The sequence below is a fragment of the Arvicola amphibius genome, chromosome 4, assembly GCF_903992535.2.
Source record: "Arvicola amphibius chromosome 4, mArvAmp1.2, whole genome shotgun sequence".
Classification (NCBI taxonomy): Eukaryota; Metazoa; Chordata; class Mammalia; order Rodentia; family Cricetidae; genus Arvicola; species Arvicola amphibius.
The window spans coordinates 25,244,306-25,311,845 of record NC_052050.1 but is presented as its reverse complement, the minus strand read 5'-3'; the positions used below and the strand labels follow the sequence as shown (position 1 = coordinate 25,311,845).

General features: G+C 50.7%; 6 protein-coding genes across 6 annotated transcripts in view; all 6 read left to right on the top strand.

Annotated features, from left to right (window-relative positions):
* Hoxb7 (homeobox B7) overlaps positions 1-3,075 on the top strand; it is a 3,442-nt gene extending 367 nt beyond the window's left edge. Inside the window, exons 1-2 of the mRNA XM_038326758.1 lie at positions 1-94; positions 2,354-3,075. The exon at positions 1-94 is cut by the window's left edge and continues 367 nt beyond it. Of these exons, the coding sequence (XP_038182686.1) occupies positions 1-94; positions 2,354-2,607 (348 nt within the window). The 3' untranslated portion in view covers positions 2,608-3,075. The remainder of the gene's footprint in view (positions 95-2,353) is intronic.
* A 2,309-nt stretch (positions 3,076-5,384) lies between these two features.
* Positions 5,385-14,521, top strand: Hoxb6 (homeobox B6). The gene is made up of 2 exons (XM_038328350.1): positions 5,385-12,589; positions 13,634-14,521. The coding sequence occupies exons 1-2, from the start codon at positions 12,175-12,177 to the stop codon at positions 13,891-13,893; spliced, it is 675 nt and encodes a 224-aa protein (XP_038184278.1). The 5' UTR covers positions 5,385-12,174; the 3' UTR covers positions 13,894-14,521.
* A 2,069-nt stretch (positions 14,522-16,590) lies between these two features.
* On the top strand, positions 16,591-18,653 carry Hoxb5 (homeobox B5). The gene is made up of 2 exons (XM_038326889.1): positions 16,591-17,152; positions 17,816-18,653. Exons 1-2 carry the CDS (start codon positions 16,591-16,593, stop codon positions 18,061-18,063), a joined length of 810 nt encoding a protein of 269 aa, XP_038182817.1. The 3' UTR covers positions 18,064-18,653.
* Positions 18,654-31,440: 12,787 nt separating this feature from the next.
* On the top strand, positions 31,441-34,440 carry Hoxb4 (homeobox B4). The gene is made up of 2 exons (XM_038327636.1): positions 31,441-32,095; positions 32,905-34,440. The coding sequence occupies exons 1-2, from the start codon at positions 31,642-31,644 to the stop codon at positions 33,201-33,203; spliced, it is 753 nt and encodes a 250-aa protein (XP_038183564.1). The 5' UTR covers positions 31,441-31,641; the 3' UTR covers positions 33,204-34,440.
* Positions 34,441-57,364: 22,924 nt separating this feature from the next.
* Positions 57,365-61,037, top strand: Hoxb3 (homeobox B3). The gene is made up of 2 exons (XM_038327635.1): positions 57,365-57,872; positions 58,707-61,037. The coding sequence occupies exons 1-2, from the start codon at positions 57,425-57,427 to the stop codon at positions 59,543-59,545; spliced, it is 1,287 nt and encodes a 428-aa protein (XP_038183563.1). The 5' UTR covers positions 57,365-57,424; the 3' UTR covers positions 59,546-61,037.
* Positions 61,038-64,915: 3,878 nt separating this feature from the next.
* On the top strand, positions 64,916-67,137 carry Hoxb2 (homeobox B2). The gene is made up of 2 exons (XM_038327030.1): positions 64,916-65,297; positions 66,065-67,137. Exons 1-2 carry the CDS (start codon positions 64,916-64,918, stop codon positions 66,748-66,750), a joined length of 1,068 nt encoding a protein of 355 aa, XP_038182958.1. The 3' UTR covers positions 66,751-67,137.
* Positions 67,138-67,540: the final 403 nt, after the last annotated feature.

Genomic DNA, 67,540 nt, shown 5'->3' with positions numbered 1-67,540 from the left:
GACCCCGCCAAGGCGGCTGGCGCCAAGGAGCAGAGGGACTCGGACTTGGCGGCCGAGAGTAACTTCCGGATCTACCCCTGGATGCGAAGCTCAGGTAACGCCGCGCACCCAGCGGTCCCGAGCCGCAACGTCCGGGCCACAGTCCCCGGAAGGTCCCCTTTCTCCCGCAGGGCACCCCTCTCTGTGTCCAGGATACTCCTGGCTTCAGATCGGCCATTGCCACGGCGTTTAAGTCTGGACTGGGACCCCGCGCGCCGCCCCCACCCCAGTTTTGCTCTCAGGCCCTGGCGGATCTCTTTTTGCCGACGCCAAAGCGCTCAAAGCCCCCAGCCCGCCCCCAACCCTTCCTCCGGGCCTTTTAGCTTTAAATATTTATCAGCCGCGCCGGCACGGGCTGGAGAGGAGGCCGTTTGTCTTGCCTAGGAAGGCTGGGGCTTGCAGAGAATAGCCATTAGGGTCTCTCTCCTCTCCCCCCCCCCACTTCCCTGACTGAGAGCGCAGTTCTGGGTGTGTCCCCCCCAGCCCTAGCTCGAGAAGATATGGAGGAGGGGGCCTTGGCGCTAAGCAGTTCTCCCCTCCCCCTTCCTTTCCAGCCAACCCTGCTCCCCCATTATTCCCATCAGGACAATTAGAGGTGGGCTCTAGAGGCCTGGCGGGAGGAGGGGGTACAGAAGAGCTTAGGACCCAGCCAGAGACATAGAGCCAGAGAGAGGTGAAGTGAGTTTGTCTGAGGCCTAGAGCGATGAGTCTATGACTCCTGCCCCTGGTGGACTTAGGAGGGTGGAGGAAGAGAGAGGCAAAGGCTCTTGAGAGCACAGCTTTTCCAGGTGCTTTTCCTACGGCTCTGTGGATCCCCGGGCAAACAGCCCAGAATGGAGGTATCACTCCAGAAGAATGACTTTCCTTTTGCGGGGAGGGCTAGGATCTATGGAACCAAACCAAGACTGGGGAGTGCAAGCCACCCAGCAGCTGCTTCAGGAACCCTAAAACACCAGGTTCTTCCAATGCCCCCTCACACATCTTTTTTTTTTTTTTTTAATTTAATTTAATTTAAAAAAAAACATTTCCTCAAAGCAGTTGAGCTTGGGAGCCAACTCCAAGGCGCAGAAGACCCTAGACTGTGGTCAGAGACTCTCACTCATCAGGTTGGAGGCCATGAGTAAACACTCATTCTGTTCAGGGTTTCTATTACCTACCCTGTAAGTGAACTGGCTTTGCAGTTGGTTTACCAGCCCCCCCCCCACTCTCATAAACATTTCCGTTTGGCTTACATCTGACTTGGAATCAAGACCCTTAGCCCCTCCTCTCTCCTGCCTCCTTCCCGAGAGGGCTGACACCAGCTGCTCCCCAAAGTCTCCTAGGGTTCTGGGCCTAAGCTGGAAGTTCTCAGGTACCTTTCAGCCCCACCATAAGGACCTCCACTTTCCTCTCCCATCCAGGCCATGGATCTTCCTTTCTTCCTTGCAGTCCTGGCGGCCAGAAGATTGCTTCAGACAATTAGATTATCTGGGCAGGAAGGCAGGCAGGTAGCCCGGCCTTGCTTGATACTTTACTGGGGAAAATGTCATTAGAATACAGCTGCTGTTAAACTAATAATCTCAAGGTTCAGGGAAGTAAATTCTTGCCTCTCCCCCTTTCCATGACAGGTTTGGGTGGGGACTGGGCCTAAGAGGTCCTTTGTTTCTTTTCTTTCCTTCTCAGACCAGGCCTGAAGGCACTACTCTGGGACACTAAAACAGTTTCCAGAGCCCCTTACCTCAAAGCCGTCTCAAAGGGAAAGGGGAGACTTGGAGCCCCCTGGCCCCAGAAAGTGACTGAGGATTCATTTGCCCCCATGCTATGCTAGCCCCTTAGGAACAGAACTTTCAGGAGCCAGCAGCTGAGATCTACCTGGCTTTCAGAAACTCCAGGCTGAGAAAACCACCCTCTGTGGATAATCCACCTATCTGGTGTGGTGGGCCTGGCCTGTAAACCCAGGGCTTGGCGCCTGGGAGGATGAATCAGTATTGCTACCAGATTGAAGCCACCCAAAGGCTATGTAGCAAGATCCCCCTTGAAAAGCAAAACATCTCTGTGGACATACATACATACATACATACATATGTACACACATACACACACAGAGAAGAAAAATTAATATTATCCTCGACAAGCTTAGACAGTTTTCCGCACTTGGCAGAGAATAGGGTTCTATGAAGTGTAGACCAGAATATGAAAAATGATAATTTGGTTCCAGTAAATATGGTCTTTTACTGTCCTCAGGCCTCACTATGGAAGGAGGTGGGAATTCTCTTGGTGTTTTTCACACACTGATTTTTTTTTTCTATCTCTTTCTCCTAAATACTGTGAGTAGGAACTGACCGAAAGCGGGGCCGCCAGACCTACACGCGCTACCAGACCTTGGAGCTGGAGAAGGAATTCCACTATAATCGCTACCTGACCCGGCGCCGTCGCATTGAGATTGCGCACGCGCTCTGCCTCACCGAAAGACAGATCAAGATCTGGTTTCAGAACCGACGTATGAAATGGAAAAAGGAGAACAAAACCTCAGGCCCTGGCGTCACTGGCCAGGATAAGGCCGAAGCAGAGGAGGAGGAAGAAGAGTGAGGGCCCGGGAAAGCAAAGAGAAGAATCCAGCTCTGGAAACTGAAGCATGAAATGCAAATAAGGGGAAAAATCTATTTAAATGAAGCAGTTTAAAAAATAATGAGAAGGGTGAAATTTGGGCTTCTCAACACTGTAAAAAAAATACTACCTATGGGAAAGTGTGTTGTCTGTTTTGTACATACTACCTTTGTGTGGGAAGGACATACTACCTGCTCCGTGGCTTTCTGGAATGTGCCTCCCCTTTTCTATGTTGCTAGTAAGGTCTTTGTAAAATCTTGCTGTTTTGTAAGCCCTCTTTGACACTGTCTTTGTGGACTGTGGTTCCTTGCCTACCCTGTACTTCCTGGTAGCAGCACTCAAAGGGCCTTAGGGAGCCTCGAGGACCCACTAGCTTCTGCCTCCGGTGCACTTCGCTGCTGATCCTGGCTCCTACCCCTTCCCATGAGCTTCTTTCTGTATATCTGAAGGATGGAGAATAAAAACAGGATTAAAAATCAACAGATTCTGTACTTTCTGTCTCCCTCTGGCTGGGAGGAGATGAGGGTTGGTGGTGGGTGGCTTGGGTGGGTGTCTCTGAGTCCCTCTACTGACCTTTTCTTTCTGTGCTGGGTTTGATTTTATTTCCCTGATGCCCCCCTCCCCATAGACACTGCCAACTAATGCGCCCCAATCTCTCTCTCTTCCTTTATATTTTCACCAAAATACACAATTCCCATATTTACAAGCTGACAGCACACAAGTGTATACACTGTTACAGTCACAAATAAAATAAACACAGACATCCATGTATTCACATAGACACATGCAGGCTTTCACACAATCCCGGCACCATGCCCAGAAAACATGCATTCACATTCTCACACCCTCAGAAGTAAACACGCATTCACAGACACTCACAGACACATTCATACACACCACTGTGCATTGGATTCTAAACAGATTCACACATTGGATTCTAAACAGAGATTCACATTTGCCCCCAAGTAAACCCATCTACCCATCTATGAGAGCATAAGCTCAGCTACACACTCCCAAAACCTAACAAAAAACCGCCCAATTTAAAAGTTCCACAAATGCTTTTCCTTATCCGTGCCTTTAAAGGAGACTATGAAATCCGAGCCTGGTGTCCAGGCTCAAATATTGTGATGAAGTCCAAAATGGTAGGCCTCAAAAAAGACAAATAGAAGAAAAGCGGAGAACGAACACCCTGGTCCATCCCACCTCTGAAGCGGTTTGGGCAGAGGCCTCTTGCCCAGCCCAGTGCCAACCTCCTTGTCAGAGTGCTTACAGCTTTCTGCTCGGGCGGCAAGCATTTTCGGTCAGCGTGGGTGTTTATTTTATTTTATTTCAATTTATTCTTTATGTATTAAAATCTATTTCATTCTAGATTGACAAGGGAGATCCATATGAAACTTTAACACTGTACAAAAACCAGTCCCGTGAGCGAGAGCCAAGAGAGTTTACCGGGCTGGGGTGCCGGGGTGACCTAAGCGGGTGACCGCAGTGAGCTTGGCAGGGCGTCGGCCAGGGCTTCCTCTGCGATGTTCAGCCTGCTCTTGAGTGCCGCCAACCTGGAATCTTCTGAGGGGCACACACGGGAGGGAAAGGAGAAGGAAAACATAAAATTTAAAAAGAAAATTATTTCGTTTTCTGCATTAGGTCATTAGAAACTCAACCTAAAATGTAGAGGTTTGTTTTTTTTTTTAAACCTGGAAAAGCAGAGTGAGTTATTCTTAATTTTTGCAAATCCTTGATTGCTGGACAAAACCCTAAACGGTAGTGTCTTTACACCTAAACCTGCGGTGTTGATTTTGAATATTTATTCGTTTACAAATTCTCAATTTTTTTAAAGAACACTATCTTAAGCCGAAAGGGTTTGAAAAAGGTGGTTGGTTTCCGGGAAAATATGCTTCATTTTGCGTTTGTAAGAAAAGGCCTCAAAAACCTGCGGCTTCCCAAGTAGCGACCGCAGCAACCCCTGGAGAGCGCGGGGATTTCTCCTAGGGAACCTGGGCCCGGCAGGCGTTTGGGCGGGAGAGGCCAAGGTCTGCTTCTTCCTTCCCCAGTTTCTGGGGTGCTGAGGTGGAGAATCTGCTTGTTGGACTAATCAGGTCTGGCTCCCTTCCAGGACACCTTCCCCCCAGAGGCAAAAACTAGACCCTGAGGGCCGACCCCCCCAACACACACCTGCAATGCTGCGAGTCTCACAGGTGGGGGAATCCCACAGACTCTAGGGTTAGGAATGGGGGCGGGTGTTCTGAGCAGGAGAGGGGGTGTAGGAGCTTTCTTTTCGCCACGATGCAGACAGCAGCATCCAATACCGCTGCTGCTCTTGCCTCACCTTCCCATCTCCTCAGAACAGTCCCATGTGGAAGATTTGGGGGGAATTTTTACTATAAAAGACAGACAGAGCTTTTGAGGAAAATGTGGAGGTTCCAGAGAAAACCCCAGTTCTAGCTGGACCTCTGTAGCTTCTCTACCTTGCATTTTTGCACCCCAAATCTCACCCCGTCTCAGATTGGGGTTTTCCTAAAAAGAGAAGGGGAAGGAAAGAAGATGGCGCCCGAGAAAAGGGTTGCTGGTGGAGCAGCCATGAAGAAATGCAATAAATTCCTTGTTGTTTTATGAAAATTTACAACTTTGTGATAGAAGTTTACGAGTGGTTGAATCCAGCGATTGGCCGGCGCCGGTCATGTGGCCGGGCGATCGTGAACATGAACTTTTTATCATTTCCCTGGTGGTTATAGTGCAGCATTCTTTTGGACACCACACCTAGGTCGGAGCACTGCCGTCCTTCAGGGCTCCAGCCTCTTGATATTTTTATACCTCAATATCTGTTCGATATAGCAAAAGAGAGAGAGGAAGGGGGGAGAGGAGAGAAGAGTGAGAGAGGGAAAGAGGGGTGGGAATTACACAAAAGAGAGAACCAAAAATAATTTTGATTCCTAAGTTAATGCGCTCGCTGATCTGGGATTTTCAGTCATCATGAAGGGTAAATGGACAATCGGCCCAGGACTGACGCCTGATACCATTTTTCAAAGCCAGAACTTACTCCATTTTCTATGCAAATATCAGAAAAGCGAAACAACCTCCCTCTCAAGTCTGAGAGAGGGAAACGACGGCTCTCAGGTTGGGACAATATTATCGGGAAGCTGAAGAAGAAACCGAACGCGCCTTTTTCCCTCCCTCTCCACCCATTTGAATCCGGAGAAGGAAAAAAAACCCCAAGTTCTGCAAAGGTAAGGGAGATTCTACAATTCTTATTCTTTTGCATCGTTTTTTTTTGCAGGGGGTGGGGCTTAGGCTTTTCTTCCCCCTCCTCCCCCATCCCAAGATCGGGTTGAACCCCACCTCTGGGCGCTGCTGGGAGAAGCTTCCCAGGAAATTCTGTGGTAAAGAGAGGGGTGGCTGCTTCCTGGAGGGGGAACCGCTGCAGGGAAGATGGGGGGGAGGAGAAACGGAAAGTGGCCTCGGAGGCCAGTTTTATGCTGCCTTTTTAGCTGGGAGAGAGAATGTGGTGGTGTCTGGGCTGCAGCCGAGCTGGCCAGTCGCTCTGGCCCTGGTGGATTTGTGCTCACCTCCCTCCATCTCTCCCTGGTCCTGGCCTCCCCTGATTGCCCCCGTGCGGTTTTCTTGCCCAGTGTGGGTAACGGCGATTTCCCGGCTGCATTGGCACGAGGGGCGGTGGCGCTGAGGGACGTCCTGGTCTCAGTAGGGCCTGGAATCTCCGCTGAGGCCAGCCGAGGGCAGCGAGGAGGCTAGAGTGACAGAAAAAGGACAATTCACAGAGAAATGTTCGCTATCTTACTTCGGAGACATTTCTGAAATTAAAGGGTTGTGGGTGAAGGAATCCAAAGCGAGGGAGACTCCCCAGGAAGCTAGCCGAGGAATGCCCAGGTCTCTTGCCACTCCCGCCGCCCGAGGGAGCCTCGTCTTCAGGGAGAGAGTTTTGTGGTTTGAACGCGGTAGGTTAAAGTCTGTTGGTCTGTGTGTGATCGATTCTGTTACTTGTGTTTTATCGGGTATAGGATGTGTGGATTTTGGTGGAGAAAATTGCATATCTGACATGGAAGGATTTCAAACTTTCCTGGATTCAAATGTGGTGGTTGTGAAATGATTTTAGCATGCTGTTTTAGGCTTATACACAAAATAAATTTGACGTGGGTGTGCGGGGCGGGGCGGGGGAGGCGAGGAATACAAAGCAAGAAGGAAACCTAACTAGAGAATCCAATGGTGTGGGCTAAAAAAGCCTTCCGAGGAGGCTGAGTTCAGAGCTAAGTCCTGTCTCTCACCGCCCAATTTTGTTGCATAGCTTTCTGGAGGTGGGGGAGGGGGAAGAGCTGCTGAGTATGAGACCGATTCTTAAAGAAGCTGGGGTAGGGTTCAGGCCAGCAGGTGAGGGCTAAGAAATGGGGTAAAGGGTCTCTAGGGAAGCTATCCGCAGAGAAATAAGTCACTTTGGGCACGAAGGACAGGGGACATTGTGAATTACTTTGGTTTGCAGGAACAGAGATTGACTGACTGCCTTTCTGTTTTCTTAAAAGCCTGTGCAGGTCGTTCAGGCTCAGGCTTCTGGTTGTCTAGAATTTTAGGATTTGGGGCAAGTGTGGGGCTACAATGGTCTCCTGAGCTATTAGGAAAAGGAAACTCAGACACTTGTGGCATAGGACTGGGGCTCCCTGGGGGACCAGAAGAACAGGCCTGGACTGGGCTCATTGAAACACATTGACTTCTTAGCAAAAGGAATTAATCGCTAGCGTCTAGGACTCTTGGACCTTACTCATGACGGGAAAATTCCCCCCAAACCCACTCAAAGTAAAGGTCTCCCCCCCTCTTCTAGTCTTGGTGGATTATAAATCGTCCCTTAGACAATTTCCTCTGACCCAAATTATGCAGTTTGCTGCCATCTACCGTCCGTTCGGGGACAGGCGGCTTCGGCACAGCCAGCCTCTCGATACTCCCCGAGCCCTGCGTGTTTGCTTGGAGCTCGGGCCGCGCGGTTCCGTGGGATTCTGGCCCATGCCGATGCTCTCTGCTGCATCTTAGTCCCCGGATGCAGATTTTAGAAAACGGAATGAGTCTCTTGTCACATCATCCGCGACCTTCTCCCATCTCCTGCAGACCCTCCACTCATCCCAGCCACAAACCTGGAGGCTGGCAGAGGAAGAGGCAGATGTTGAGAAAGGAGTAATACTATATAACCCACGGACAGGAGGTACTGAGTCAAAGGGTTGAGGGTTCAGCCGCACGACCCTCATCACCACCTAAGACAGGAGACACGATTGGGCCTCTGGAGAGGTGTGAGGCCAAATCTGTTCAAGGTTTATTTAGTTTTCGTCACAGCCAAGCGGGGGAGGGGGGTGGTCAAGGGAGGCGCCGACCGGACAGTTCCACTCGGTTGTTAAAGACAAACCCAGTCTGTATTCTTCCAGTTGGTTTGTGGTTATTGCCAATTCCTAAGCTGTTGAGTCCGTGGTGAAGGAGATGAACTGAGTTTTCTGGAAACTGGTGGTGTCTGCAAGTGAGTGTTGGTCCCTTCCCCCATTCTCGATCGTTTCACGCGAAATCGGCGCAAAAAAAAAAAAATGTCTTTGGTGGAAAATCGGGAGTGAGGAGAAACCATTAAAAAACCAAAACCAAAATCTCTGTAATTTCCGTTCCTGTGGGACCCCTCACACCAGGTTAACGGAACCGCTTTCCCAGAAGGGGGTGTGGAGGGCTTGGTGAGCGCCTCCGCCTCAGCGTTGGAGTGTTGACTCCTGTCTCACCGGTTACTTATTAGCTCGGGCTTTCAAGCTGCAAGAGGAAGCTCTGGCTGCCCCTTTCAAGGTGCGGTGGCCCCCGTTCCTGGGCGGGGGCTGCAGGAAATTGCCTGCTGTGCCAGTTAAGCCAAGGTGTTACTAAGGTCTGGCTGTGTAGTGCTGGGGGCACACCCCCCCGCCGCGGCCCGGCGCCCTAGAAGACTCCAGAGTCTGAGCCTCTCTCTGGAGCAGGTCTTTAAGCTTTCCCCCCCTCTGCTTGGAAAGAGTGACTTCTGGCGGCTGCACCACCGGGCTTAGTGAGTCGCTCCACGGGAGGCCCCGAGGGATCTAGCAGGAAGATCTGGGCCCTCCTAAATTTTTTTTCTTTTGGGCAATCAGAAGGAAACATAGGGAGGGGAAGTCAAGCTACTATACAGAGGCTTGAAACACTTCGGGGCTCTTAAGGTAAGGGTGAACGGGGGAGTGGAGTGAAGGCTCACCCACTCCTCCTAGAAGATCAGAAAGGATACCGCTCATTTGCATAATGGAAATGAGGTCTTTGTACCTCGATTTGGATCAGTCGATTTTAGGGCAGAGTGTTCAAGTAAAGAGCCTCTTTCCAGTCTGTGGGAGCCACCACATTGCACCACTGGGGAACATTTCAGACAACCAGAATCCAGGGGGAGAATTGGGTTTAAAAGATTTTCATCAGCCCCACCCCAGGTAAAGTTGAGGATGAGATAGGAGAAGGTACTTTCTATTTAAGGAGCTGGGGGGGGGGTGCTTTGTATCTTAGGGGAAATAGGAAGCCTAGCTATTGTCTCACCTCCTCCTCATGCAGCAGGCAAATGCTATTCCTAAGAACATCGCCTTCTGGAGATTTCACTCCTGAGCTGAACATGACTTCGGCAACATTTCTCTGGGAGCTGGAATGTGTGTGCTTACCCACGAGACTGCAGACTCAAAGCACAGAAAATCACAATTATAAATCCTGCCTGTGGGTTAGCAGGACAATCCCTGCGCTGTGCACTGAAGACTTGGGATACATTTACTTCCCTCCCTCGGTGATGGAGAACTGGCTGCTGCCTGCTGTGTATTTACATATTTCCTGGTGGAGACAGACAAACTGAGGTGGATGGAACCACCAACAGATCAGTAGAGATCTGGCTCCAGAAACCAGGCGGTCTCTGGCCCAGCTCTGCCTGCCTGCTCTTTTTCCCAAACAAACGGATCAGATGAATAAACGCTCATAAATACCTCTGGGCTTAGATAAGAGCGATGAGGCGCTATTTCCTTTCATGCCCGACTCCAGGCGCCCTGGCCCTGCCCATAGTGGCTCCATCTCCAGACAGGCAACCTGCAGAGGTGAGGTTAATTTGAGGGCTGCTACTTTAAAGAATAAAGCAATTATTTTCCTGCTTCTATCACAGGGGAGGCCTCCTCTCTCACCTCCTCTTACCTTTTTTTTTTTTAAAAAAAAAAAAAAAACATGGGCCGTCTTTAACATACCATCTTTCCTATGCTGAGGGCATTGTGACCAGAGAGAAGGGCTGAGGCCCAAGGCCCAGCCTCAGTGGCAAGATTGGGGGAGGGGTAAATATTCTTCTGCATCTTGTTCCCTTGCTGAAACAGCCCGGTACTCCTTTCTCAGTATAGGCCCAGACATTTCTAGGTTGGAGCATTTCTGCTTTCTTCATCATTAGAAGGTTTGAGATCTTTTTAAAAAATCCACTGCCCCCCCCTCCATGGTTTAAAGCTAAAGAGAGAGACAGCCAGGGATGGTCATTGTGCCACAAAGGGGCAGCCTAGCAGTTGCTTTGAGTTCAAAGAGCTTCAGAGGCCACTTTGCAGCCAAATAAATCCTCACTTTTGATCACCCACCCTCAGCCCTTTCCTATTATCAGTGGGCAGAAGTGGACCACAAAAAGGAGCCCAAAAGAACAAGGCAGAGGTGGGTCAGCCTGGCCTGACCCCAGACATCATTCTTACATCCATTCCTCCCTATGTTCGGGTTGGAAGGGAGGTTGTACTCTCTTAACTGTCTGACCTGTGTGTGCATATTAGACTGTCAGAAATACAGTGTGTGCCCTAGCTTGGGGTCTGTGCTCGTTTTCTCTGGGTGAGAGAAGAGAGCAAGAGTGTAGATGCCCAAGTTTTCAGGGCAGCAAAGCAGGTGATACAAACAGGAGACATGGGAAGGGACAGGAGAGTGGCTAAGAGACCTGATCGAAAGCTAGAGTGGGCATGCCAGGCGAAGACTGGAAGGTGGTTACTGAGTCCCTAGGTGGACTTAGCAGCCTTCCTTCCGTAAACGAAATTTAAACCAAGTTTTGGAATGGGATTTCAAAGGTAATTGACAATTCATAGAGAAAGCAGGACGGAAGAGAAGGTTCTTTTCAATGGGCTCTCACCTTCTCCAAGGAGGAGCTGAAGACTCCCTCCCTCCCTCCTCAAAATAGGGTTTCTCTGAGTAGTAGCTCTGGCAGTTTGCAGACCAGGCTGGCCTCGAACTTGGAGAGCTGCCTGTCTCTGCCTTGCAAGTGGTGGGATTAAAAGCGTGCACCATGACCACCCATCTACTGACATTTCTAAGAGGGCAACTTCTTTCCCGTATCTAGGTTTACTGGGACATTCTTGATTTTAAGGCTCTGTAGCCAGGAACCATTCTTACATCATTTGGGGTGAGGGAGAAGGATGGCTTGAGTGGAACCAGAGTGAGGGTAGCAGGCAGAACAAAGATGCAGCAGAGTCACCTAGGCCAGGGCCTGCGGCTTTCCCCGAGCTCTAGATCACCAAATTTAGAGATTGTTAGTTTCTTTCTCCGGAGCCCCAATCCCATTCGAGACTGCAATCAGGCTGGCTGAGCTATCTTGCTGTCTATTACTTAAGGACCGGCTTGTCAGAAGCTACTAGCCTAGTGGAGCAACCAGAGGGAGAAGCTTGGGCTCACATACCCCATGGCATTTCCTTCTTCTGGGTCTTCTAGGCAGAGGGATCTGGTTTGCCCCCTCTAACCTTGAGAGTTGTGGAGAAGCGAGGGATGTGATAAACCTAAGCTTGCAAGAGGGAGAGACAGACCTGGTAAACAGGACAAACGATTTTCCAAACCTGCTAAGGAGGGCGTTTCTTCTTCCCCTGTTTCTAAAATGAAGCAAATTAGCGGACAACCCCGTTTTCCCTTTACCAGTACAAAACCCTAGAAACAGACCTTCCCCCTTCATTCTCTCTCAACGAGATTCGTGGGCATTTACCCGGACCTCCCTTGAGGGAACGGGCCTGTGCAACGCAGGGGTTAACTTTTCTGAAAACACAATTAACTTTTCCCTATTCCTGCGTGGAGTGGGGGGGAGGGGTGTATTTATTTCATCACTGGGGAATGGGGTGATCTCCATCCAAATGTTCCCTCCTCCCTCAAAAGCACAGACGCTTCTTTCGCAGATCCTACGTAGGTGGAAGAGGGAGAGAGAGAGAGAGAAAGAGAGAGAGACACACACACACACAGAAAGAGAGAGAGAGAGAGAGGGAGAGAGAGAGAGAGAGAGAGAGAGAGAGAGAGGAGGGGGAAAAGGTTGATAGGTTTGTGCGCGGGTCCCTCGTGCGGGCTGCGCTCCTCCTGGGTGCTATTTGACAATTCCTGCCTCTGCCATTGGTCAGTGTTGGATCAGATGGTTGTATTTCCTTCTGGCCCTCACTGGCACCTCGCCATCCCCCCTCAGCTAAAACCCAATCTCGGCTATACTACTAATAGGCGCGGCGCTCGGACTATAAAACACAACAAATCATAAACCCGCCGGAGCAGCAGCAGCCGCGCGCGCCTCCCCTCCCGATGAGTTCCTATTTCGTGAACTCCACCTTCCCCGTCACTCTGGCCAGCGGGCAGGAGTCCTTCCTGGGCCAGCTGCCGCTCTACTCGTCCGGCTATGCGGACCCGCTGCGGCACTACCCCGCACCGTACGGGCCGGGACCGGGTCAGGACAAGGGCTTTGCGGCGTCCTCCTATTACCCACCAGCCGGCGGCGGTTACGGCCGGGCGGCGCCCTGCGACTACGGGCCGGCGCCTGCCTTCTACCGGGAGAAGGATGCGGCCTGCGCCCTCTCCGGCGCCGACGAGCCGCCCCCGTTCCATCCAGAGCCGCGGAAGTCTGACTGCGCACAGGACAAGAGTGTGTTCGGAGAGACCGAGGAGCAGAAGTGCTCCACGCCCGTCTACCCGTGGATGCAACGCATGAATTCATGCAACAGTGAGTGAGACTTCCCGCTGTCCCGCCCGGGGGGGGGGGGGGCTGCAGGAAGGCAGAACTAGCGAGTGTCTCCCCTACTCCCACTCCGTTCCCCCACTGGGAACTAGGTGGGTATCTCAGGAGATGGGGTAACATTGGGTCCCTGCCTCCAAATCGGTTCCCTTGCCCGCAGAAGTTGCAAAGTTTGCAAAGTTCCAGCTGTACAGTTAGGCAGGGGGAGTAAGTGGGCTCTCCGAGTTAGGCCAGAGCCAGACTTGCTGATCAGGAAGAGGACAGGGGACTCAGTCTCTGGTTTTGCTTTCTTCTGTGTGTTATCCACCTCTCTTATCCGGATCGGCCCGGGTCCCCCCCTACCCAAAGATCACTCCATTAAAAACAAGAGTGCGTCATGAAGGAGAAGGGGTGGCATGAAGCCGGCAAGGGCAATTTAATGAATCCTGGACTGCATTTCCCTGGGGCTGGAGGGGGGACTGGGGAGCGGGGGGGGGGGATACCCGGAAAGCGGTGGTAGTCTGAGGAAGGAGGCATAAGAGGGGACAGGCGGAGGGAGTGAGAGGGACAGACCGGCGCCTGGGTCTCAGGTTGGATTATTTGTCGGCTTCAAGTCCCAATTGATGTCCATTAGCGGGACACGAAAGTGAGGAGCTGTTAATGCGGACTATGGATCGATCCACGTCATTATGGATTAAGGGCCAGAATCTATCATTGAGTAGGGTAGGGAAAGCTGGATGGATAGAAAGGAAAGGAAAGATACAGCAAGTCGGAGACACACCTGGACGGCCCCTCCCCCCCCCTAAGCTCAGGTGGGAGTCCAACTACCCCTCCCCTCCCCCACCAAAAGTCTAGACAGAAAGAAAGCACAGGCCTAGGAATCCAGGAGGGAATCTGGAGGGGGCGCTGGAGGAGTGGGAAAGGGGGGCTAGGAAATGGGAGTGGGAGAAAGGAAGGAGGACCAGTAAGCATCATGTTTGAAGACTGAGTGGGGGGAGGGGGCTGTGAGCTTGGTGTGACCCCAGGCCTCAGTTTCTCCTCTCTGCGTAACAGGTTCCTCTTTTGGGCCCAGCGGTCGGCGAGGCCGCCAGACATACACTCGCTACCAGACCCTGGAACTGGAGAAGGAATTTCACTACAATCGCTACCTGACCCGGCGGCGGCGCATCGAGATCGCGCACGCCCTGTGCCTGACCGAGAGGCAGATCAAGATCTGGTTTCAGAACCGGCGCATGAAGTGGAAAAAGGAGAGCAAACTGCTCAGTGCGTCTCAGCTCAGTGCGGAGGAGGAGGAAGAAAAACCAGCCGAGTGAAGGTGCTGCAAAGGGAGGGGGGACACGAAGGGAGAGGCCTGTGGGGGAACCGTGGGCACCCGAAAGCCCCAGAAGGCTCTGCGGTCGGGGGAGTCTGGGGACTTGCTCTCCAGCGCAAGACGGGCGGGGCCCAAGCGCTCTCCTGGACGTCCCCGCCCGCAGAACTCTTCCTGAGCGCTTGGAGGCTGCCCACCCAGCACCCCAGCGCCTCCTCCCTCCCCGAAGAACCCACCTTGGCCTCATCAGACTCCCTGGTGAGAACTGAGAATCGGACTCACTTGACGTCTCTGGAAGCAGAGCAGAATGCTCTTGTCCTTGTCGAGTCTCATTTCGTCCATGTCCCCCGTGCACGGTTCAATGGTAGATTCTCTGTCCCCTCAGCAGGGACCTGAAAGACTCCCTATCCCAGACTTGTCTCTCCTACCCCCTCCCCAAAACCACTGGAAGGAGCACATACTACCTAGAATTAAGAAGAGGAGCCTCAGAAGAAAACAAAGTTCTATTTTATTAATTTTCTATGTGTTGTGTTTGTAGTCTTGTCTTAGCTCGGGACGTGAAATACTTCGGTAATAATATTAATATTATTAATAATGATTATGATGATGATAATAATAATAAAGACGTGAAAACTCGCAGCTCAGTCACATCCAATTCTTCCCTGCCATTTTCCCCCTCCATAGCCCCAGCAAACCCTGTCGTCCCTAAGCCTGAAAGCAAAGGTGAGAACCATGGTCGCCTTAGGGCCTTTTCTAGCCACCAGACTCAATTCGGGAGTTACAGTTGAGATAAAAGCAGGAATCAAAAGCAGGGGCCAGCATAGGTTCTCCCAGGCCCCAGCGTTGGTTGTGCCTCCCTCGTGCTAAATTCACAATTGCCTCTCCTATTCAGACTTGAGGGAGGGATGATGGAGAGAAGCCTTTCCCCCTCTCTTTCCTTAAGCTTGTCTAGGTAGTGAGACTCTGGCGGGTTGCCACGGGAGGCCTCCTAGCCCAGAGCCCTGGAGAGAAGGAGTTGGGCGGGTCTGGGCGCCTCTGCAGCGTTTTTCTGTCTTCTGCTAGCCAAGGCCCCTGGCCTTTGGCCCGCCCACATGGCTGTCTCTGCCGGCCTTGGCCCTCGGCTCTCTGGCCTATTGCTCCGGAGACTGAAAAATGAGGCCACTGGGCATCTCTCCACAGTTTGTCTACAGGCATCAGGGTGTCCCTTCCCATATTAAGTAGGAGTTCGATGGCAAGGAAGAGAACGAGAACCCGGGAGCAGGAGGCCGCAAGGTCCCGACTTTATCTGGCTCTTTGGAAACCTGAGGACAGGGGAGCAGGTGATGGGGCATTTGCTCTCATCTTCTCTACCCAAAACGGTTTATTCTTTCTTTGCTCCCACTCTCACCCAAGCTGCAAGCTGCAGGCACCGTTTTCTTTTCTTCCTCCTCCCTCTCTCCCGTTTTTATTTTTAAAGAAAATAGCCGCCTGGCAGAAGGGGCCCAGCTGCGGAGATCTCTGGCCGCCCAGCGGGCTCAGCAAGGGGCCGCCGGTCTTCTGAACCCCTTCCTAGGAAGGCTGGAAGGCAGATGAGCAAATTCTCCAACTGTTAGCCACCAGCAGAACGAGGCTTCGGATCTGGCCTCCGAATGCGATAGCTGGCATCTGGCGAGATTGTTAAGGGGTTCTGTTTTAGCCCCAAACTCTCACATACCCAAATCCCCACCGCATAAGCGGTGGCTGCTCTAGGCTGCCTATCCCTGGCTGTGTTCCTCTTCCAGCGTCCCTGTCCAGCACGGTTCCTAGGCCTAGGCTAAGGATGCGAGATCAGAAGGAGAATTTCAAACTTCCCAGGGGCCCAGGAGAACGAAGAGCTTCTCTGCCTCTTCCAGCCTCCTGCCCAGCCCTGCGGCTCTCTGGCGTTTTGGACCCGCCACCGAAACCTCGCTAGGAAGGAGGCCTGGTTGAGCTAACGGAGATAACTCATAATAGTTGTTTTTTCACACACAACTTCTAACCCTTCCTCCCCCATTTCCTTACCCAACTTGGGGACTGACAAAGCTTAAAGAGGGAAGGTCAGGCAACTAAATCCTTGGTCATACTATCCAGAGTTAAAATAATAATAGTAATAATAAACGATGATAATAATGTCAGAGACAAAGACATAAATAGAGAAAATAATCTCACTCTAACAAAGCGGGCAAAATACTCAAACTTATCTTCCTAAAGGTTCAACCCTGCGTGTGAGCCGCGGGGCTGCGTTTTCTTTCTTGCTTGGCGGTTGCACAGAGCCAGTTGGGAGGCTGCAGACGCCGCCATGGAGGCCTGCGGCCCGCGCTCCCGTCAATCGCCGGGAGGTGGCGCGCTCTGCTTAGAGGCCAACGCCAACCTTCTCCCTGTTTCTCCCCCTTCCCTCTTTCTCTCCCCCCCCCCTCGGAGGCTCGCATTGAATCGGCCCTAACGATTCTCGGATCGTCATTATTTGTAACCATAGAGCATGAATTACCTCTTGAGGTCATCAGCGAGAATTTACGACTGGTCAACAAAAGCACGTGATTCCCTAACGCCCCCCCATCCCCCTTCCAACCCCCCCCATATTTGGCCGCATACATAGCAAAACGAAGTACAGTGCATCGCTATAATTCATTAATACATCATAAATCGTGAAGCACAGGGTTATAACGACCACGATCCACAAATCAAGCCCTCCAAAATCACCCAAATGAGCTCGTACTTTGTAAACTCCTTCTCGGGGCGTTATCCAAATGGCCCGGACTATCAGTTGCTAAATTATGGCAGTGGCAGCTCTCTGAGCGGCTCTTACAGGGATCCCGCTGCCATGCACACCGGCTCTTACGGCTACAATTACAATGGGATGGATCTCAGCGTCAACCGCTCCTCGGCCTCCTCCAGCCACTTTGGGGCGGTGGGCGAGAGCTCGCGCGCCTTCCCCGCGTCAGCCCAGGAGCCCCGCTTCAGGCAGGCGACGTCCAGCTGCTCCCTGTCCTCGCCCGAGTCCCTGCCCTGCACCAACGGCGACAGCCACGGCGCCAAGCCCGCTGCTTCGTCCCCTTCCGACCAGGCGACCCCAGCCAGCTCCAGCGCCAATTTCACCGAAATAGACGAGGCCAGCGCGTCCTCCGAGCCTGAGGAAGCGGCAAGCCAGCTAAGCAGCCCGAGCCTGGCTCGGGCACAGCCGGAGCCCATGGCCACCACTACAGCCGCGCCCGAGGGGCAGACTCCACAGATATTCCCCTGGATGAGGAAGCTTCACATCAGCCACGGTAATTCTCCATCTCTTTTTTGTCCTCTCCGTATCCCTGCCCTGTGCTGGGAGTGAGGGGGGGTGTGAGGAAAGCTTGACTTTGCCTCAAATATAGATTCACCCCCCCAAGAGGGAGAACTGTTCAAAGGGGTCCCCACAGCTCCATGAACAGAGCCAAACAGAGTCTTTTGCTGGGGGTGGGCATTTTTAAAAAACAATTTGTTGCCGAGCTTAGCTTAGGTTTTATTTATCCAGCTAGTTACCGGCTTTGGGTTGAAAGATAGAATTTGTGTATTGTAGGGAGGGGTCTTGTTTATTCCCGAAATTTTGAGATGCAGCTAGCAAAGAAGAAATGGGCTGTAAATGGAGCTTTCTGGGGCAAAAGTGCAGCGGCTCTCCTCCCTTCCGGGGCTAAAGGCCGCCTGAACCCAGCCTAGGGTGAGGCACTGGGAAGGAGCAAGAGACAAAGCCGGGAGCATTCACTAGCACCAGAAGTGGGGGCTGCTGGAGAAGGGGATGAAGAAATAGAGGCTGGGTGCGGGCACCTGGAGTGAGGAGGATTGGAGCTGCAGTGAGCAGGGTGCTGGGGACGCCTGGGTCCTGCTCCCCGCCCCCTCCCATTCAGTGCCCCCTCCTTTAACCGGAATAACGTTGCCTCCGGGCTCTTCTCTAACTGCTCTAGATATGACTGGGCCAGACGGGAAAAGGGCCCGGACCGCCTATACTCGCTACCAGACCCTGGAGCTGGAGAAGGAATTCCACTTCAATCGCTACCTGACCAGGCGGCGACGCATTGAGATCGCCCACGCGCTCTGCCTGTCCGAGCGTCAGATCAAAATCTGGTTCCAGAACCGTCGCATGAAGTGGAAGAAAGACAACAAACTGAAAAGTATGAGCCTGGCTACTGCCGGCAGCGCCTTCCAACCATGAGCCCATCCGGAGGAGCCCTGGGCTGCCCAAGAGCCCGCACCACCCCCAGCCCGACCCTTCCAATCCTCCCTGCACTGCCGCTGCCCGCTGGGAACCTGTTCCCACGAGCCTGTCTTGCCCCAGCCTTGTGTTACAATTTTTCGTTTGGTCTTAGGTCTTCCCATGGCTCCCTCTCTCCTGGACTGGTTATCTTGTTATTATTGTTAATAATTATAATTATTATTATTTCCCCTCCATACTCCCCACCTCCCTCGGCTCGCCCCCAATTGCCAGTGTTTCTGAATGTCCTTGTGTCTGTGGGTGCACCCCTTTCCCCAGGAAAAAGAAAAGAAAAAGAAATTCGCATGTTTAATGTGACTTCCCTTCCCTGTCTGTGTTCTAACTTATTTATAAAAGGATAATGGCTGTATTTTGAGTTTCAGCTGGAAACTTCCATAAGGGGCAGCAGTTGAGGTAGTGCTGGGCCCAGCTGAGCTGGCCTGAGAAATGGAGTCTATGATTGAGTCTCTCTTCACCCACCTCATCCTTCTTCAGCTCCCACTCCCTAGGCCCAGGACTCCGGAGCAGTGGCTTGTTCCTGGGGTGGGAAGGGGCCAAAGTGTGGACTTGAGAAGAGGAAAGGAAAGGAGTAAGCGTTAAGCGCCTGCTGCCTGGTAGGCCCCACAAGGCCTGGCCTGGGAGTGTATGGAATCAGAAATAAGCCTCGGTGTAAAATGTCTTGTGATTTTTTCCCTGTGAATCTGTGGGTCTGGCTAGAAGGCCCAAAGCTTGTAAATATGGGGCTAGTCTGGGTCAGGCCAACCACTTCCTTACCCATTTCGCTTCCAAGACCATTTGTAGTGAGCGAGTGGATACTGTGTGTGGAATCTGTCTTTGCCAGGCCTGTCTCAGTGATTAGCTTTTGGTATGTCTGTAGCTTTCCTTGAAGTCAAATAAATGTTTCCCCCACTCCATTGCCTTCCCCTTGTCTTTTCTCCGAGGGTCTGCTTCTTTCACCACTGGGAACAAGCTATCCTGAGACCATTTCCATAAATCTAGGGCATAGGGAAGGGAAAATAGGATGTCCGCCAGAAACTCCTTGAAGCCACCTAGGTTGGGCCAGGAGACAGGCCTTCCTGCCTGGGGTGGTGAGAGGCCCAGGAACTTCATATGGGCCTTAGCTGGACTCCATCCTGACTTCCCTCAGGTGACTTGCAAAGTCTCTGAAAAAAATGCTTCAGGAAGAGTTATTTGGGCCTAAGTCCTGAGCAAGAAGACTCCTGGTATTTTGAGACTGGTAAAGGCCTACCCAGATGCCCAGTCTCCTGTTCCAAACCCCAGTTAAGCTCTGCTACCCACTAAAGAAAAACAAAACAAAACAAAAAAACCAAACCACAACTCAATTTCAAAGGTTTCCTGCCTCACTTGGCCTTCTCTTCACTTTTCAAGGGGTCCTCCTCTCCAGGGGTCCCGACTGACCTTCCCCTCTTGATTAGGGTTCCTCCTGAAAGGCCCCTGGTTCCCCCTCCAGCCTGGTTCAGGACCAGGGCCCGGTCTTCATCCATCCAGTTCAGCCTCCACCCTGAGCAGAACAGTCAAGTCTGGACACTTACCGGTCAATCCCTTCCAGCTGGGCCCAACTTCTTACAGGACCTGGGGGGAGGGGGAGTCGGTGAGGAGATGGTGAGGGTCTTGGAGGGTGTATTGGGCCCTCCTTCCCTCTCACCCCATGACTTTGTCCCCCTTTGCCGAAAGCAAACTATCCCAAAAGTCGCTATGACATTTAGATGTCAAATGGATAGGGGTTTTATCTCGAAGTTAGATCGTAAAAATCGCCGAGAAGTCAGACAGATACCCCTCACTGGCTCGAGAAAGTCACGTGAGGTCCATAAAGTTAGTTTTATGGTTTTGGGGAGTTGACACCGCGCGGTATATTTCACATTCTCCAGAAGGTTAAGTGACACTTTAACTGCTCACTGTGGTGGGGAAGGGGGCAGAGGTAGGTGAGCGCTCTTCCAGCTTGGAGCAGCCGGAAAAGCCCAGGAAGGCAGTGGCCAGAGCTCAGGCCCAGCACTCCACAGTAAGTCGCTTCCAGCTTTCGATTTCTCCCCTTGCAGTTTTGGGGCTTGGAATGGGAGGAGAAAAATTTGTTTCCAGTAGGGCTGTAGACAGGGGAAATGTAACAGTTTTGTTCTTGTTTTTAACATATACCCAGTTCTGAGAAACGGGGAGGGGGGGCTAAAGTGGGGGCTCAGTTCTGTAAATCCTCAGTGGTGGGAGGGGTCTGCTGCTTATTTACAGGAGCACCCCCAGACTCTGTGGAGAAAGGGGTTCATGTGGGATCCATGCTCCTTCAATATCTTTGGAAATTAGGATCCAAGAAGGAGGGGGTGCGAACAGCTGGAATAAAGTTTGGGTGTGGCGGAGGGGTGTTTCTCTGCTGACTATCTTCAGGTAGATATCCCCTTACCCCGCAGGAGAGAAACATCATGAGATTGGTTCTCTGGGACATGTTGGGGGCATCCAGGCCAGGCACTTTTCCCTGGGAATAGTTGAGAGGAGAGACAGAGCTTGGGCCACCTTATCCTAGAATGCTCTCTGGGTTTGGGATTTCTGTTCCCCATAAAAAGCAACCCCCTTGTACTCCTTATGGTCTCCCCAGGATTCTCTAGAATGGGAGAACTCGGTGTTCTCATATCCAACTTCAGCTTGTTGGTCCCAGTTTGATTTTCTTCTGCTGGTTTCTAAGGAACTTGAGTCAAAATTAGGGATGGGGGGGGATTCCATAGTCTTCAGTTCCAAACCTAATTTCTGACCAGAGATGTGAAAGAACAGAGCTGCCTTCCAGGTCTGGAGGACATAGGTATATCTAACTAGCCAGTCACAAATACAACCTGCCCAGAAACATAGGTCCCCAAAGAGAACAAGGTGCTATCTTTTCTCTTTCCTCTTCGTTCCCCTCTCGACTCTGAATGGTCTCTTTGTTTTGTAGCACCGCAACCAGAAGTGTTTCCAAATTTGCCCCCCTCCATGGGAGCCTTGTTTTCTAAGGAAAAGTCACCCTTCTAAAAGCTAGAATCCTCTTACCGATCAAATGGATATGTCTTTCCACCCTCTTAAGACCTCTGGAGCCAATAACTCTGGAGGTCCTGCTTCGGGCAAGCTCACTCACTTTCTCTGGATTCACTAACTCTGGTGGATAATTCCTCAGATAGGACTTGGCATTTTGAGGGGCTTCTAATCCCTGACAAAGAAGGGCCATGGGGCTTTCCTGCTTCCTATAAAAGGGATACCAAAGCTCCCCGTCTTCTTGCTCTGCCCCTTACTCTTCTCTGTTTTTTTCAAGCTCACCCTTCCTTGCCTACATCCAACTGATAGGAGACCCTCAATGAGCTCTAAGAACAGAGGAAAGAGACCAAGGGCTTGGGATCCTCACCCAGGCATCTTCCTAAGAAGGATGGACATTTACACCCCTCGTAAAGGACACTCTTTACCACTCCCAAAGGATCAAAGGAAGCCAGCAGCACTTAAAATATGAATATGCTTCGGAGGTTTGGCTTCTGCCGGCTTCAAAGCAGCTGAAAGAAGGGTAAAGGAGACAGGCCACGGTGGCGGACTCTAACCTGGGGGTTCTGAGAGAATCCTTTTTCCTGGGTTTTCTGACCTCACTCTATCTGGCTTTCTGTATTCCTTCTTAGGGTCCCGAGACTCTAGGTCCTCAGGTTTGTCCCTGACAAGCGTCCTCCCTCCACTTTGCATGTCAGTTTTGCAAACTCAGATAGAACATTTGAGGCTGACAGCCTTGATACATCTATGGAGTATATTTGGATCAATCTTTCAGAATGGCAAAGAGGAGTTCCTAGGCACGAGTACCTAGTTTTCCTTCAGAAGTAGCCCCCTTGGATGGTTTCCTATGACTCTAAGCAGATCTCAGAGGGGGAAAAAAAACCCTAGTGGGCTTCCTCTTCCCCCAGCTTGACTTTCTGGGGTAACTGTTCTCTGAACTGCTGCCAGGGCAAGTTGGTAAAGAGGCCCTGAAGAACATGAAAGGGTTGCTGGTACAAAGAACTGTCCTCTGCCTCCCTTCCTTCCTCTTCTTCCTCCTCCTTTTTTCTTCTTTTCCTTCCCTTTCCTCATTCCTCTTCCTCCCCCCCCTCCCCACTTCTCCATTTCCTCTCTGGACACATTGCTTTACTGCCCCCAGACCTCTTCTCTCTCCTTTCCCAGTGTTTCCTCTCCCCACACGGCTAGGCCTCAATCTCTGAGAGACAAACCAAGCCAGCACCCTCTCGCCAAATCGTCTACCTAGGGGCAGAGCCCAGCCTGGCCACCACTTGAAGGACAATTTGATTTTGTTTTGTTTTATTTGATTGTTTGTTTTGTTTTGTTTCTCTGTGGCCACAGGGATGGGAGGAAGTATAAAGAAGTGTAAACAGGAAAGCGGCCTAGCCTGGAGTTCCAAGTGCCCATATTTCATCAGCTTCCTCTCCATAACGGCAGCAGGGACACTTAACCCTTCCTTCCCTGGCTGTGAGAGGGCAGAACCGGGAGAGCCAACAACCAGTTTCTTTTCCCCCTTCCTGGTTCTTTTATCCCTGGGATCTGGATGCTGGGAGAGAAGCCAAGGATTCAAAGCAGAGGAAAAGGCAGAGAGGGTTCGGCATGTATCCTCAAATTCAGTCCCTTCCTGGGACGACTCTCCTTGAATATAAGCATCATCGCGGCGTGGATTCTAGTGGATTCTAGCAGGCCAACCTGAGAAGACAGGGCTAATAAGACTCTCCCCTCCCCCATTTTTAGGAGTTGGCACTACCGGTCACTTTATTCCTTTTTGGAGGTTTTTAGAGTAATTGGATTTTGAGGCTGGGATCTGCCCACAGCAGGGCTTATCGATTGCCGCAGCGCAGTTACACATCCATATTAATTAACCCAGACACCACATGGAAACTGAGCTGTTTGGGAAGGGGGAGGGGAGCCATGGGGGCCCTTTAAGGAGACTGGACATTTCTCCCTAAGTGTCCCTGAGGCCCAGCTAGGATAGTTGCTTCCCACAAGAATCCTGTGACCCTCCCGAGCTCAGAGTCCCTGGCCTTCTCTGCAAGGGTAAGCCTGACTTGGTTGTTGCAATTGGTCTCCCCCCCAAATCTCCTAAGGGTAGACTAGACACCTCCTAACGTGTCTTCCTTACTCAGGTCTGTCTTCCCAGCTCTCTGATGCTGTCTCTGGTAGAGGTTTAGAGGTTCCCAAAGTCATCTTTTTAGAGGAGTTACTAATCCTTCTCACTTTCCTTCCACCTTCCCAAAGGTAGAAGCTTTTCAGGGTTGTTCTGTTTGGTCGTTTTGGTGTCCCATTGGTTGTTGGTGGTAGTGATGGTGTTGTGGCCTTCCTCTTCCTCCTATCCTTCCCTCCAAAAAGTGATTAAAATCAGTTAAAGGATTTAATTAAGAGAGTTAAATGAAAAGGAAGGAGGCAAATGAGTTGGGGGGAAAAACCCACACCAAAGCTATTCTCAACGATTAAATCGCCATTTTAACAATATAATGGAGTTTGCATCCTGAAAGGGGAAATCAACGCTCATATCTCATCAATAATTCATAGAGTCCGGGATCACGCAGAGGTCAGCAGACAGGGTGGGGGGGGTGCGCAGCGCCGGCCTACATGGGGGCTCCAGGCCTCTGCCGCATACATTACTGGCTGCCGGCCACACCACCACCTCAGCGGCTTTTGCAGGACAGGCCGGTATGCCTACAGGTTTAGACGACTTTTCCTCCTTTCTTTAGGTAAATTTATGGAGAATTCATTGAGTTAGGAGCTCTAAGAGGAGGAAGAGGAGGAGGAGGTCGTGGTGGTGGTGGTGGTGGTGGTGGTGGTGGTGGTGGTGGTGGTGGAGGCGGTGGGTTTAAAGTCCCGGATAAGATCAAATTCCGGGTAATCTGGGAACCTGTCGACCACATAGCATCCTGGAACCCTCTTCTTTCCCTTCCTTTATACCTTAAGTTCCTCCCTCCTGTCTCTCCTCTCTTTATTTCCTTTGAGAGAGGAAGATGTATCCTCTGAAGCACCTTGCAGCATCTCGTCCTTGGCCAAGGATCCTAGGCATCCAGGCCTTGCTCTTGTCTTTTAAAGGACTGAGGCTGTGCACGTGGCTGCAGGCTGTGCTGCGGGCCTTGCGGCTCAGCGGCTGGGCCCATGACTTCAGATCCCGGTGGGATAGGATGAATCATCCAGCGAGGAATAATTCGTAGGCCTGAGGCTGGCTTGCCTAACCTCCTCCTACCCCTAAGTGGGAAAGGGGGCAGTCTGCATGGCCCCAAGCACTTAGCAGTTCAGTGGAGGGAGAATGACGGCATGCGCGAGGGGGTCGCCTCTTGGGGAATTTAGAGTCAGTTTATGCACCTATTTTTCTCTTTCTTTCTATATTCCGTCTTCCTTTCTCTTTCTCCCTTTTCTCGCTTCTTCCTGCTTTACGACTCCCAAATACCCCACGGAAGGAGAAATGAAACCTTTCCCTGCAACAGATGGGAACCTGAGAGGTGGTATTTGGGCAGATGGGAAACCGAAAGCGCGCTGGTCCACTGCGGGGCCGCTGCGCCGGCTGGGAGGCAGAGGCTGTAACTTCCCGGATCTGCCAGTAGAGTCCGCCTTAGACCAAGTTCACAGCCAGGCTGGGGTCTCTGAGACGCCAGCAGGCGACCGCTCAAGGTGGCCCCGGGCCCCGCCGGGTCTGCTTTGTTGAAACCCAGATCTCTTTCCACCCCCCCAAGGGCCCAGTAGACTCTTCCAATTCCAAGGAAGTCCTGCTTCAAGCTGTTTTCATTCTCCACCTTAGAAACCACTCTTTTCCAGGTCAGCCCATTCTGTGGTTCCCATAGCCCTTCACTCAGAAATCTCAGTCTCACTTCTTCCAGACAAGAACGAAGGAGGGTGGGTGGGCAGTCAAAAGCCCGTGCTGGCATCTCAGCCAAAGAGACCTATGAAAATGAAGGAAGTGTGGTCAGTGCAACCCCCCACCCTCCAGGAGTTATTTAATAACCTAGAACTCCTATTCCCCAGATCTAAGGTTCTTTCTTGGGGTGGGGTGGGGTGGGAGCACAAGGTGGCCAAAGGGGAGGGGCAAAGAAGATGTTTTGCTCTTGGGTCTCTGCAGCAGTCCGCACAGCAGAAGGAGACCCTGAGAAGTGAGGCCAGTGTTATTGACGGAGGGGTCGCAAAGTTGGAGGGTCAAAAGTTTACGTGCATGCGTGATCCCGGCGGCCCAGGCGTCTAGCGGCGGGGGCGGGGTGGGAGAGGGGGAGGGGGTTGTATGTGTGAAGAGAGAAGAGAGAGCATGGGATGCTGGAGGTAAGGAAGACAAGGGAGCTGGGAGATATAAGGGATGGAGGAAGCAGAAGTGGGATAGGGGAAAGGCAGATATCTGGGGGAGGGGAAACTGAGGAAGGAGGAAACTATTCTGCTAAAGCAGTGCTGCTGCTGCTGCTGGAGAGCCACACAAAAGACAGCGCTCCGGGGCGTGGCGAATCCTCCACGCAATTTTCTCTCCCAAAGATAACCTTTGAGTCACCATATAAAATTTAATTAAAACCTACCCAGCCGCACACATTTAAAAAATCCAATTACCCACACGTCCTTGCAGGACGTTTGGCAGGGCCAAAAGAAGGCTTCCAAGGTGAAGTCTTGATTCTTGCTAGCTGCAGCTCCACCCTGCTTGCCCTAAAGGGACCAAACTGCACGCTCCTCCTCCTCTGGGGGGGGGGATGTAGCTCTGTCTTCCCAGACCCCTAGTTCCTAGATTAGTTCCAGGTACTGGACTTTAAGACTTTGGGCCAGTACTCGAGATTTTTTTTTTTTAATTTTCTAATCCTCTTTACATGTTGCGTTTAAGAAGCAGGGCAGTGAACAGCAGTTCTCTCCTTCTCCCCAAGCCTCCATTTGGAGGTTCATCCAGATCCACGCTCTCCCTCTTTGGAAGAGGGAAGGCAAGTGTGATGGAAAAATACTTAATGGGTCTCTTGGAGATCTTTGTAGCGGGAGTTGAAACAGGCGACCTGAAATGAACCCCCAGCCTATGCATTAAGCTTAGCTCATAAGTGAGAGGCTTCCTAGAGACCGTGATTATAACACTAAGCCTATTTTGGGTCTTGAAATGACTGTTGCCTTATGAGATGTCATCACAGTCTCTTCTAAGCATTCGCTATAGGAGGTGCACTGTGGGTGTTTGTCCTACAGTGGGCATAAGCTGGGAGCTTTTGTAAAATTTTTGAAATAAAGCCAAAGAGAAAAAAAAAGGGTAACAGTAAATTTTAAGGCAATTTAACCCCAGTTTGCCCCTCCCAAACTAAAGGCTGCATGAAATCATTTCTATTTATTCCTCAAGTGAAATTCACTGGGGGTGTCCAAGAGGGAAGCTCTCGGGACCTGGGGAGCCAAGGTCAGGGCTTCAGGAGGAGAATCTATTTCTTTTGGTTTCCTCTTAGTCTCATCTGCCTTTGTCTCAGAAGAAAATGTTGACAAATTTAGAAATCTGGAATAGACTGGAGTGGTCCGAGGTCCCAGGCTAAAAGGGAAAAGTGACTTCTGCTATCCCAGACCAAACTGGCTGCCTAGCCCTAACCCATCCTTTCTAGAGGATACCACTCTGCTGGCGCTCACATTAGGCTTGGCCTAACTTAACTGGGTGGAAGGGGAGTTGTCTACCAGTCTACTGGGGGGGGGGCGGAGAAGAGGAAGGACACATTGTAAACTTTCGACCAGATTTTAAAACCCAGGTCTTTCTGATGGTGATGGAGGAAGGCCCAAGAGCTGCTGAATCAAAGAGAACTATATTCCAAAAAAAAAAAAAAAGAGGGGAGTGTTTTGTTTTCAGAGACCATTAAAACCTCTGAAAACCAGGTCCTCAAGTTCCCTGCTTTTGACCAGTGCAGCCTAGCCCCTCTCTGAGTTCCCTCTTTCCCAATGGGATCTGCTGTGGATCAAACTCTACTCCAGAGAGGTAGAAAAGTCATTTCTGGAATTCTGGGGCCTCTAAAGTTTTTGGGGTCACAGGTAAAGTGGATGAAGAGGGTAACAGGGTCTCAGTCGACCCAGGCCCTGAGGGTGCAGGCATTTAGGGAAAAGAGCCCAAGGAAGGAAACCCTTGGGTCAGGCCGGTTTTCTAGGGTTCAGATGCCCAATGGCACACTTTCTGCCCTTCAAGTGCCAGTGTCAGCATAATTAGTGCTCAGGCCTCAGAAGGATTCCCTCCACGGGACCAGAGGCTTTTGCTCTTAGCCCTGGGAACTGGAGTTGACAAAAATATAGGAAAGATTGAAAAATCCAGGCGGGGGCGGGGCTGCCTGAATCGTATTCCAATGGAGACTTTTTTGGGTGGGGTTGGGGGGGGAGAGAAAAGTCGAGCTGGAGAGGGCAAGCTGAATCAAATTCGTGATCTGTCATTTTTCTCCCAAGTAATGACCTGCGCAAAATTCAATATGACCGAGCGAACTGCGTGAGCATATTATAGTAACTGCCTGCTCGTGGGGGAGGCCCGGAGAGGGGTGAACCGCAGGTCACGGCGTCTAAAAATTATTAAAATGTTCGAGAGCCTCGTGACGCGCCTAGCCCTTTAACAAAGACTGCCAAAGTATGAGATTAATACGAAAACTTGCGCTTCAAAAACAAAAACACACCAAAAAAAATCTTTTTCCGGCCTCCGAAGGGGCCTGTGGTTCCTTTGCCCGCAGCCGCGGTTCGGTTTTCCGGACACACAATAGTGGACAGGAGCGAGCTCAGCTGTTGCTCAGCGGGCCCACGGCGGGTTGGCCGGGAGCAGGCGGCGAGCGGCTGGGTGAGTACTCTCGCCGGCTCAGTCCTTTGCTCCGTTCAGTGCGCTTGGGGTGCTCGGGCCCGCTGGGGACTAGCGTCATTTTGACCCTCTGCTAGGGTTTCTTTCCTCTCTGCTTCACTTCCAACTCGCCCATAAAAGGTGGATGCTTTTTTTTTTCTGGGCCGGGGCATGCCTGTGATGGCGGAGGCGGGGTGGGCTGGGCAGCGAGAGGTCACAGTAGCAACCTGTGGCTGCCAGGAGAAGGCAGTCAAGTGGGCTTCAAAGAACCTGGAAACTCTAAAGAGGTGGCACAGAAGGTGCACAGGCCCCTGGCTCTGTGTATTTTTATTGTTATGCTTATTGTTGTTGGTTTTCCCGGCGTAGAGGAGGTGAGGCTCTCTCAAGCAGTAGCGAAATCTGTCCTGGGGCTTGCTGATAAATACTGTCTTTAGCCCCTAGCGTCTACACAGAGATGGAGTGTGGACGGACGGACGGACGGACGGACGGGGGGGGGGGGTGTTGGTAGGAAGACAGGTGGTGTCTCTCCAGTTCTCAGAAGCGAAAATTTCAGTGACCAGGGCGTCTCTTTACCCCCATTCCTCACTTTGGGTGCTCAGGACACCTGGGCCACATCTCTTGTTAGGTGTAGATCAGGAAGAAACCAGCCTCGATGCTCTCCCAAGTCACAGATGGATTAGATCAATATAAAAGAGCGGGAGGTATAGGGGTAGGGGAGGGGCCTGGGCAGTTGGAGTGGGTGGTCGAACCCCTAAATACCCTTTGAGGAGACTTGGTTCTTGCTTGATGCTAGGGAGCTGGTGGGGGAATCAAAGCAATACACTTTGTCTATGGATGACCAAATTGAACCCTGTCTCTACAATATATTTTTTCTCTCTAGTTATGCATGAGTCTGGTCTAGCTAGCTAGGAGGGTATGTGGGTTAGAAGCCAAACCCAGAGGCCACTATTGCAATGCCTAGATGTAGTAGGTTAAAAAACAAAACAAATAACAGAAACAGAGGTCTCTGGACTCATTTGCCTGCAGGTGGGATCTCGCTTTCCCAGTCCCTGGTTTCTGTGTGGGTGAGGTGATTTAGACAGTTGTTTTGGCTGAGTTGTGTACGTTCGTGAAATTGACAGTGTTCCAATTGACTCAGTAAGGACGAAAGTATTGCTTAAACCTAGGAAGCCGGGTGGTGAGGAAGTTTCTCCCCGCCACAGTGGCCCTCACCTGGTCACAGCTCAGAGGGTTTAAGCTTCAGTCCCTTGTAGCTCAATTTCTCATCTTTCCAGTTTAGTAAAACAATAGTTACTGGGATGTTCATTCTCAAACGCCCAGAATCCCATTTTGGCCCCATTGCCAGCAACCCAAGCAGGTGGACGGGCCCAGTTAGTGTGCCTCTAGATAGAGAATCTCTGCCTGGGGCTAAGAAGTGGGTAAAGGAGGTCCTCTCCACACCTCTACAGGACTGTCCCTTCATCCTAGTCCCCAGGAGGTGGGAGGAATATGGAAGGTTGGGAGGGGTCTGCGCATCATCTGGCTACAACTTTTATGGTTCCTCATTGCCCTTCATTCGGAAATGAAGCGCCTTTGATCTTTTTCTCAGGTTGTAAACGGAATTGCCCATCATTAAATATCCGGGAGCCTCATCTGCTGGGTCTCCCAGCATTTTTCTTCACAGCTGTTTCTCCCTCTTTTTACCATTCAGTTTTTCCAAAAGGACTTTTATTACGGCCCCTTCACACCCAGCCGCCTTTCTCTCCTCCCTTTGCTTTGGAAAATATCTAGATATGCGTTTGATCACAAAGTAAAGACTTGGGGGCAAGGGAGGAGCCGATTTGAGGTTTTGTTTTTTTCTTTATAAAAAAAAAAGTCATAGGGGGAGGGGAGGGACTGAGGGCACCCAGAAAGGCCTGATTCTGACTTCGAGGCAGCCTCAGGATGACCCTTCCTCCTTTTGTACTTAGCTAATGTTTACATCTCATAATTCATGCGCCACCGAAAGTCGCGCGGCAGCCACGAGGTTCGAGTCCCTTTGCCCAACGGCTGCTTTTATTTTTGATTCTTTTTATAGCAGAGTTGAAAATATTGTAATCCTAAGAATGGACCCACAGGGTCTTTTTCTGCTCCCAGAACTCAAAATTAAAACAAAACGAAATAAAATGAAAGCATTCAAACTACACCCCAAAAGAAGAACGCACGGAAAGTAAGAGAACTGGAAATTTCCCGGGCCAAGAAGACCTGTCTGTCTTCTGTATATACCCTGTAGATCCGAATTTGTGTAAGGAATTTTGTGGTCACAAATTCGTATCTAGGGGAATATGTAGTTGACATAAACACTCCGTTCATTTTTGTTTTTACAGAAGAAAAATAGATTACTTTCTAAATGAGGACAATCCACTGACTGGCTTCAAGAAGACTTATTCCTTTTCTTTCTTTTCCTCCCTCAACTAGTTAGGGAGAAATCTCTTCTACCTGAGGTGTCACCCTTGCCTGCCTGGGTCCTTGTTCACTTAAGAGGTTAATGTTGCTGGTTTTATAAAATTTATACTTAAGTCCAAACCTAGTTCTTTTCTATTATGGGTTTCAGGCGCTTTATTGGAAGCAGTGTGCAAAGGCAAAGGAAATTTGCTTTTCAAACGGATGCGGATGTCGCTATTTCATTAGGTTCAGGACAAGACGCCCTGAAAAATATGAGGTTGCCATGTGTGTTCTAGTGCGTGTGTCTTTGGTGGGGGTGTCACAGCTAGGACTCCTTTCCTTAGATCATAAGGATGTGAAATTTCTCTTGGCCACACAGGCAGAAGGCGGCAGCTTTAGCGGTAATAAGAACTCTTGGCGCCACGGTTAGCATTGCTTCGATGAATCTGGAATTAGCAAATTACTACTCCATTTGTTTTCGAAACTTGCAGGTTTTGTTTTATTCCAGCTTCTATCTTTAGTGCGGGAAGTCAAGTCGTTTCTCGGAGTTTGGGCCTTGTGGGTCAAAGGGAGGGAGTGGTTAGGAGGAGAGAACAGACTGACAGACACAGAGAAGCTAATAGTGCAGCTAAATGCGATTTGGAAGGCGAAGTCTCCCCGAATTAGTGCGTGAATTTCCTATCGATCCGCTCGCGGTTCCATTCATCTCTGACAAGTCCCTCCGCGCACCCGCCCTCTAGCTCCCGATGCCTCCTCACTCACCTCCTACCCCTCCCCAACTGGCTGCAGTGAGGAGCCCCGAGCTCAGCGCCCCTTAAACCTAGTGGGTCCCCCTTTCAAGAAGGAGCCCCCTGGCCCGCCAGTCACTTAACCAGTGCGTGAGTTCCCACTCACCCTGGGGAGAAGATGGGGCCCTATGGAAGGAAGAGAACGGGTGGAGGTGAGGTAGGGCAGGGGGATACACCCGGAGCCCCAACCTCTGAGGGAATGCAGAGATTGTGCTTTGCCCAGCACCCCCCACCCAACAAGCTCTCCAGTCTTAACCTGCTCACTCCTTCCTAGCTCTTCGCCGCTCTCCGCTGCGGAGAAAGCCAGGCGAGGAGGGGGTCGCCCCGCAGGAGCCTATGTAAATCCTGGTGTTGGGTGGGTGGGGAGGGGGAGAGAAGGGGAAATAAACCTCTTTGGCTGGAGTAGGGTCCGGGTGAGCAGATTTCCTTATCCGGGAATCGCAGGCCGGGTGGCCATTGGCTCGGAGGATCACGTGGGCCCCTAACTTTGTTCACTTGACAGTAAGTAGGAGGGCTTTCGGAAACAGGAAAACGAGTCAGGGGTCGGAATAAATTTTAGTATATTTTGTGGGCAATTCCCAGAAATTAATGGCTATGAGTTCCTTTTTGATCAACTCAAACTATGTCGACCCCAAGTTTCCTCCGTGCGAGGAGTATTCACAGAGCGATTACCTACCCAGCGACCATTCGCCGGGGTACTACGCCGGCGGCCAGAGGCGAGAGAGCGGCTTCCAGCCTGAGGCGGCCTTCGGGCGCCGTGCGCCGTGCACCGTGCAGCGCTACGCGGCCTGCCGAGACCCCGGGCCCCCGCCGCCTCCGCCGCCCCCGCCGCCCCCGCCACCACCCGGGCTGTCCCCTCGGGCTCCCGTGCAGCCACCAGCCGGGGCCCTCCTCCCGGAGCCCGGGCAGCGCTGCGAGGCGGTCAGCAGCAGCCCCCCGCCGCCTCCCTGCGCCCAGAACCCCCTGCATCCCAGCCCGTCCCACTCCGCGTGCAAAGAGCCCGTCGTCTACCCCTGGATGCGCAAAGTTCACGTGAGCACGGGTGAGTGCGTGGGCATCCCTTCCCCTCCCACCCCCGGCGCTTTACAGCGAAGGGACCTCCGAGGCATGTGGGGGAGGGAGCTGGGGGAAGCCAATTGTCCCCCGCTATAAACTCGCCATTGCCAGAGATTTACGGTCTCCTGTTTTCAGAGCCACATAATTACATCGCCCATAAATTTTTATGGCCTGGTGGGCCCTGCGCCTTTGAAGTCATCCTCTTTTCCTTTCTCCCAGCGACTTTTTCCGCCAGGGATGTGCAGTCCCAGTGAAGTTGGAAGTTGGGGAGGGGTGTGGGAGGAGGGGAGGAGAAGGAGGAGGAGGTAGTAATCCGTACTTAAGCAGAGAGTTGAATCAAGTTTCAGTATTTCTTTTTTCCCTTTCTTCCAGTCTGGTTCCTTGGCTGGAGAAGTGGGCAAAAGTTTTTACTGGGGAGAAGGCGCTGTTTGGAATCTGAGCAGTGAGGGTGGGGTCTAAACCCAGGGAAGGTCTAGGGCAACACCCCTCCCTCTTCCACCCTTCATTCTCCCACCCGGGGTCCTCAGGCCAAATAGTGAGAGATGAAATCTTTCCAAGATTCCTCACAGTGCCCCCTCCCCCAGGCAACAAGGACGACAGCTTAGCCTTTCAAAAGTTTGAGGTTTTTCTTTTCCGTGTGTCCAGACGTCTGTCTTCCTTTTCCGACCCCCTCCCTCCAAGATGAGGTGGTAGGACCAGGAGGCTTGAAGTTAGCTGGAAGAAAGAAAGGGCTTTCCCTCCTCCCTTTCGGGGGGCAATAAAACTTTCTCTTTCTCCCTCTCTGTGTGTGTCCAGTAAACCCCAATTACTCCGGCGGGGAGCCCAAGCGCTCTCGGACCGCCTACACTCGCCAGCAAGTCCTCGAACTGGAGAAGGAATTTCACTACAATCGCTACCTGACGCGGCGCCGGAGGGTGGAGATCGCCCACGCGCTTTGCCTGTCGGAGCGCCAGATCAAGATCTGGTTCCAGAATCGGCGCATGAAGTGGAAAAAAGACCACAAGTTGCCCAACACCAAGATCCGCTCGGGTGGCACCTCGGGCACAGCTGGAGGACCCCCTGGCCGGCCCAATGGAGGCCCTCCCGCGCTCTAGTGCCCCCCAAGCAGGAGCTCGAACCTGGGGGGCGGGGGTGGGCACGAGCACCGAAGGGGGATTCGGGGTTATGGGAGGGTCCCCAGGCTTCGCCCACAAAAAAAAAAAAACCCTATCTACTCTACTCCCACTTTATCTATAAGGAATAAATACAGAGAAGGGGGGGGTAGGGAAGCCTTATTTATAGAAACGACAATAGGGAGCTGGGTGAAGACCTCCGGAAGCAAGATTCAAGTCTCTTGCTTTCTTCCTTAAAAAAAAAAAAAAAAAGAAAAGAAAGAAAAGAAGAAGGAAGAAAGGAAAAGACAGAAAGAGAAATGGAGGAGGCTGCTGAGCCTGGTTTTCAGCTTTGGTGAAGATGGATCCACGTTTCATCTTTAATCATGCCAGGCCTGGGCCCATCTGTCTTGTTTACTCTGCCGAGGAGAGGACGAGCCTCGGTGGCGACCATTACCTCGACACTCGCTAACAAATGAGGCCGGGCTCGGCCGCTACTGCCGCCTCTGCTGCTGCCGCTGCTGGACCGCAGCCTGGATTGTCTTTCTTTGTCCCTTACTCCTGACACGCAGCGAATGCACCCTCTGACTGCCAGATAGCACATTGTTTTGGCCACGGTAACAAACACACACACAGCTTCTCTCCCTGTCGGTGCACACCTTGGGTGTGTGGGTGAGGGTGACTGCTCACCCCCTTCCACCATAGGTTTAGAAGGGGAAACAGAAGGGAAGCGAGGGGCGGTCTTCAAAACGTGGGTTCCGGAATCTGAACCCAAGAAATACATTAAAAAAAAGAGATTGAGACACCCAGGAGGGCCTTCTACTAGAAGGTCCTGTCAGGCCTGGCAGGGTGAGGGGCTGTTGAGTTCTGGGAGCTGGGAATGTCTCCTGGCCAATCCACAGTTCTTCAGCAGAGGCCTTCTCTTAGACCACAAATGAATGTGAAATTAAGAAATAAAATGCTGTGGCCCTCCTACTCTGGAAGGACAATGTTGCAGAGCCTTCTCCCGTTGTTATCACTGTTGCATCGTTTATTATTATTATTATTATTAATGCTAATATTATTATTATTATTTTATGTCATGTATGTCTTCTCCCCTGTTCTCTTCCCGACATTCCAAACCAGGCCCCTTCCTACCTCTGGGCCTGCCTGAGCCTACTAGAACCTTCCCTTGGTGTGAAAATTTGTGTCCTGTACAGAGTGACATCAGAAATAAATGTTTGGTTTCTTGTGACCATCACATCTTGTTTTTGTTGGAATGTTGATGTTAAAGATAGGAACAAGTGCCGCCCAGTGCACAGGCTAAGCACCCTAGTGGATTTGGCCTCCCAATGAAGTGGGTTTTTTTTTTTTTTGTTTTTGGTTTTGCTTTGAAGGCTCCAATGGGAATTTCTACCTCAGAGGCTTCCAAATCATGGTAACTGGTTTGTTTTCCCTTTGGAGTGGATGGATTTTGTTTGAGGCTTAAAAAATTGTTTCCCCTCCAGTCCAAAAATGGATCGCAAGGACTGGGAGGGCTGATCCCAGGCCCCAATGGGAGTGTGTGTTTCACTGTAAGACACCAGAGGCTTAAGGAGAGTAAAGCCTTTCATACCGTGATTTATTTGTCATAAGCAAATAAAATGCAGTTAAGCTGTCTCCTTCTAGACAGACAGCTCTTTGGTTATTAAAGTTCCAGAGAGAACTCCACTAGACCGGCCTCTTTCCTTCCCGCATAAGAAGGCATCGCTTTCCTCTGAGGTGTTTAAGACTTTAATGAGTCTAATTTTTTGCACAGATGTTTCTGGGTGTTTGCAGGTTTTCAGAGTATTTTTATATTACAAAGGAACTAGCCGGTGCCATAGCTCAAACTCTGACAAGCAAATAGATAATCAAGAAGACAAATGGCCTCTTTTGTGAAGCCCTGCTCCTGTATTAATTTTCATTTTCTTTCTCATAGAAAGTATCGAAAGTAAGGCTGGGGACCAAATAGCTGTCTGTATCTGAGATCACAATTACCCCTAGAATGGAGTGGGGGAGGGGAAGGGGTCCAGGTGATTCTCGCAAACCTCTGCCAGGTTTGGGTCACTTCAGTGCAGTACAGGCAAGAAGTTCGAAGGTCTGGAACTCTAGCCTTGGGGTCCGTGGTCCAGTGCTGGCCCAGGGTGCAGCCACATTCTAGAAGCTCCAGGCTCCACAGAGAATATACAATTAAAAGTCGTTTTGTTTTTGTTTTGGCCTTTTTTTTTCCTTTGGTCCCATTTCTTTCCAGAAAATAAAGAGCCAATACCATTCACATGTTTGACTGTTGTTTATTTTGCATTTCTTTGTTTAGCCTGTAAGGGTAGCGGGAGTCTGAAGAAGGCCAGAGAACCCATTGGGCCAGTGTCCCCAGGGCAGTAGAATTGCCCATTAAAATGCAACCAAGAGATTAGTTTAAAAAAAAAGAAATTAAGAAAGAAAGGAAGGAAGGAGGAAGGAAGGAAGAAGGGAGGGAGGAAGGGAGGGTTGTCTGTAGACCTGGAGGAGGATGAGTAGGTTTAGCTTTGTTCCCGGTGTGGTGTGATGTTTTAGTTTTGAGGCGATAAGACAGCCCTTAGTTGAGGGGGGAAAAACAGTTCTTAAAAACCATAAGGTCTCCCCCCAGGAATGTCTCTAAAGAATCAAATCAAAGCTGCTCCTTAGAAGGTATGAATAGAATCTTAAAAGAAAAAAGAAAGAAAGAAAAGAAGACGACGACGACGACGAAGATTTCTATGGAGCTTAAAGTTCACAGCCATTCTGTGCAGACAAGAGCTAAGAAAAATGTGAGAATTATACAGACAACCATTAATCACTTCTTTTCTTTAAATACGTATCCTCTCTCCTTTGTTATTATTCAACAGCAAATCTCCGCAGACCGGCTGTTGAGGGAAAAAAGTCTTAGCCGCCTCTCCCAGATCTGCAAGGGGGAAAAATTTTGGAACCATAAAGTTGAAAACTTTTTTCTCTCAGTTTGGAAGAAGCCTTTCGTCATGAATGGGAGCAGCGGAGCTCAGGCGCTCAGGCGAGAGCGGGCAAGAGGTACAGAAGGTAACAAAGCCCTGGCTTGGGTGACTTTTTTTTCTTTCAAATCATTTTATGGGCTGTCTTTACAAGTAAAAGAAAAAAAAAATCTCACCTCGTCCTTTTTCTTTTCAACTATCTTTGTGGGGTTTTTATGGTGGCCGCTTGGGCAGATTTGCTGCAGTCTATGATGACTGATGTTTGCAAGAGCGGGGGAGACAGAGACAGAGAAGGAGAGAGGCCTGGACACCTGGAGAGTGTTTTTGAACTGGTTGGGACAGAGGTGTCAGGGCCCTGAAAAACACCAGGGAAGAAAGCTGTTGGCGAGACTTTTCAGAAGTGCTTTCTGGTTTTTGAAAAATGCAGGCGGGCTTGGGGGAGAGCCTGTATGTGCCTGTGTCTAGCAAGGTGTATGCCCGGGACTCTGATTGTCTACACTGTTTACCAGTGGCATGTCGTCAAGGCAGCCTCCTGGAAAAATGGAATCCAGCCTTGGAGCCGGTAGAAGTGGATGCGGTTGGGTTTTCTTCTGGTGTCTAGCTTGGGATTCTAGACAAATCTTCTACTCTCTGAAAAGGAGAAGCTGCTCAGGGCCAGGTGCTCTGACAGAGAAATTCTCTTTTGTCCTTCTCCCAACCCTCCTCCCCCCACTTCCAGGCCTCCTGGAGCCTCAGTGTTCAGTTCCCTTTCTTTTCCCTTCTGGGTTTGGGGGCTCTGTTCTTTCTCCTGGGGCCTTACTTCTCAGGCTGAGGCATCAGTGGACTGGCCTCAGACCTGAATGTGCTGGCCCCTTTTCCCTGAGGCCTCACTTGGCGTTTGGAGGCGGGAGGTTGGCAGGATAGAGAGTTCATGGAGAGGCCACGTTTTCTAGGCGATTAGCTTGGTATTAGAACCACAAAATGACCTCGGAAGCCCCTTGACCTCTCTGAGACTGGACATTGTGCTAGTTCTTGCTTCCTGCCCCAGAGGGAAAGTCACACCCCTTCAGGGAGGGGTTCCAGCTTCTCCACCCCCCTAATTGGGCCTAAATTCTTTGCTATCTCAGAATTTCTGGATCATTTTTCTGTTGTTGTGGATTGAGAAGGAAAGTGTGTCTTTCTGTTATTGGTTTGTTTGTTTTGTTTTTGTAAGTTAGTCCAGAAGTCCTGTGAGAGAGGAGTAGGGTGCTGGTCTGGCTCTTTGAAGTCCCTTCCCTAGGTTGGGCTTCAGCCTCCTCTCCTACCCCTTGTCCTTTTGCACCTCTCCTTTTTAGCTTTGCCTAAAGCAAACTGAAGGAAGCATTACTAAAGGCTAGCCGAGGTTAGACAGACTTTGTCTTTGGGACTGTAGACCATCAGCTCTCCTGAGCTGGGGAGAGAGGAACATTCTCTCCTGGGGCCTTACTTCTCAGGCCTAGAACACACACACACACTCTCTCTCTCTCTCTCTCTCTCTCTCTCTCTCTCTCTCTCTCTCAAAATCTACAGTCTCAACCCATTTACTGAAGTTCCTTTGTTTTAGGAAGTTATTTTTATAATCACCTTTATCTTCTGTGCTCCAAACTTTCATTTCTAACTTCTTGGATACCTTGGCAACCCTTAGCAACATGAGGAGAAAGAAATGGAAGGAGGGCTATTGCAGGGTGACTGCTTCCAGGACCCACTTCGCTGTGCTAACCAAAGTGTGCAGAAACTTTTCAAGTTAAGAGACAGATGGAAGATTTGCTAAGGGGGGAAGCTCGATCCCAGACCCTTCTGTAATCAATGCTTCATCTTCCACATTCACAACCCACATCAGCAGCACCCGTCAAAAAGGAGGAAGAAAGGAGGGATGGAGCAGGGGGGGAGGGAGACGTTTTCTTAAGGAGGAACAGCTCTCCTTAAGAAAGGAAGAGACTGGGCTTCGCTGGCAAATGTGTAAGGAGTTTCTGGCTCACATTGTATAAATCTTTTCCTGTAATTTGGGGACTCTTAGACAAGAACTACCTGGAGTGCTTGGTCTTTTCTTTGTCCTTGGGTAGCATAAATGGAGGAATTGGGAAAGGGGTGAGCAAAGAGGCAGTCTGGGAGGGCCACTTGGATATTGCAACTATCTGGGGTTTGGAAGCTGATTGTGACCCCTCTCTAGGCACAAGTGACAAAGACCTAGTCATGTAGAGCTTCTTTAAACTGGGGTACACCAAAAAGAAGATCTACAATAAAAGCGAAAGGCTGGGGTTCACCAAAGGCTGCTTTTATTCCTCAGGTTCATGGCATAAGACTCCCCTTTCTCTCATTTCCAGATCTAAACCGTTTTGGAACTGACAGTTGCTGGGGCTCACTTTCCACAGCTCTAGTGCCCCCCCCCCGCCCCGCGTGAGGCCTTCCAATCTTTGACCTCACAACCCCCCCCCCCCACCCCCGGCCCCGTTCCACGGGACCTTTGCACTCCCTCGCTGACTTCTGTGGCCTGTCTCCCAGCCAGGGCAGGAGGCTGCCGAGTCCCGCTAGGGCCCTGGAGGCGGCCTCTACGCCTGGTGGATCTCCTTGGGAAGCGGTGACTGCGAGCGGGTTTGATTGGAACACGGAGTTGGGAAGTTTCCCAGCGTGAGTTGAGCGCTGACGGATTTGTGATCGGCCATAAAACCGGCGCGTTCAGATTCGTAAATCAATCTCGCTTTTTCTCAGTCTAAACGTTCGCTTTTATCGGCAGCAAGAAAGCGCTCAGCTCAGCTCGCGCTTGCTTGGGCGCTTGTTTATTTGAACGTGGACATTTCCCAGGATCCGAAGAGTGTGCGCACTTTAACAACCTGGCTATCTTCTCCTCGCTGTCGCAGGGCCCTCCTTTTTCTTGTCCTTAAATATAATTTCTCCGTTTTAAGGATTGCTATCTTCGGTTTTAAAGATTGACATTTACTCATGTTCCAATGTATTCATTTATACTCTCGCCCCCCCTTCTCTCCCTCTCCCTATCTTTCTCCCCCGTTTTGTCTTTGGAAAGAGAGCATTTTCCTTTTAATGGCTTTGTAGCCAGGGACCTTGTAGACTGTTGCCCTCGCAGGAGACGGGAGCAGGCCTACATCAGCACCAGGCTGAATTCAATACCAGTCTGTGTTCAGTATCTGGACAATCAAAGGCGACTACCCCCCCTACAGAGTCTGGGTCCCGCCGGCGCCCCCTCCCCGTGGGGCTGGGGCAGGATTCCAGTACTTTCCGCAGGGGTCCTGCTTCCTTGAAACCTCCGTGGAACACGTGGGGGAGACTATTTCTTTGGGGTGTGTTACATGAAAAGGTCCTCAACCTTCTTTGAGTCGCTTTTGGTTCAGACTTTTAAACAAACCAGCGGAGGCCCCTCATCCCCCCCCCATCCTTTTGCCTTTATTCTTCCCCATTACACGGATGCCCTGTCGGCCTGGTCGTAGCTATCCCAAAGCTGCTGAAGTAGATAAGGCTGAGAATGTGCAGCGCTGGGCTTTTTAGGAATGCCTTTCTATTTCTCTTTGCACCCCCCCCCCCCAACTATGGACTCAGATTCACTTATAACTTGTGAAGTTTGGGGTTTGTTGGTTTTGTTTATTCTTGTAGGGAAAGAGTCCCGTACACGCGTACACGTGCCTCCCCCATGGATATCTCCCAGTCAAATGTTTAAGACTATAACGTATTTCATCCCTATTTTTTACTCATTGATCAATATCCATTGTCTGTTGATTGGAAGTCCAGGACACTAACACCTGGGAAATACAGAGCCTAGGCTGCCAGGCAGGCTTCGAAGCTTTTCTTCTGGTTTTGTTCGCTGTTGTTTCAGCTCCCCAGTTACCTTCATTGGTGGATTTCAGAGACTGAGATGGGATTGACAGAGGTAGAGTCTGGGTGTCTACTTCTTTTGTATGGAATCTGTGGACCCTAGGTCTTTGTCTCGGTAGCCTGTTATCAAATTGTCAGCAGCATTTCGTCCCCTAAGGGAGTAACAGTGCTGTGGGGCAAAGTCCCCTCCTGGTTATCCTCTATCCCCTGAGCTCCAGAATCATCTCCTCACCTTGGGTGTTCCTGACCTTTCAGAGCTATGCTACAAAAGATCTAAAGGGGACTCGAAACCCAAAGAAGTCCCACTCTTTGTACATAAAAGGTAGCAAGACTTGCACAGAGTAGTCCAGGTCCCCTTGTTACACTGTTGATGAGTTAGACCAGGGTGAGTCCTGCTCAAGTAAATACCCCAGGAGTAGGGGACAGAATGGAGTTGGAAGGGGAATTTCAGTTTTAAAGGATACAAATAGGAAGCTGAGAAAATTCAGGGGCTTGGAGAAGGTCTCTATGCCCACCCCACCCCCACCCTGACGCCCCTGCAGACTATTCTGCACCTCTAGGAACTAAGCAGAAGCAGGAAGAGAAGGGAGAGAGGAGAGGTAGGCTGTGGGTAAGTGTGTGCCTGTGGGGGTAGGGAACTATAAGTGGAATACGTATAGATGTGCTTGTGGGAGAGAGACCTTGCTACTATTCCATTGGTGGGTTGGGGGGGGACCTATTTTACAGGAAAATTTCTCCTCCTGAAGGGGAAGGTCATAGTGGTCCTTTGAGCCTGAAATCGAAAGACCCCCTTCCCCCTCCCGGTCACGTGATTCATTAAATAATTAATGCCGAGGTTGCAGAATAGATATGTATTCGTCAGGAAAATCGCAGGCTCGGTCTCCCTGTTTCTGACGTCCAATTCAACTGTCCTTTGAAAAACAAGCCTGTACCCTGAGAAAAAAAGAGAGAGAGAGAGAGGGAGAGAGGGAGAGAGAGAGAAAAAGGAAGGGAGGCATCAGTAAAACAGCCCCGCAGCTGGAGCCACACCGCGGGCTGGGGTACTGTAAGTAGAAGGGATTTCTCACTACCTACCGCGCCTTATATGTCCATGTAAATTTATTGTTTGTTATTAATGTTATTGTCGTAAAATGTGACAAATAGCCGTCTTCATTTCCTGCCATTTCTCTTCACAGGATGCTCTGTGTTTATACCCATTGAGGCATTGCATAGAGATTTTAGGAATATTCCTCTCTCTCTCTCTCTCTCTCTCCCTCTCCTCTCCTCTCTAGCCTTTCTTTTTCTTGATTTATAGCAATATGGATGTCAGCTTCTCAGCCAGCATGCCAACCATTGTGTGTGTGTGTGTGTGTGTGTGTGCATGTGCACGCGCACGTCTGCATGTGTTTGTGAGTGAGTTGTGTTGTTTATGGCCGTGTCTTCGATAAATCATTTCTCGCAGAAAATGATGTAGAAGCTGGGCTGCTTCTGTGGCCGGGAGAGAGCCGCTCTTAGAGGCACTTCCTCTCTGCTCGGCTCCCAGGAGCTGGTTGTTTCAGACGATTTACAGTAATACATCAGCAGTTAACATGAAAGCTCTATAGCTGGAGGTCTTAAATTACAGCATCTGTGATTATCAATTAAGATGAGATTTGTATAAATTTGGTAAACCAGAAATGCCTCATTGGCATATAAACCCAGTCAAAGATCATGACCTAATAGAAAAATGATATTTGCAAGCCCTATAGAGCCAACATTCCAGCGTCAAATAATGTTGAATTCTGCAGCAGTCCCCCCCCCCCCAGGAGTTTGGCATCTCCAACTGCAGCCCTGGGTGAATAAACACAACTCTGAAGGCAGGAGGAAGCTGGGGGCAAGAAAGGTGGACGCACTGGAAGAAACTATAGGACTTTAAGGCAAAGATTTTTGCTGCTGGGGGACCCAATAGAAACGCTGTGCAGTTGGTAGGAGACAGGGGGATCCCGTTAGAGTAGCAAAGCTTCACTTCAAGGTTTGGTATGTACAGGGTTATTAAGGGTGGAGAAGAAGCTACTTAATTTGGGGGAGACAATGGAGGCTGGCAAAGGGTGAAGGGCAGGGAGAGAGGCTGAAAGGCTTGGCTCCCCACCCTCCAGGCTAACAAAACAAGGAAATGAATTCACACCCCTGGAGCCTTCCTTCGACCTACTGAAACAAAGAAAGTTTCCTGGGCAGTGAGAGACCCTCATGTGTGCCCTTGTGTGTGCCCCTGTGTGTGTGTGTGTGTGTGTGTGTGTGTGTGTGTGTGTGAGAGAGAGAGAGAGAGAGAGAGAGAGAGAGAGAGAGAGAGGGAGTGTGTGTGTTTTGGGGGTTGAAGTGGTAAAGTGGGAGTTCTCAAGTTTTTCCAGAAATGAAATGTTTTAGGAATCAAGTGGTCCTGGAAAGTTGAAGTGTGTTCCAGAATATTGGGTGTGTTTCTTTGCCTTAACCCCCAGCCAAAGACTGAGCAATGGGGTGAAGGTCATTAGTGTGGGATCTGGTAACTTTCTCCTGGTGTTTCATATGGAGGAGAGGTTTCTGGTCAAGAGAAAAGTCAGAAGTGGCTTCTTCTTCTTCTTCTTCTTCTTCTTCTTCTTCTTCTTCTTCTTCTTCTCCTCCTCCTCCTCCTCCTCCTCCTCCTCCTCCTCCTCCTCCTCCTCCTCCTCCTCCTCCTCCTCCTCCTCCTTCTTCTTCAGGGTCCCTCAGTGTAGCCCTGGTTGTCCTGGAACTCACTTTGTATACCAGGCTGGCCACTAATTAACAAAGATTCATTCGTCTCTGCCTCCTAAGTGCTGAGATTAAAGGCCTGCATCACCACTGTCCAATTCAGATGTGGCTTCTTGGGGGACATCCTGGTACTATGCCCCAAACTTGTGATGGATAGGAGGCAGAGCCTCTGCTAAGTCCAGTTCAGTCTGCTGGGTGCTACTTCCCTGGCTGGAGTCAGGCCAACTGACTTGACAGCCACTATTATCTGTGATATTTAACTCTGCCTGCTAGTGTAAACCTTTGAGCAGGAAAATTAGAGTGTTGCTGTATAGGTGTTAATTATTTATGGCATCAGCCTCATGGAGTAGCAACATAGGCCCCAGCTCATGCAGCACCCAGGAGCTTCCTCTACTCTCTGCTTCAACTAATAGTTGAGTCCTTGGGCTCTCTTGGCTAACAGGAGATTTGAGAGTGAAATTTGATTTGAAGAGATTTGGAGTCTGGGTTGAAAGAGATCTTGAGAGAAGGATCAGGCAAAGAACTGAGGGTGGGGATGTGTAGGGGAGCACCTGGGGTGCATGGGAGCCCCATCTGCTCTGGATAAAAGGGATTGGGAACAGTCTGGATACAGAGACAACTCAATAGGGCTAGCAGTTGTGGGAGGGGATGGGAGAAGTATTCCAGAGTTGGGACCCCAAGCCGGCTAGTCCTGTTCTCCACCTACACGGAAATATTAGGGACCCCAGGGTGAGACATGAGCAATTTTACTCTTCACCTGCTGTGTGCTCTTACATGTTCACGTGAAAAGGTAAAAAGGGTAAATTTACCCTCACTTGGTACCCCAGAATTTAGGCCAGAATCTTGGGTCACTAAGCAGGGCTAAGATGCCTCTCCCTCCTTAAATAAAAAGGAAAGAGGGTAGAGCGTCCCTAGCTTCCCAATTCAGCTTGCTTTAGAGGATAAAGAATACAAGTGGGGAAGATGGAGGTTCTGTTTGGGGGGCCCGGGTCATAGCTAACAAGAGGCAGCCAGTCCTATGAGCCTCCACCCCCATGTTCCTAGCTCCTTCTCTATACATTTTCCCCTTGCTACCTTTCTCTATGGGATCTGCCCCCCCCCAACACACGCGCACACACACATTTTCTTTTCCCCTATGACTTGTCTTTGTCTCCTCTGGCCCTGGGGAAAGGAGGTGGCACTGTTACCCCTTCCCCCTCCTCCTCCCTCAACTCTCATACAGACTTCCCCAGGAGACAAAGCAAAGACACCATCCCTTATTACTGTTGTATTTCAGGCCCCTATTAAATCCCCTTGCACTAGACCTGGTGCTCCCCATCTAGGCTTTTCCCCAAATCAGCAAGTTTGAGAAGACTGTGGATATATATATATATATATATATATATATATATATATATATATATGTTTCATTTAGACTGGAAGCACCCTGTCTCTTCTATCCTGAACTACCACATGCCACCTAGGGACAGGCTAATGTGTAGCTTGGTGGATAGGATTCCTGGAAGGTTGCTGATCTGGTCTTTTCCCCAGCATGGGCTCATGTCATCTTTCTCTGTGCAGCTTGTAGCATCTATCACTATGCCTTTTCCATGCCAGGATGCTGAGCTGCTAATGCTTTAATGACCAGATGAGTTGGATAGAAAGAGGAGAGAATAAGAAGGGAGGGGAGAGAGAGGGGACACAGCAAGTTCTCTCCTGGATAGAAAGTCAAGGCTGACCTCAAGGACAGGGTGGTAGGAAGAGAGGTGACAAAGGCAAGTCATCGGGAAAGAGAGGGACCACATTCTATGGCCACACAACACAGTTAGATGAAGAAGACGGAAGGAAGCTGCTCATCTCGCCCCTTCTCTCTAGAAGACCGACTCAGAGGAGTGTAGGGTCTTTCACAGAGGAGAGGACCCCCAAGATAAGGAGAGGGGCCCAAGGAGCAAGCCCAGAGTGATTCTTAGAGACTTCAGAAGCCCATTCTAGGGTGTCATTTGGATTCACTGAGAAAGGCAGAGGCAGAGTGTGAAAAGACAAAAGGCCTTGTGAGAAAGGGATGGAGACAACAGAAGTGCAGAGACAGACACCACACACACACACACACACACTCACACACACATACAGACACACACACACACTCACACACACTCACACACACACACACTCACACACACACACACACACACACTCACACACACCACACACACACACACTCACACACACACACACACACACACACACACACACACACACACACACACACACGGGAACACGGGAGAGGAGAGGAGCAGAGGAAGAGCCTAAACACTTTGGAGCCCAGACACCGTGAGCCTTTCTTCACCCCTAGTACAGGAAGCCTTCTTTACAGGAAGTTGCTAAAGCTGAGACTGGTTTAGAAACTACTACCTATAAAGTAGGCCCTTGAAGGCTCTACACCAAGTGTGAAGCATCCAGGGTACCATCTAACATGCCAGGGGATGGCCATGATGCCCTGGACACTCTAGTCTCTTCCTCCATTCACCACTAGTATCTTAATCATTTGGGATCTTTCCCCAAACAAATGCCTTCCCGGAGGGGAGATTGGAGCAAGGCTCTCAAAACTGGGAAGAAGAATCCTCCTTCCTCAGCTTCTCTTCCCTCCTGTGGATTTTGTATCTTTATTTTATTTTATTTTTTTTTTTAAAAAACTCTCTTCCGAAGTCAAGGAGGAGTTGGTTTTAGAGAGCTTTCACCTCCAATCCACACTTCTTTCCTTGACCCTCTAATTTAACAAACGAGGCTTCCCTTTCTGATCTCCTCCCTCCCCCATCTTTCAGGAAAGAAAAAGAAAGGGGAAAGTTCCTAATGGCCTAAGGAGCTTTAGAAGCCTCAAAGGAAAATGGGGGGAAAAAAGAAAAGAAAAGAAAAGAGAAAGAAAGCCATCCTTCTTGCTCTCCAATCCTTTCCAGTACCTCTGTAGCCCAGGCGCTCCTTCCTCCATAGTACCCCAACCCCCTCCTGCCCTGCCCAGGATGGTCTCCCTTTCCCTCCCTTCTCCTTCGGGTCAGACATATGGAACCCATTTCGCTGGTGACATTGAAGAGCCGCCGGTGCGCCCGCCTTCCGCCATGGCGCCCCCAGGCCCCCGCGCCTCTCAATGGCCCTGTCAGTTGCCACTCTTTTTGCCCGGGCGACTCGGTCATCTCTCAGGTCGGGTGCCCGCACTGGCCTGGGATTCCCGCAGCCCGGAGCCGGTCTTGGTGGGACCGCGTCCGGCCGCATCCGGAGCATCCCTGGGCAGGAGCGGTGCGCCGGGCCCTACCGGTGGAACAAAGCCTGTGGCGGGGGCGGGGCGCGGGCTGGCTCCCCCCCCCCCCCGCAGCACGGCAGGGTGCTCCCGGGGCCAAGCGACCAGGATGTGGCCCGTCCAGGCTCATCCCCAGCCGGGACCCAGGGTCCTGGGACTGGCCTTCAGCTCCCGCCTGTCCTCTGCACCCGGCCGCCCACCGCGGTCTGCACCCTAGTCCGAGGCAGCACAGGTAAGTGTGCCTTGTTCAATCCAGCGCCCTAGGCCTGGTGGGTGTGGACAGGAGCACAGGGATGTCCCCAGTCCGCATCTGAATGTGAGACAAAGATCAGAGCAACTTAGAGGAGGTGGTTTGGGACTGAGAGCAGGGTCCAGGGCCCTAGGGTGTAAGGAGAATGTAGAAGAATGTGGAGGTGTACCTGTGGGTAGTCAAGATCCGACCAGGATTTGGGAAACTCGGATTTAGGACAGATAGAGACTTTGGAGGGTTTTTCATGGGGAGGCGGGAGCTGTGGGTGCTGAGGTTGGGCCTGGCTCCCACAGCCCAGCTGCCACAGCGGCCCAGCCCTTTAGCACCTAGGAGTTATTTGAAGCTGAAATTACAAGGGCTTGAGCTGAGGCTGGGCGTTAAGCTGAGAAGGTAGGAGAGGGCTTGATTTATGGCTTTGGGGAAGCTGTGTTTACTATCTGCCTGCTCTGGAAACCAAAAACCAAACAGAGCAAAGGCGGGAGAAGCCCTTTTCCTTGGCGTGGGAGTCGATGCCAGGCTGATGCATTGGGATTCATTTTCTCAGATGTGAGGAGACCCTAGGCACCACCTCTTTACAGGCGAAGCGTGTGGTGTTTCTGTGAGGCTTAAGGGGTGTGGAGGCACACATTCGTGGAGATGTGTTTATGTATTGTGGGAGTGGGTCTACATACTGGGGCACATGTATGCATATGTTTATGTATATGTATATATATATGCTCCGATTGGGATTTGCTTGGATGCATTACAGTTACATGGAATCAATTTGTGAGTGACATAGGGAGCCAGGAGTGAGACTGGTGTCCTCTGGTCCTGGTACTTTGGGATGGGGTGGCTTTGGCTACCATTCACTGTCCCTTTATGTTCTTCACATGGTAGTTTCTCCTGCCTGGCCTTTTTTTTTCTTCTCAAAGACAAGCAACAAAGCCTGCTCACCCAGGTCTCGGGCCACTGCTCCTCTTTCCCCTTCTTATGTACTGCCTGCCCACACCCACGCTGGCTTATCTTCACTTTGGGTCTCTAACTTTGTAGTGGGACACTAAGAATTGAGCAAACGTGGTTAGGTGAAGGGGTGTGGGGAACATGGTGTGGTAAGGGAAATGAGGGGTGATTGGAGTCTGGCTCTTGGGAGGGTTGGATCCTGCCATTACTGCTCAAAATTTTCCACTCTCTGGATGGGGGGGGGGCGGGTGGTCAAATGAACACAAAGGTGATCAAAAATAAGGGAACCATGTAGAAGGGTAGGGGTGGGGAGAAAACCATTTTGACCCCTAGCTAGTTCCTTCCGCAGGCCAACTAGTGGCTCTTGTGTTTCTGTCCAGACACCGGCTTTGCCTGCAAATTGTTTTGCATTAAAATTTTCTCAGCCACAGAATTATCTTTCCTCGCCTCCAGCTAAACTTGCATTTTTCCACCAGACACTTGGGCCCGGACCAATGAAATCTGAGAGGAAGCGGCTGGGGCCCTAAGTGGCCGTAATTTAATTGATTTTATCATAAATCATCAACTTGATGAAGAACCCGAGGTTTCAGTGAAGTAAATTGATATTAATGGGAGGTTTCTTGAAATGCAAACCCACTGCATTGTTGGGGCATCTTGAGCTAGGAAGGAGGCTTCCATGTTTCTCAAGAGCTGGGAGCTGGTCCTAGAGCTTAGGGCAGCAGTGCAGCGTGGGATGGGTGTGGAGAGAATCAAGCCTCAGAGGGCAGCTGCCTGCACACGGATCTCTGGGGGACACAACAGAGAAAGGAACTTTGTTGGGATGGGAGCAAATGCTGCCTCCTGAGGACAGCCCCCACCCCACTGACCATCATGGAAAGGCTGGTTGTCAACTGAGGGGGAGGGGCACCAAGGGAAGCTGGTAGGTGTGTGGGCAGAGGTGGGGGTATGGGGTGAGAAGGCCAGGCTGGTACAATGGGCTCATTGATGGCTGGTTAAAAATTACCAGGTTGAAGCCTTCCTCCTCTAATTATACAAATTAATTATTTACTGCTCGGATTGCTGCATCCAAAAATAGCACTTTTAATTTGGTAATGAGGGTAGAAAACAACCCATCCTCCACCCAGAAGAGGAGCGATATTTCTGTGGGGTGAGAGAGAGAAGAGCAAGACTGGGCTGTGTGCTGGGTGGTAGGAGAATAAACATGTAAATCCCAAGAGGAAGTATTTTGCATCTGATAACAATGGTGCTGGCGCGTTTATTGTCTGAACTCAGTTTATTATTGCTTGTTGTTACTCATATTTTACATATTTACAGGGCACAGAGCATCACTAATGTTCAGCTTGAAAGAGAACCTTGGAGATCATTTAGTCTAATCCTTCTTCTCCAAACAAACACCCTTGGATTTAAAGAAGGCCCAAGGAGTGCTCTGTTTCAACTCACACAGCCAAACAGCAATGATTAATGCCTGAGTCTCCTAGTGCTCAAGACTGGGTGGCAAGCTTAACTCAAGATCAGCTTATTTTCCACTCTGGGCCTCCCTTTCCCTGTCTGCTACGGTGGCAGAGTTGGACTGGACACCCCAAGTCCTCTCTCCTTCTGTTCTTGGGTACCTCTTTGCATCTCCATCCTTTATTAGTTGCTTGGGAGCAACTCCCTGTATGTCCTGGAATTCTGTGGACATATGACTATAGAAGTTACTGCAGGATCTGTTTGCAAAAGTCAGAGTTTGTCTCTGCTTGTTCCTCTGGAAAGTAAGTCCTCTCTTTCCAAGGAGTCCCTGTTCTCAACAGAAGGGAAGGGCAGATCAAGAGCAATGGTAATAGAAGGTTAGGTAGCTGGGTTAAGCTAGGATTGGCATAGGGTTTAAGGAAGATGGGCACTAGGGCCACCAAACAAGACTCTTTTTCCTGTTAGATGCTAAGCCAAGGTTGGAGTTGTCTAGAATTCAGTGTGATGGAGTCCTGAGGTTCCTCCCCTCACCCTGCCCAAGACCAGCATTGTGGGTTACAGTTTAGAATCTGTGAAAACAGGTGCAGTTTCCCCACCTTTGACCCCTGGACATTTAGACCTATATCTGGCAGAGGGCATATGTAGTTGGCCATAGCACCATGCTGACTGTCCTTCCAGGGTGACTAGCACAGAGGCCAGCAAGAGAAAGCTCCCTGTTTTGCGTTTGTTGTGTTTTCTTTCTTGTCTTCCAATGGCAGAGGCGGACACTTTGCTGTGGGGAGGGCAGTGTCTTGGGGTATCGAGGCTATAAGGAGGGTGGAAGGATTGAGGAGAATTCTGGGATGTCCAGGACAGTAAGGCCTGGAATATGGATTCCTCCGAGGCAGGAAGTGGAGAGAGTCAGGCAACAGTTTCATCTTTAGAAATCCCAGGTTCTGGTCAGATAACCCACTCCTCCAAACCTATTTTAAGAGAGAAAGTTATATACATATGACTGCCAGACCCAGACTCTAGCTCTGTCCCATTCTGACTTCGGCGTTTTTTATATTTGGAGGCCTTCCACTGATTGGCCATTAGTCCAATGAGTTATTGTCTGCTAAACAGAGGTCATTGGGAGAGAGACATCCAATCTGTTAGGAGAGACCCTGCCAGCCGGCCACACGAAGTGGTCTGAGCCCTTCAGCCAGTCTTGCCACCATCTCCCTCCTTCTGCCAAGCATCCTCCCCTAGCCGTCCAGGATTCACAAGTAGCTCCCCCTCTTCCCCTCTGCCTCTCCACCCTGCCTACCTTTGTCTTCTCTACACTGGATAGGGGTGGGCTTTGCCAGGACTGAGCTTCTAGATGTCCCTGATTCAGAGACAGATTTTTCATCACCAAAGAGCCTGCCTACTGCTGCTGTCACTCCAGGTTGTGGCCCTATCATTCCAAGGTTCAGGGGGCTTCCACAGGCACCCAGTAGACTTCATAGATCCTTGCGGTTGTTCTGTGTCTGTCTGCCTTCCCCCTCTTATCCTGAGGCAGAGGTGGGGTGTTACAGCCTGGCTTTTCTTTTCTTCTCTCACTGGGGCGGGCTCTCTCTTCTCCCTCCTGGAGTTATCATCAGCTCCGTCTACACAGGCCTTGGGGGAAAGAACTCAGCTCCTCTTCTTCCTACATTTCTTTGTTCCTTCCCACTCAAGCATTTTTTAGAGAGCCAGGGACTAGGGAGACAAATGTCTAGTCTACAAAGCCACCTTCATTCACAGTCCCCTCCTTTTACAAACCTTTAAGCTTTAAAATCTCCATTAATATTTAAGAAGAGAAGGAGATGTGCATGAATTCTACAGTACTCGGTGGCTGCCACAGAGTTGGAAGGTCACCCCAGAAAAGAGCCTGGGACAGGGAGCACAGACAAGGGTGAGCAAGAAACAAACTGCTAAATGCCTGCCGCAGCTCCAGCAGGTCCATAGGGCCAGAGAAGTTTCTACTGTTTTAACTGAGTCTGGGATTCTTGGTCACCAGAAGACTGAGAGCAGAAATCGGCTTTAAAGGAGCCAGCCTTGTTTGCCCTTACTGAGATAATTTTTCGTTCTCTCTTTGATGGATTTTTTTTTGGGGGGGAGGGTGGGTGGAGATAGTCACACTGAGGTTCCCAAGGGTGGGCAGCCAGTGACTGATCACTCAGAGGTTGCCTACAGTGCTCTGCCCCTTGCATTACTGAGTGCCTAGTAGGAGTCGGGGAGGAGAGTGCCAAGCTCTCTTTCTGTCTCTGTGAGGCAGAAAGGAAGTCTGTGAAGGGGGGTGCCTTGTCCTGTGTATATGTGTGTGTGTGTATATATATATATATATATATATATGTGTGTGTGTGTGTGTGTGTGTGTGTGTGTGTGTGTATAATTTCTGCCTTTATTAGTTCACATTGGCTATCTGTCTCTCAATTTTTTCATTTCTCCTCTTTTATTTTTCTCTTCTCCCCTCCCACAAAGTTACCAAGTCCTCCGACTCCAGAAGAAAATTGTTCCCTGTTTGTCTGCTTCTAACTAACCCTAAATCACGCCTTCTAGTCCACCTGCCTTCTGTCAGACCTCAGAGACTACCCTCAGACCCTCTGAGGGCCTCTACCCCAAGCTCCTTTGTCTCTTAAATTTGAAAAGGCTCCTAACCCACCACCACCTTCCTGATGGAAACAAGCCCTCTCACAGCTGCCGAGCTGTTTCCCCTCTGTACCCTGCCACTTCCCAGCTTCATGGGGGCAACTCCCTGTAGCCCAGAAGGAAAGTGCAAGAAGCCAAAGGAGGATCTAATTGTTCCCAAAGTATTTCAAATGGATGCCGTTTTCACGAATTGATCAGGAAACCTCAGATTCAGCTCCTACCCAACTTGGGAGTGCAAATTCTCTGGAATTTTCTCCCTGTTCCTTTCCTGACTCCCCCCCCCCCCCAGCCTCCTTTTTCCTCTTGACCCTGGATGTCCCTCTTCACCCATGAGGGATGAAGAAGGCTTGGGAAGAGAGGGTCTTTTGCTCACTCTGGAGCAGTTTCCACCCCCACCCCCCTCAGTGTAATCCGGGCCCCTGCAGCAGCTCCTCTCCGCCCCCCCACAAGTGTCTAGGTGACACCTAAGCTCTTTGGTTATTCCTTTAGGCAGAGTTGTGCAGTCCCGAAAGTAACCAGCTACTCCTCCCACTTTCATAATAACTGACCCTAGCCAGTGGTGGAAACTTTTAGGTGAGCTCGAGAGTCTGAAGTACATTTAAAAAAAACTTTTTTATTTTAGGGAACTAGAGAAAAAGAGTTGGTTGTCTAAGTTCCCTGAAGCCTCTGGAAGCACCCTTGGCCTGAGCTGCTGACCCACCAGACCTAAAATTCTTTGCCATCTCACCCTCTAGATCTTTTACCAGAGTTGCTGGGTATTGGGACCCTTCCTCAGGAGGCTCCTGGCTTGAGCCCCAACACTTCAACATATTTTTTGTTGTTGTTGAGACTATTAATAAACACAGCAAAATGGCTCCCAGCTTCTCCACTTAACCCCTCAACTCCCACCTACTTCCAGCTACCACCTCCCTGAGGGGTCACCAACTCTGGGCAGACAGTAGGATGCCAGGTATCGTATCTAGGACTCTGTATGGGACTCCTGTTGCTGAAGACCACAGGTTCCCTCTGGGTAACAGGCCCCAGGAAACCAATTGTTGCAGCCAATTTGAAGTGATTTGATGGGCTTAGAAATATTGGGGGGGGGGTGCTGGAAGCCAGAATCCACCCCCACCTTCTCACACCTAGAGAAGAGCTTTTGAGTGGGGAAGGGGTAAGAGAACTAACGCTAGAGCCAGACCAAGCCATCCTCCCTGGGAGGGGAGACAATAGTGGGCCATCTCTCACCTTCGTTTTCCCCAGTCCCATCGCCTGTCCTGGTGTATCCAGATGGGAGAAGGCAAAAACCAAGTGTCCCAACCAGGAAATCTGCTCAGGGTCCTGGCTGGATGTGTCTACCCGAAGTTAGAGACCCAGTTTCCAAGCCTTCTGTCCACGTAGAAGAGAGACACCGGCAGCCTTCCGTATCATTCCCTAAGTCCGGAGTCAGCAGTAATTCAGCCTGCAAGCACTCCAGCTTGAAGAAATGACCTGTGCTCTTGTCTCTGTCTCTTGCCTCTACTGCCAATGGCTTTTTCCCCACCCCCTGCCCCAAATTTGCAGACACCTACATTCTTGGCTCCTGTCTCCCTCCTACTCCCTCCTACAGGGCCTCCTCCTTGCCTTTGCCTGCCCTACTCAAACACACCCTAAGAAAACTTTTAGCTTTTGTAGCCTTCTTTACTTGTGCCAAGAGTCATAAATCTTGCCACGCAGAGCATAGTCGGAGTAGGGAAACAAACAGGTTTGCTCAGAGTGATAATAATAATCACCATCATCTTCTCTCCTGTCTGCCAGTACATTTAAGACAAAGCCATTCTGAAGTTTTTCTCATCTTCCCAGGAGTACAAATGTCCTTTTCACCTCCTAGCCCCTTCTGCCTGTCCCGAGGTGAGAATCTTAACAGGAACGACTCACTGAAGTTCTCAGAGCCCTGCTCCTGACCGGCTGTCTGGAGGCAGCTAAACCACAGGGTCTTGCCTTTGTCACCCCTTCAACCCCACTCCCCTTGCAAGATGTTCTGGGCTTTTTAATCATCACTTACCGCTAGTTGTCTGTTCTCAGAAAAAAAAAAAAAAAGAGGGGATGTGGAAAAAAAAAGTCTGGCCTTACCTCCTCCCCCACTAGAGACTGGGTTTGGAGATTTGGGGGGTGGGGGTGGAGGATGTAGAAGAAAGAAGGACCAGAGTCTGGGAGGTTCAGCAAGAGGGTCTGAGACTCAGCCAGCAGACTACTTAAAAAAAAGTCTCTGTGTGCCTACTGCGAATGAGCACAGGAGGGGCACCCAGCGCCCCTGGCCCAGCCAGGCCAGCCTCAGACTAGGTCTCCAGAGGCCACTTCTTGAATTAGCATAATGGTCCAGGAGTGAGGCCTGAATGGGGGGGGGGGCGCAATCTGTGAACTCCACCGGCTTTCTTTGCATTTTGTTCTCCTTTTCCGCTCTGATCTCGATGTAAAAATTTTATCTGTTTTTAAAACAAAACAAGAGAAGACCACCCTCTACTTTCTTTGCTTCGCACTCTTATTTGGGGAAGGGGTACTCGCCCCCGCCCCAGCGCTCATCACCACAATCACCTTCCTTCCTTATCAGGCATCTATGCTTGCTAAAGGGGGAGAGGTGGGGGGGTGAGCTTGTGTGTGTGTGTGCCTGTGTCTGTGTGTGTCTGTGGTTTTTTTCCCTGTGCAAAAGCAGAGGCCATTGTTACAGAGAGTAGGGCGTACCAGTCTTATAGGGCAACCACACTGTGGCGGCTTGGCCGAGCAGGAGCCCGGAGCTGGATTCTCGGCGAGCCGAGCCTCCCAGCACCTTTCGGTCTGCTATTTTTTTCCTCCGCTCCCCTACCCCTCCCTCCTGCGCACCCCCGCTCCAAAGCCGAGTGAATTGAAGCGGACGCCGCACGGCTCCTCTGGCCGGTCTGCCCCTCGGGCTCCCCAGCCGGGGTGGCTTTGGGGAGGGGGGGCGACGCAGCTTTAAACAGTGGTCTTTTTTTCCTTTGCCTTCAAGGAGGGGAGATTTCTCGCCTGCCGCTCGCGCTGAGGCTCGATGTGAATATATATTATGTCTGCCTGTTCTCCCCTCGTCGGTGGCTAAGGTAAGCTGGACTGAAATAGGCTATCAGTTTGTGAATGGCGGAGAGTATGTCTCAATGATTTATGGCCCATATGACTCCAATCTCGGTTCAAGAAGAGTTCACAAGCTTTAAGCTTCCTTCCACGCAGCGACTGACTCTCTCTCTCTCTCTCTCTCTCTCTCTCTCTCTCTCTCTCTCTCTCTCTCTCTCCCTCTCTCCCCTCCCTCCCTCCCTCCCTCCCTTTCTCTCTCTCTCTCTCTCTCTCTCTCTCTCTCTCTCTCTTTCTCTCTCTCTCCTTCTCTCCTTTTCTGCTCTTTTTTTCCCCCAGAAGCCAGATCTAGGGCTGAATCTCCTCCCCCGTTTGCTAAGAAGAGCTGAACCTTTTTCTTTCCCTTTCTTATTCTTTTAATTTTTCTTCCTTTCATTATTTTTTTTAAAAAGTCCTGGAAGGTGGCCTATCCTCTCTCCTGGGGTTTCTCCAGCTATTGTTAACCTTCCTGGCTCTCCCAGGATTGTGCCTGGAAAGGTGGGGTTCTGGAGGGGGGGCTTGCCTCCCTTCTCTAGCGAGACCCTGAGGGGAAAGCCAGGAACCACTGTTTCCCTCCCACCCTTCCGAGGAGCCATATGGAGTCTGAATTTTTCCAACATGGAGGCAGGAAAATAGACATGTTTGACTGGGTAGAGATGTTCCCCACCCCCTCTTCTGGATCCCAGCTCTCAGATCCCCGCGGTCCCTTCCCTTACAGTCCCATCAGCCGGGCCTCTGCGCCTTCCAGCCCGGAGCCCTGTTGGACAAAGTCCCAGAGCAGAGTTGCCAAGGCGCCTTTTAATTCGGTTACCTCCAGCGCCAAACTTGCCGCCGCCGGGCTCGGCCCAGACCCGGCCCGGTGTGCTTGGAACCTGCCGCAGCCAACCAGTTCGGCGTCCCGATCGGTTTCTCCTCGCTTCCTTGAGCCTGAGTAGCTTCTCTCCAACCACCGAGGCGGCAACGGCCAGACAGCGCGCTTGCCGCGGCAGCTGGAGGCTCTCGGAATCCACAAACCTTCCTGGCCCTGTCGCACCGCCAGAGGAATTCTCCATTCTTTTCTATCACTCACGTCTCTGGCTCCTTCGCTTCCCACACTTGCCTGGCCTCTGTCCTGCGGTGGTTTGGGGCTTATTGCTGGGGGAGCGACCGAAATTTCAGCCCCAGGCGTCTAGTCAAATTGCTAGGTTTTTATGTATTATTATTATTATTACTACTACTATGACCATCATCATTATTGCTGTAACAATCACTTAGACTAAATAAAGCCAGGGCCCAGCCAGCTAACCCCCTCCAACGTTTTTATTTCATTCTCTTTTCTATCTATTAATAACAAACTCAACTGATGCCGGTTAATTAATTCTCCCTTTCAGCCAGGGCTGCTCCGAAGCTAATTTTGGTTAAATCATCAGAGGCTAATGGTAATAATAATAAAGGGATTGGGTCAGCTTGGTCAATTGAACTCCAGTCCTCCCTGGAAGGACCTGCTGCTTAGCAGACCCATGTGTATTTCCAGAATCAAAAATTTCTCGGAAACCAATCGGAACTCAGGGCAGCATTAGCTCCCTTTTAAGTGTGAATCTGCCGTTAAGAGCAGCGTTTATGTATGGGAGGGACTCACTCTTCCCGCATTCCTTTCATTTATTTTTACTGAGTTTTCTTTGGAGTTGACCAGCTGAGCTGAATGATATTTTAAGTTTTTCCAAAAGCACACAGCACAGAAAGGTTCAGTCTGAAGGGTTAAGGGAAGTACCACCCACGGAGGGCTGGAGAAGATACAGGCAGAAATCTGGGAAGAAATACAAAATCCCCTTACATGATTAAACTTTATTTTTCCGGTGCACTTTTGAAAGGCTGTATCAAAATAGTGACAGTAATTTTATTATTATTTTTTTTGATGTTGGGAGCCTCAGTAAACAGTTCCCCCTTTCAAACCCAGAGAAGAACAGTGTTCAAATTGTTGTGGGTCTTTTTCATCCTGAATAATTTCCCCCATCTCAGTAGAAAATTTCAGCAGTTGCACAATCTTTTTTTTTTTTACTTTTTTTCTGAGAAAGAAAAGAAAACAGACTATCATGGAAAGGTTGGGGGAGACCCAAGCCAAATGGTCATAGCACCAACCGGTCTTGCCTGGGAAATCTAAACAATCAGGGTCCATTTGGAGGCTCCACAGGGGCCGCTGGCTGCTAGATCCCAGGCTTGCCTGAGCCAAGACTGGAGGTGATGGTACCTGCAGATGGGACATAGAGGGATGAAGCCTGGTTCCATGGCTCTGGGGGTTAAAAATCTTCAGGAATTTTCTACCTTAGGCTGTTATGATCTTCCTGGAGGGAAGGGTCCCAGATGAACTTGCTTTTCAGTCTGGCTTGGATCCAAGATCTGCAAGTTCCTTCCAGGCTAGACTTTGCTTAGGTGGAAGGATCTGGAGGGAGGGAGGGAGGGAGGGAGGGAAGGAGAGAGGGAAGGAGGGAGGGAGGGAGGGAGAGGGTGCAGAGAGGCCTCTACACTGGAACGAGGGCCTCCAAGACGCTTTTATTTTGGAGTCTAATAGTGCCCCCTCCCTGGCAGTGCCCTACTCCAGAGTTGGGAGGAGGTGAGCAGATATTGTAGGAGAGGCCAGGGCTGGCACACAAGCAGGAGAGAAGGAAGCAATGGTCCACGAAGCAACGATATTCTATTCCCAAGTATTTCCCCAAATGGAGTACAATCCTGATTTTTTTTTTTTAAATCGGAATGAAAGTCGGTTTTTTGTTTTGTTTCCTTTAAAATTAAAGTTGAAGCAAGAAGCATCCATGTCAGGTCAGATACTTGGTCCCAGCGTCTGCCGCAGAAAGACTGGCGAGGAGAGAAGAAAAAAAAAACCCTATTGATGTCAGTTCCCTTTTTAGTTCCTAAGATGGATTCGAGGCCCAGTCCTCTTCTCCCCCTGTGTCTCTTCTCTCGCCCCGCAGGTCAGCCGCTTGGAACAGACCCGGGAGGAGGGGGGCAGAAAGGGGAGGGGGGTCCGGCGTGTCACGTGACCCCCAGGGGTGCCAATGTCCGGTCGTGAGGGCATCAGGCCCTTGCAAGTTGCCACCCACTGCCCGGGCCTCGCCCAGCGATGCAGAAAGCCACCTACTACGACAACACAGCAGCTGCGCTCTTCGGAGGCTACTCCTCGTACCCTGGCAGCAATGGTTTCGGCTACGACGGGCCTCCCCAGCCCCCCTTTCAGGCCGCTACGCACCTGGAGGGTGACTACCAGCGCTCAGCGTGTTCCCTGCAGTCCCTGGGCAATGCCGCCCCACATGCCAAGAGCAAGGAGCTCAACGGCAGCTGCATGAGGCCCGGCCTGGCCCCAGAGCCCCTGCCCGCCCCGCCCGGCTCACCCCCACCCAGCGCAGCACCTACCAGTACCACTAGCAACAGCAATAACGGGGGCGGGCCCCCCAAAAGCGGCCCCCCCAAGTGCGGTCCCGGCTCCAACTCTACCCTCACCAAACAGATATTCCCTTGGATGAAAGAGTCGAGGCAAACGTCCAAGCTGAAAAACAGCTCCCCCGGCACAGGTACCAGCTCTCTGCCTTCATCATCAGCTTTTGTCCAGTTCAGGAATGTCACTGTTATTCTAGCACCGACCCCTAGGCGCCCACAAGGCGCCTGGGAACAATATTAGGTGGCTGCCTGGTGGTCCCCCCCCCCCTTCCCGTACCTCCTCTCACCACCTGATGACCTCTGACCCTGCCAACACCCAGTCCCTCCAGCCATCCTCCTCCTGGGTTTCCAAGAATTTCCAGGAGATGGGACGGTTGGCCTCAGAGCCCTTCCCAAGGCCGCATCGCCTGGAGGGCACAGAGTCATCAAGGACAGATTATTATTAAGTATGATTACTGTGGGTATTAATCACCATCGCTCAGGCGGCCTGGGGTCCTGGCCTTCAGCCACCGCAGTCTTTAGTGCCACACTTCCAGGGCCTGCTCACCAGTGTCCAGTCCCCCCAAGGTGTTCTCAGCCACCCATTCTGTAAAGAGGATGGACAGAAGGGGATCATCTCAGACTTGTATTTGGATATATGGGGAGGGGTGCGCGCACACGCAAAAATCTAACCCTAAATAAATGGCCACGCAGCTCTGTCTGTGTGACATGATCAAATTTTCATAAGCTGGGGCAGTGAAAGGAGAACAGGTCTCTTAATAAATGCCACTATTATAGAGTGTCCGCTAATGCGACGGGAGGTGGGAGGGGGGTGTTGAGGAGGAGGCGGGGACGGGAAGGGGAGGGTGGCGGGGCCTTCGGAGTCCAGACCTGGATTTATTAAGAAACGATGCATTCAATTTCGGCGTGTTCAGTAATTATCTTTTATTTCATTTTCTCCCCTTCCCGCCCCTCCCCCTCGGGTCCAGCAGAAGGTTGTGGTGGCGGCGGCGGCGGCGGTGGCAGCGGCGGCGGTAGCACCGGCGGGGGCGGCAGTGGCGGCGGGGGAGGGGACAAGAGCCCCCCGGGGTCAGCGGCGTCCAAGCGGGCGCGGACGGCGTACACAAGCGCTCAGCTGGTTGAGCTGGAGAAAGAGTTCCACTTCAACCGCTACTTGTGCCGGCCGCGCCGCGTGGAGATGGCCAATCTGCTGAACCTCAGCGAGCGCCAGATCAAGATCTGGTTCCAGAACCGCCGTATGAAATACAAGAAAGACCAGAAGGCCAAAGGGCTGGCCTCGTCGTCCGGGGGTCCCTCTCCGGCCGGCAGCCCCCCACAACCCATGCAGTCTACGGCCGGCTTCATGAACGCCTTACATTCTATGACTCCCAGCTATGACAGCCCGTCCCCGCCAGCCTTCGGTAAAGGCCACCAGAATGCCTACGCGCTGCCCTCCAACTACCAGCCCCCTCTCAAGGGTTGCGGCGCCCCACAGAAGTACCCCCCGACCCCGGCGCCCGAGTACGAGCCCCACGTCCTCCAAGCCAACGGGGGCGCCTACGGGACCCCCACCATGCAGGGCAGCCCGGTGTATGTGGGCGGGGGTGGCTACGCGGATCCGCTGCCGCCCCCTGCCGGCCCCTCCCTCTACGGCCTCAATCACCTTTCCCACCACCCCTCGGGGAACCTGGACTACAACGGGACGCCCCCTATGGCCCCCAGCCAGCATCACGGACCCTGTGATCCTCACCCCACCTACACAGACCTCTCCTCTCACCACGCGCCTCAGGGTAGAATTCAAGAAGCACCCAAATTGACACACCTGTGATGTGAGGGGCAGGTGGGGGGGGGGGATCAAGGGCCAGGGAGGTTGTGGAGCTGGTTGTGGGGACGGTTTGGAGGCCTGTGTGTGTTGGGGTTGTCGCAGGCTTCCAGAGACAAGACAGGCCTGGGGCGCCTTCCCCCCTCCATTGGCCTGAGGCTGTCTTTAAGGCCTTCAAGCCTGGTTCCATCTGCCAGCCCACACCCTTGGAAAGGAATCCACAGCAGGTTGGAGGCAACCATATTTATCCCAGGGCTCCAGTACTACCAAGTTGGAATTTCAGATTGGAGAGTGAGTCGGGTATAGGGAACCCGGATAGGAAAGCAGGGCAGAGAAGCACATTCAAAATTTATGGCTTGGCGTTCATCAACCAACCGACTTACCTTCCATCTCTGTGAGCAATTCCCCCAAATCTTGAGCTTTTTTTTTTGTCTTCCCTGTCATTCTCCTTATGAAAAATAAGAAAACACATTGAAATCTAAGGGCACAAAATGCTTTCCTCCCACTCCCCCGAAGCCTCAATTTGCCCCCATCTATTTGGGGCTTCCTGCCATGCCCACCATATCTAGCCCCAAGATTTTCTGCTCTAGGGACATTCATACCCATACCCCACCCCTACTGATTACAAGTTCCAGAGGGCTCAGGGATGGTGAGAGATCCTGAAAGTTAGAGCTGCCTATAATATAAATAGATATATTTTTTTCTTTTAAGAAAAAGTTAAGAGACTAAGGCAGGCAAGTTGTCAGGACTGGAGGTTTGCCCACTCTGCTTCCTCTAAGCTTCGCCCCCATCCCACTCTCTCTCCCTGGAAAGCAATCCACTCGAAGCTCTCCACTTTCCTTTTTCTTCTGTTACTCTCTTGACTTAACGTGAAAACAGGGTATATTTGAACAAACTGTCTGTCCTAGGCAGGGACTGCAGCTGGGCCTGTGTACCTTGCTCCAGTTCCTGACAGGGCACTCTCTTGTTGCACTTGGAGTTTACATTTTAATGGATATTAAAAAAAAAAAAACAACTGTGAGAGATGTCTGGGCCTGCAGAAGTCCAGCTTCCCTCAAAAAGCGTGTGTTCTAGTGAACATTTTCATATATATTTATTGGTTATAGCCTGTTGAAATATTTTCTTTTTTGTATTATTTATCCCCCCTACATTATGTATTTATATGAGGAACAAAAAAGGAAAAAATGTACTTTTTTAGTATTTACTTGTTATAAAGGATGTTGTGTTTCCTGTCATGTAAAACCAGCTATTTTCATTTTTATTGTATTCTAGACAAGAGCTGTAGATTTATGTTAAACTTGTACTTACGAGCAATTGTAGTTAGTTCTAAAAGGCATGAACTCAGCTCCTAATGGTCACTGTACAGTCCCGAATTTGTAGAGTTAGAGTTAATTCTCTCTTGGAACTTTCTTTATTCTTCTGTAGTTACTTTTTCCCCTTAGTTAAAAGGGTTGTCTGTCAAAACAATTCTTGAATAAACTTTCTGTTATCAATTTTATCTTGTCCTGGTGGTCCAATTCAGATTGCAGAGAAAAGGTTCCAGTTGCCAATATCCCCTAAGAGGGAGGGCATTTTTGTCCACACTCAGGCCCCTGTCTCCCTCCCCAGCTTTTTCTCCTGGTTTAAACTCTGGGTTTTTGACATTCATAGCAGTCTAGACTATTCTGCCAAGTTCTTCAGCTAAGATTTAAGTAACAAGTTGGGGGAGGGAAGGGAATCTTGGGTTGTCTGCTAAGCCTCTTTGCCTCTCTATTTTTCTCAGCTTTTGGCCCTTCTTCTTCCTTAGACCACCACCTCCATGCACCCCTCTGCCCACATCAAACCAGAGCAAAATCTAGCTTATTGCCGCTTCTTCCAGGCAACCTAAACTTCACGGTTCTCTTCCGGAGCTACAAGGAGGCTGTCACGTGACCAGAAGCCCAACCACCATTGGGTCTAAAATGAAAACAAAGGAAAATGATTAATCTGGGGGAAAAAAACAACAACAAACAGAGGCCTAGACTTCTCAGGTCAAGCCTTAGAATTAAAGTGAAATTAAATCATTAAATGAAGCCCTGGGCAGAGGAAGAGGAGGCCGGCTTGATTTCTCCTGCCAGGGAAAGGAAGGAGCAAGGGAAGCTGTTGAAACCAGGCTTAAATAAAATGGTCCCCAGGCTTATGTGAGGCTCTGTTTCCACGATCCTTGGGAAAACTTCATTTCTTAGTCCTGGTTCCATAAAAGTTTTATCACATTGGAGCGAGGATAGAGAGGGTCTGTCAAAGATGAAATGTCACCACCGCATCGCAGTCTCTGATAAAGAGCGAGGAGACAGGGAGGCTGAAATATGGAGCTAATTCGTTGAAAGAGAAGCGATGGCTGCTTGCTGAAGAGTTACATAATTCTAATTGTAAGCCTTGCACCCGCATTGCTTAATTAGGAGCATATATATTTGGTGATAGTGGCGATACAGGGAGGAGGTGAGAATCGTTCCAGGCCCTCAGTCTTAAAGTGAGGGCTGGTTTTCATTTTTATGTTGCTTCCTGGCAGTCCAAGGTTAGTAATTACAGTCTTTATGCAACAATAAATAACAATAAAAAACAACCTGAATAATACACCCCCTCCCCACCAAGCAGAATTTTTTTTTTTAAACTGGACGTGGCTCATCCAGGCAGCAAGCAATTTAGCATTGGGTCAGGCTATAAATTAAAGGCAGAGGAGCGTGCAAAGTTTGATTGGGATCAAATGACGCTCAAAGGTCTGTCTTTCCTTCCCTTTTTCTTGTCCCTGAGTAACTTTTTCTGAATGATATAACTACGTAAAGGGCCCTGTTTGGCTCTGAGGGTGGAGGGAGAGGTGGATTGCTTATTTATCTAGCTGGAGAGGAACAGGATTAAGAGAGACTTTAGCTAGATAGATAAAAAGCAGTGCTTTGGCTTGAAGCTGAGACTATAAACAAAACTAGAACCTTCCCTTCTGTCTTCAAGACTCCAGGTACTTAGCAAAAAGCTGTTAAAAACATGGCTAAAAATCTGTGCCGCAAGATTCCTAGAGGACAGGAGGCAGGGAGGATGTCTCTAGAAAGGAGGGTTCTCTTGTCAACCCCCCACCCCCTTTAACACCCAAGTTTTCTGCTCTTGACTAATCTGGCCATAAAATCTGTCATCAATGGTTAGAGAGCTATATTTCCTACAGGACAGTCTGGGCCCTGATTGCCTTAGAAGAACTCTGGATACTGCAGCCAACTGGTTTGTTACAAAACTTGTAGAGGTGTCCAAGGGCACGACCAGGGAGAAAACCCTTCACAGGCCCCGCAGCACAACTTGCAGACAGCTGCTATCTGGATTTCCCCCTGCTAACCACCACCCAAATGGAATGTATATTACATATAATATATATTATATACATGTAATTTTTTTAAGCGGTTACACACCACCCTCTCTGACCCTCTGGCCCAGTTAAGAGCAGTTTCTCAAGAGCCTGCCTCTTTCTGTCCTCCCAGCGGCTGCATCCAGGTCTTCCACTCCCCACCTTCTAGTCAGACTACTCTTTTTATTTTCTTTCCTTTTTTTTCTATAAATACTCACCACCACCCACGCAGACGTTACATTGACAGAAAGTTTCTAGTTCCAGTTTTCCGCTGAGTTGCCATTTCTCTGCTAACCAGCCTTCTCCTTTAGGCTGGGCGGCAGAGAGAGAAGAGGGGGAGGGGAGGCCAGAGCCGTGGGAGTTCTCCGGGGCAAACTTTCCACCCAAGTTAGCGCCTTCCCTCTGTCCCCATTTCCCATCTGTTTCCTGGCCCTCCCAGAATCACCTTTCTTTTTCGCTACCCCCTCCCTCAGGCCTTTTTTAAGGGACGTGGAATTTAGGCTGTTCCCTCTGCTTTCCCAAAGAGCCAAATTCTTTGATGCAATCGGAGGGAGCTGTCAGGGGGCTAAGATTGATCGCCTCATCTCCTCTTGGTCCCTCTGACCCACTTATTTAAAAATCTTCCCCCGGATCGACTTTTCATTTTCAGCGTTGAGGCCTAGTTTCCCACCAAATTGCTTGTGGCTCTGAGTTTTGTGTCTCCTCCCTCTAGAAAATCGCAACATTCTAAAGTTGAGCCTATCATAGTCTCTTCACAATAGAATATATTAGTTTTTCCCCCTCTGGGGGCCATAAACAGACTATAATCTCAGTGGTGGTCGTTATTTCTTCTCCTTCCATTTTTAGTTTTTTTTTTTTTTAAACCAGGGATTAAAAAAATTGCACAAAGGCAAATGTGAGAGGGAAAAGTCCCTTTGTCCTGGGGGACAGTGCCTCCCCCATCTCCCCCCATGCACTGACTTTAGCTTTGAAAGTTGGAAGTGGATGGTTACCTTGGCACCCTGGATATAGACAGGGATACGACCTGAGGGCTATGAATGTATCTGCCATCTTAGGCCTTCTTAGACCCTCCTATTGCCAGTGCTGGGGTGTCACAGAGCGTGAGTATAGAAGAAGCCAACAGGAAGGCAGGTGGACATCAGGAATGGCCTGTGAATACTGGGCAGAGAATAGAATCCAGGGCACATAGCTGCGGAGGAAGACCAGAGACCCAATGTGCTCCTGGTGTTTCTCTGTGTTATGCCAGCTTGTGCATTTCTTAACTTCGAACCGCCGCTTCTTCTGGGTGAGTGGGTGGGTGGGTGGGACGCTGCCGCTGGTGGGTACTGCTGCCTTTCCTCTGTCTCTGGTCTGATTTTCATTTTAATACTGACCTTTCCCCCCAAAGAGTGGAAGCCTTTTTCTACCCCCACTTCCTCCCAAATGGGCTTTTCTCTTTTAGGGGGTATGAGGGAAGGTGGGTGAGAGGATACTGGTGGCCACATAAAGAAAGCATATTAATTGATTCAATTAAAATCCTTAGACAAGAAGGCCATTTCTCCCTTAAATGTGGTTGTTTGCGCCGGCTCCCACCTCCACACAGTCTCTGAAGGCGAGGAAGCGGGTCTTCTGGCTTTTCTGGGAAAGGAGAGCAATTGGGGAAAGTGTGGGGCGCTGGAGTTGGGATGGGGGTACAGGAGGAAGGTTTATGGTATCCAGGTCGTGGTCCTCTGGAGTTTTTGAATCAATTAAAGCAAATAATGCCTGTGTTTTCCACCAGGCCCAGACGAGCGATTGGCGGAGACCGGTCCCGTGACCATGAATTCCCTGCAATTTCGTCGGAGTCCTGGGTTTAATAGAGAGAGTCCCCATACGCTTGTATTTATCAGCAATATACAATTATAAAGGCCTAAATTTAAAAAAAGAGAAATTCCCCTCCCCCGCGAAATCGCTTCATTGCATAAACCTGGGGGGGGCGGGAGAGGGGGTCCCTTCCGATCCTGCCTCCTGACGCCCCCCCCAGCAGGCCCCCTCCCCCACCATTGAAAGCCATGAATTTTGAATTTGAGAGGGAGATTGGGTTTATAAACAGCCAGCCATCGCTCGCCGAGTGTCTGACTTCCTTCCCCGCTGTCTTGGAGACATTTCAAACTTCATCAATCAAGGAGTCGACATTAATTCCTCCTCCTCCTCTGGAGCAAACCTTCCCCAGCCTCCAGCCCGGCGCCTCCACCCTTCAGAGACCCGGGAGCCAAAAGCAAGCTGAAGATGGGCCTGCTCTGCGGCCACCGCCGCCACTCCCCGCCGCCCCCCCAGCCCCCGAGTTCCCTTGGATGAAAGAGAAGAAATCCGCTAAGAAACCCAGCCAAACAGCCGCTTCTCCTTCTCCAGTCGCTTCCTCGGTTCGGGCCTCCGGGGTCGGATCACCTTCAGGTGGGTAGGCGTAGTGGGGGCGGGGTGAGGGGCAGCTGGAAGAGAAGGGGAGAAAGTGAAATGGTGGGGAGTCTGGTGGGGCTCCCTGGGTCGAAGGATTGTGGGATTAGGGAAGTAGACTATCCCGCTGAAGTCCAGGCCTAGCCTCTACCAGCACCACCACCGCTACCCACCAGCAGATTTTGGAAGCTGACTGGGAGTGTGTGTGTGGGGGAAGAGGGTGTCTTTTTATGTGCTAAAAGAAAATGATTCGATTGAAGTGTTTCCCCTTTATCTGTGTAGAGGAATGAAGTGTTGTGCCTGAGATTGAATCTGGAGCCAGGAAAAGATGCGATCTTTTTACTTCTCTCAAGCCTAGGAGAGAAGGGGAAATTCAAAAGCTAGGAAGAAAAGGGGTGAAGATCCCTCTCTCCGGGTTGAGGTGGAAAGTTCCGAATTGAGGGGTCCATTGGGAAGACTGGGGGAGGGAGACTGAGGTTCTGGGAGCGAAAAGGAATTGTTCCCCGCCCCCTACGTGGCCCGTGGGCGGCTCTGAATGCACCGACCTGACCCGGGCCAGGTCTTCCTGCGTGGGAGAGCGAGAAAAAAAAAAAAAAACCAACCAAAAACAAAAAACCAAAGCCACAGAAAGGGAACCGCTTTGGGGGATGGGGTGGGAGCCTGGGTAGGGCGGTTGGTTGTCTTTTTAGAGGATTGGGTGCTCCCGATCTCAGCTAAAGCGAGGCTGGGTTGAGACCTCTCTGATGCGCAGGGTGCTTTCCTCGCAGATGGCCCGGGACTGCCTGAGAGCGGCGGCGGCGGTGGCTCGCGCAGGCTGCGCACGGCCTACACCAACACGCAACTGCTGGAGCTGGAGAAGGAGTTCCACTTCAACAAGTATTTGTGCCGGCCGCGACGCGTGGAGATCGCCGCCTTGCTGGACCTCACCGAAAGGCAGGTCAAAGTATGGTTCCAGAACCGACGCATGAAACACAAGCGGCAGACGCAGCATCGGGAACCTCCGGATGGGGAGCCAGGCGGGCCGAGCGCCCCGGACGACTCGGGAGACCCAGCCGAGGAACCCGTAGGGAGCCCTGGTGGCGCCTCTGCCTCTCACCGGCTGCGAGAAGCTTCTTTCCTCCCGGCCGAGGCTGCGCAGGGTCCCCGAGACGCGCCGCTGCCGGCGCCTCCTGCCACTTCCCTGGAGAGTGTGGGTGCGCTGAACCCCGGCTGCACGATGCTCAGAGCCCCAGGCCTGCAGCCAGAGCCCCTGCCCGAAGATACCTGCCCTGAGCGGCCGGATTCGCCTTTCCTGCCCGACCTCAATTTCTTCGCAGCAGACTCTTGTCTCCAAATGTCTGGAGGCCTTTCTCCCAGCCTGCAGGGCTCGCTGGACAGCCCAGTCCCCTTTTCCGAGGAAGAGCTGGAATTTTTCACCAGCACCCTCTGTGCCATCGACTTGCAATTTCCCTAACTTTTTTCTTTCTTTGATCCTTTCTACCTGGTCCTCTTTGGCTATTGGGGGGAAAAAAAAATCGAGCCTTCTCCACCTCTAGTTATATGTATGTGTTTTGCTAAAATTCAGGTATTAATGAATTAGCGCTTAATCCACTCCCTTTCACCTTTTAAAACCATACAGAAAAAAATCCATTTGGTAAAACTCCTTCCAACGAAATCTCAGGAATAATTAAACTCTAGTGGGGGAGGGTTTTCTTAAAAAGAACTAGAGGGACCTATTTTCCTCTTTTTTAAGTTTTAGATCGTAGATTATTTATTAAAATTGTTTAATAATAGGAAAAGGGGAAAGTATTTATTGTACATTATTTTCATAGATTAAATAAATGTCTTTATAATACGAAAACGAGTGTTTGTGTTGGGATTCAGCTCTATTCCCAAGTCCAGGCCCGGTTTGAGGTTGGTCTGGCTCTGATGACCAAGCGGTAGCATGGCCCCATCTCCCCAGCTGGCAAAGTCCGGATGGTACAAAAGTGGCCCTGCTTGGTGGCTACTTCTCTGTTCAGGACACCAAGAAGAATTGGTAGTTTTGTGGAAGCTTGGTCACCTACTCGTCCGCCCAGCAGCCGGCCTCTAGCCCTGTTTGACCGTTCCCTGGCTCCTTGTTGGAAATAAAGGAGGGGTGGGTGGGAAAAAGAGAGCGTGGAACACAAGCCGGTGCAAGAAAATGTCTCAGGGGCCGCCAGCTTCGAGCCCTGGAGGCGGCGCAGAGGGTTAAAGGAATGAAAGGGGATCCTCTGGCTTGCCAG

Bases quoted from the DNA above. Each gene is read 5' to 3' on its own strand.
- Hoxb4 (XM_038327636.1), top strand. From the start codon at position 31,642: ATGGCTATGAGTTCCTTTTTGATCAACTCAAACTATGTCGACCCCAAG. The intron at 32,096-32,904 runs GTGAGTGCGTGG...GTGTGTGTCCAG, and splicing joins CAAAGTTCACGTGAGCACGG to TAAACCCCAATTACTCCGGC.
- Hoxb6 (XM_038328350.1), top strand. From the start codon at position 12,175: ATGAGTTCCTATTTCGTGAACTCCACCTTCCCCGTCACTCTGGCCAGC. The intron at 12,590-13,633 runs GTGAGTGAGACT...TCTGCGTAACAG, and splicing joins ACGCATGAATTCATGCAACA to GTTCCTCTTTTGGGCCCAGC.
- Hoxb3 (XM_038327635.1), top strand. From the start codon at position 57,425: ATGCAGAAAGCCACCTACTACGACAACACAGCAGCTGCGCTCTTCGGA. The intron at 57,873-58,706 runs GTACCAGCTCTC...CCTCGGGTCCAG, and splicing joins AAACAGCTCCCCCGGCACAG to CAGAAGGTTGTGGTGGCGGC.
- Hoxb2 (XM_038327030.1), top strand. From the start codon at position 64,916: ATGAATTTTGAATTTGAGAGGGAGATTGGGTTTATAAACAGCCAGCCA. The intron at 65,298-66,064 runs GTGGGTAGGCGT...CTTTCCTCGCAG, and splicing joins CGGGGTCGGATCACCTTCAG to ATGGCCCGGGACTGCCTGAG.
- Hoxb5 (XM_038326889.1), top strand. From the start codon at position 16,591: ATGAGCTCGTACTTTGTAAACTCCTTCTCGGGGCGTTATCCAAATGGC. The intron at 17,153-17,815 runs GTAATTCTCCAT...TAACTGCTCTAG, and splicing joins GAAGCTTCACATCAGCCACG to ATATGACTGGGCCAGACGGG.